This window comes from Dipodomys spectabilis, unplaced genomic scaffold (assembly GCF_019054845.1).
Source record: "Dipodomys spectabilis isolate Male_0828 unplaced genomic scaffold, ASM1905484v1 ptg000516l, whole genome shotgun sequence".
Taxonomy (NCBI): Eukaryota; Metazoa; Chordata; class Mammalia; order Rodentia; family Heteromyidae; genus Dipodomys; species Dipodomys spectabilis.
Window position 1 is genome coordinate 5,178,270 of NW_024871193.1, and position 72,089 is coordinate 5,250,358.

At 40.4% G+C, this 72,089-nt stretch overlaps 1 non-coding gene and 1 pseudogene across 1 annotated transcript; one reads left to right on the plus strand and one right to left on the minus strand.

Annotated features, from left to right (window-relative positions):
• Positions 1–12,815: 12,815 nt before the first annotated feature.
• Positions 12,816–19,387, minus strand: LOC122099484 (annotated as a pseudogene).
• A 14,611-nt stretch (positions 19,388–33,998) lies between these two features.
• On the plus strand, positions 33,999–34,161 carry LOC122099494. The gene has a single exon (XR_006145941.1). It is a non-coding gene; the product is annotated as a U1 spliceosomal RNA (small nuclear RNA).
• Positions 34,162–72,089: the final 37,928 nt, after the last annotated feature.

A 72,089-nucleotide genomic window follows, 5' to 3' on the forward strand; every position in this document is an offset into this window, starting at 1 on the left:
CTGATAAGCAGTCATTTATGTCAGACCCATAGAAAGAGCAGATGAGTTAATTGAGTCAATTGAGTTAAATCACTGACATTGAAGCCTATGCAGGGCTGTGATCTTCAGTGCTAGTACTTGGAAAACTAACCCCAACCCTGATGCAAACACATTGGCTCTGCAAACCTGATTGCATCTGCCATCTTGGTCTATGAAGTAAGTTAAGTCCAGGCCACAATAGAAGACGCTGCCCAGTGCACTGAGATACACCTGCTGTCATCGGCAGTGACTGTTTTCAGGGCACTCTGGACTTTTTTTATCACCTGGAACTCACCATAAGTTCCAATGATAAGGACCACTTTGGGTATAGAGTACTATAAGCATTTTGCTAGTAGACAACCAAACTACAGAAAACTCATGCTCAGCCTGATGTGCTTTGCTTTGCATAGAACAAAAATAAACAGTCTGTACATTTCTTATTTTCTGGAAGGTGAGACATATGTGCTGGGGACAAAGTACACTGTAACTATGAAACAAGAGGAATAGCATAGGAAAAGAAAGACCCCTCACAAAAATAATAATAATAAGAAGAAAGCCTTTGTTTCTCTGGAGGTTACAAGCAATGGGTATTTCTGCAGTTTTAACAGCAGGGGGCACTTTTAACTACTTTACAGGTGAGTCCAGTCAGTCTGTTCGTTGTTGTTTTTGTTATTGTTGTTGCTGATTTAACTTAGGATAGAAACCTAAGTGAGATGGTGAGATGGCACAAAATCATTTTAAATGATCTTGGAAACATTAAAAAAACCTCACAAGTGAACAGATTAGTCTAAAAATGTACCAAAAATCAAGCCCTGAACTGCTTGGTCTGGGTGAGTGTAGCTAACACACAGACCTTCCGTAGGTAGCTTTCCTTGTCTGGAGCAACCTACTAAAGCTGTGTACAAAGGAAAAGAACCAACACTAGAACTTAAAATTTGGAAATGCCCGGTGCAAGTTGAGATGTATGCAATTCTAGAGGCTTTCTAGCTTGGGGGCTTTTGAACAACAATCTCTTCCACAACAATCTCCCTGACCTTTGCAAGCTGCCTTTTCAGGTACTAGTCAATATGCATGCATAGAAAGCCCCCTTGCTGTGTTCTCTGCAACAACGCTAAGACCACCAATGTTGTAGGATGATGGGGAAACTCCTCATAGGACAGAATGTGGCCATTGTTATGTTTAGCAAATAATTAACTTGTCAAGCTGGGCACCAGTGCCCATGACTGTAAACCTAGCTACTCAGGAGGCAGAGATCTGAGTATGCCAGTTAAAAATTCGCCTGGGCAAGAAAGATCTTGAGACACTTATCTCCAAGAAACCACCAGAAAACTGGAAGTGGCACTGTGGCTCAAGTTATAGAGAGCTAGACTTGAGCTGAAGAATGGAGAGACAGCTCCTAGGCCTAGAGTTCAAGTCCCAAGACTGACAAAATAAAGAAAGAAAATAGGAAAAGAAAGAAGGAAGGAAGGAAAGAAGAAAGTAAGAAAGAAAGAAAAAAAGAAAGAGAAAGAGAGAGAAAAAAGAAAGAAAGAAAGAAAGAAAGAAAGGGAGGAAGGAAGGAAGGAAGGAAGGAAGAAAGGAAGGAAGGAAATTGAAAGGAAAATACCTGTCACGATGAGAGCTATGGCATAGCTCGAGCCACTGCTGATAAAGACATCCTGACCTGGGAGATGGCTCAAAGACAGAGGCACTGTTAGCTTCTCCTGGTAAGAGTCAAAGCTCCCACTGGAGCCCATACCACTAGAATGGAGCAGATGCCCAGCACATGCCTGCAGCCCTAAGTCAGTGTGGCCAGAGTGATTAGCAGCCAAGCTACCAAGTCCCCTTTAATTCCTGCCTCCTGGGCACATTGTGGGCCAGCTCAGTAGGAGGTTTCAGAAGAGCATAAAGAGCCATGAAGCAAAGCAGTCATATAGAAATGCAAAGCACATGACTCCCACCTCTGGGTTTACAGAGTTCTTCTCAGATTATTTTGTGGATAACAAGATGTGGGTGAATCATCTTGCTTCCTGAAAAATATCTCTGTATAGGTAGGCACTCTTTGCCTCACACTGAAAGGCAACCACTTGTCCAAAGGCTGGTCTCATCTGTGGCCAATAAATTTCATTTTCCCAGCCATCTCTCCTTTAACAGACATCTGTAGGTTGGCTGATAGCACATCCATGAATGGGGATGTACCTGAGAAGGGGTTGAAATCATAGTGGTCCATGATGTCCTATCACCATTTCTCTCCCACTGTCATTTCAGAATTAGACCAGAAGCTGGTTGCAATCACAGCACATATCAACACAAGACTGTCAATACCAGAACCTTGTCAAAGTCTACTTCAAAGATACCTTTCAGTTTCAATCTATGTCTGACAGAATGCCCACCCCCTACTTTTTTGGTCAAGGATATGTACAGCTATAAACTGGGAGACTTTTAGAGAATGAGATTAGAGAGAATGGGTCTCCTGGACAGGATATTCTATAGGAATGACAAGTTGGAAGGAAAAAGGAACAGCATAAGGAAATACCATTAACAAGGCCAAAGTGGTCAAAAGACACGTCTCCAATGCAAGAAAGTCCTTCTGACAAACCTGTTCTTGTTGGGCCATGGCCTGGTATGGTGGTGCCACTTTACACTCTGGTCCCATTAGAGTAACATACATGTCATGGCTTCTTCCTCCCATGGCCTAGGCTGACTACCAGAGGTCCATCCCCTGTTTCTACCTCTGCTTTCTAAAAGGGTACACACATCAAGGGGCTCTCTTCTTTCCCCCTACAAACATTCTACTTGTGTTCCCTCAGGACGTAACTTCTCAATGCCAATTTGGGTGCTGTTTTTCTATGAGTCCTAATGTATCCTCTCCTGAGCGTAACATTACTTGACTTTCCTCTCTTTGGTGCTGGGGACTGAACTGAGAGTCTTGTGCATGCCAGGCATGTACTCTACCACTGAGCTGTATCTTCACCTCTGAACTTTGCTTATCATGCTTGTCAAGAACTCTATTAAGTATTTGATACAATTACTAAGGTACGTGAAAATAAGGGAGATGCTGCACTTTGCAACTGGACAAAAAAATCACCTATCTATAGGAATTAATTCAACGTTAGCTTGTGTGGCAATGAATGCAAAGCTCTGGCTAGGAGAAAACAAAAGCCATTCCTGAGAATTTCATGGTGATCTACTGGTAAAATTATCAACAGGAGTTTTCTAAGATGTGAGGCATGAGTCATTAATTATGAACCATAACTACTTCTTCAAAATTGTAAAGAAATAAGCCAAAGCCACCAGAAAAGACTCATAAATGGGTACTTAAGAGAAAACAAAAATGTTCTTAGTCAAACACTGGTAGATAGGCTGGATGGTGCCTCCATCACAGCTTGCCCTCAATCCTTAACCCACTGAGGGATGAAAGTGCCTTGGCCATGCTTGCCTTCAGTTCTGACCCAGCAGCCTTAGAAGATTTGGGGTCATCCGACCTGGTCAGTTCTAGGACTAGAGACCCTAAGGTGTCAACACTAACTCCTTAGGACTCCCACAATGGAAGTATTTGCACTTTGATCTGCCCTGGGGCAAGGACAGAAAACAACCTGTTTCTAGTCACAGATCACCCTCTGGGACAGTTTACTTTCTAATGAGTGAGGACAGCTTGGCTTAAAGATCTCTATCCCATCCCTTCCCACCCTACCCCAACCTCATGCCTGGTAAAGGAAAGTTTATGGAACTTACCATCTCCCAACTTTACTAGCAGCGAGGGACTTCCACCTCATCCAGTAGTACCTTTTCCTTAGAGTTTTCTATAAGTTGCAGTATTCCCATAGGTCCTGTTTCTGAAGAAAAAAGGATTCTTACAGGAAGAATGCTTGGCACAGACAACCTGCCGGGAGCCTCATTGAGGGAAGAGTGAAAGATTCTGGCAAAAAGAATCAGTGACTGATTTGGCTTCCAGTGAAAACAAAAGTCTTCAATCTATTCCTGGCCATTGTAGGTTCTAAGCAATTGAGATTTCTGTCTCACTCATGTAAAGTAAACATACCCAACAGGCTAGATCCATCCATCCCTTATGTCCTTACAACACCCTGTGGGCCTCAGACAGCTTTCACTGCTGGAAAAATGAACATGAGTATGGGTCATTGGGAGAGGCCATGTCTCCCCTCCTCTGTTTGACTTGGAAGTACTGTGTCAAGCAGTTCTTGATACACTATGGGACTGGTCAGCTTCTCAGCCTCTCATTCCCTCAAACAGCTAGAGTCACTTCTGTACTTAAAGTTGCCAGATGCCTTGAGAAACTGTCCTGGCAACCAAGAACTTGCACTCATCCTGTGAGTGCTGCTTCATTGCCAACTGAACTCTAAACACAGGGATCAGTGTTCCTGATATTGTTTCTGGAGAATGTGATTGAAATCCCTCTGATGGATAATGAGACAAAAACCTGTGGCTGTCTGAAGGAGAAGTAGCATCTGGATCTAGTTTTCTTTCTCTTCAAACTGCTTTTTGCTACTGGCATGCTTTTGGGAGATTGAAAACTATAAAACTGGGCCAAGGAGTAAAAACAACAACATTGGCTCTTGTCATCCTCCTCTTCAAAATAGCAGAAACACCATGAATTTAATACTCCTCTTGAGCACCAGTCCTATATTGCTAAGATTAAATCCTCCTGGCCAAATTTATATTTCAAATACACTGAAAGAATAAAAAGGATTCTAAAGAAGAATAAGAGCTCAGGGTATAAAATGTATACTTCTTGGGGTTCCGGGAAGATGGCGGAGGAGAAGTTGGAATCTGAACAAGCTCTCCCATAGAAAGTAGTTTTAGAGTTCCAGTGAACAGTCCTAAGCCAGAGAATCACACCAAGTGTGCCATCACAGGACAGAGAGTTAGACAAGAAATGGAAAGCCAAGGCAAGAAGACACATCTGAGCGCTTGCCAGCAGACACCACGGCGATGGCGGCGGCAGGGTCGCGGCGGAGACCGCAGCTGGGGCCATACCTGAGCACTCACACAGAGAGTCCGGGAGGAAGGAGCCAGACGCAGCGGGCGAGCGGATTCTATCCAACATCAACAAGAACTGAGAAGGAGCGGACATCTTCATCCTGCAGTTTGCAGACCACAGACGACCCAGGATCCAAGACTCGGCGTGAGTAGAAGCCCGACGTCCTCACTCCTTCTCAGGGAGCAGAGGAGGGAAGGTCACCCCTCCCCCCCCAGCACTGGTGATCTCCATCTTGGATACCGACAAAGCTCAGAGGAGCTGCCAGCTCAAACTCAGGCCTTGGAATAAAATGAGTCATTTAGCAGGTCACAAGAACTTAACGGCGAAGTGACCTGCCAGACTCAGCTCCATCCAGGGAAAAGTCACCCAGCTCAGACGCCAGCCATTGGAGTGGCTCTCCTCACTGGGTAACCAGAACCAGAGGCTGCCCCTCCCTCTAGCAGCCTCAACAATCAATTGAAAAACAGAAACCCTGAGAATGGCTCCAGGCTGGGCTCTGTGAGTTTTTTTTCACAAAATAGCCCCAGGGAAAAGCTACTGTTTGTTGAAAGGCCTCAACTCTACCCAGAACCTAGCCTCACCACTGCATCCCCCTCTTTTGTGATTCTCAAAGCAGATCAACCTCCCATTAAACTAATCTGGGAGGGGGATCTCAAAATCTTGGGTAAAGCAGAGCATTTTTCTTCCTGTTCGAACAAACTGACTTAAGAAACCAATCAAGCCACAGGACCTCAAGCTGATCAGAGATTCCAACAAGAGGCTGGTTACAGACAAAAGGGAGATACAGGATTCCTCCCACCCCTCCCAAAAAAATCAAAAAAAAATCAAAGAATTTTTTTTTCTTCTTCTTCTTTTCTTTTCTTTCTTTCTTTATTTTTTTTTTTTGGTACCTTATATACATAAAAAATTGTTTTTCCTTTTCTAAAAATTTTATTAATCTTTAATTTTTGCCTTTTATGAAAAACTATTGTTTTCCAGTTACTATTTTTCCTCTTATAATTTTTATTTTAGGAATACGTGAATGTGCGTTTTCCTTTCTTTTCTTGTCTTCTTTCTATTTTTCTTTCTTTCTTAACTATCTTTTTGTTTGTTGTCTAGCTCTACTGAACTTCTGATCTTTTTTCTCCCTTTCTTATCCTTTCCACCTTTTCTTCTCTTTTGATCTTTATGTGACTTAACTCTTGTCCTGCACATCCTCAGATAAACCCGGAGTTAAATAGTAGACCCTATCCCCAATTGTGTACACACTTAATCCACAAATTTATTATTCAACTCAAAACCTCTGAGACTTAAATTCCTTAATACCAGTATTACCTCTTTATACCTATATAATATTTGAAGCATTTTTTTAAGTTTTTCACTTCTCCTCTATGTCCCTTCCCTTCTCTTAATATACTCACATTCCTCTCTAAATAGATAGTCTTTTATACTCCATAATAACATTAACTTTTACGTTTCTATTTTTTTCTGGTTTCTTTTCATTTCCCTTTCCCTTTCTTCTTTCTCTCTCTCTCTCTACTTGCATCCTACCCAACCTATTTCCTGCATTGGGATTAGGACATAGTTAACTCTCCCTCTGCCTCCCCACACCAATCTATTCCTATTTTTTACCCACATCTCTGCCTAACCCTAATAATTTCTGGTTTTCCAAATTCTTCTCTGTGGTTCGAAGCCCATTAACATATAGTTGTTTGATGTTGAATAGATGTATCTGTTGAACTAGATTGTATCTGTAGACTATTGACTGTACAAATGCAAACTTTGATTGATGGTTGCCTTAAGATAGTGTTCTAGCACAAAACTGGTGCTATTTTCATCTCAAATGGGCAGAGTAAGCTGGAAAAACACAAGAAAAATGGCAAATCCGGATATCTCAATTCCCAATCTTGATAATCAAGGGTCAGAACAGATAATGAATAATCCAGAGGAGAGTTCCCAAATAGCTCTACAAACACTGCTGACAAACATGATAAATGAGAAGTTTGACAACTTACAAAGGACTCTGTATGAGCATGAAAGGGAGAGAGAGGAGGCATCCCAAAAGCTTATACAGGAATAACATAAGCGTGAGGAAGCTCCTCAAAAACTGATACAGGATTTGCGTGAACAACTTGAGAATACTCAAAGAGAAAGGGAGGAATGGCGTGAGCAGGCTGAGAACACTCAAAGAGAACTGCAGGAATCCCACGAATGGGAGGAGAGAGAACTACAGGAATCCCACGAACGGGAGGAAGCTAATCAAAGAATAATACAGGAATTGAGAGACCAGGTAGAGAATACACAAAGATCACTAAAGGCATTCATGGAATCCATTAACAAAGAGCTGAAGGAAGTCAGGGAGACCACAAAGGGAATGCTGAATGGAACCCAACAAAAGGAATGGGAGTCCAAAGAAACCATAGCCAATCAACTAAGTGATTTGAGAACAAACACAGAACACCAAATTAAGCAAGTAAAGCAATTCATACAAGACCTAAAACAGAGCTTCAACAAAGAACTTGAAGCCATCAAAGCTGACCAATTAGAAGGAAATTAGATAAAAAAAAAAGTTAGAGTCTTGACAGCAGGTTAGACCATGCAGAAGATCGAATCTCAGGGACTGAAGACAACCTAGATATTATAGAGAAAGAACATACAACCATCCAAGACAAGTCCAAGGAATATGATAGATCTATCCAACACCAGGAAGACACCATCAGAAGGCCTAATCTAAGGATAATGGGTGTAGAGGAACACCTAGAAACAGAAGTTAATGGTCTAGGAAATTTGTTTAACAGGATCCTAGCAGAGAACTTCCCAAACATACAAAAAGATAGGCCTATCCAGATACAAGAAGCTTTTAGAACCCCAAATAGTCCAGACCAGAATAGGACATCCGACCATCACATTATAATCCACACAGGATCATCTCAGACCAAGGAAAAGATCCTTAAAGCTGTCAAGGAGAAAAGGGTAATCACCTATAAAGGGAAACCAATTAGAATCACCTCAGATTTCTCAGCAGAGACAATCAAAGCAAAAAGAGCCTGGAATGATGTATGCCATGCCCTAAAAACAAACAACTATCAACCAAGAATACTGTACCCAGCTAAACTCTCCTTCATAACTGAAGGCCAAATAAAAACCTTCCATAGCAAAGAAAAATTGAAACAATACATCTCCACCAAACCAGCCCTACAAACGATTATTAAAGATGTCCTACACATAGAAAACCAACAAGACCGCAATAAAGGCCAAGAAACTGCACCCAAATTGAGAATCCAAGAACCATAGGAAGAACCCAGTTTTCGCAGCCCCCAAGAAGGTGGATAACATGGCAGGAACTCCCAAATACCTCTCAGTCCTCTCTCTTAACGTTAACGGACTGAACTCTCCAATTAAGCCACATAGACTGTCTAGTTGGATTAAAAAACAAGACCCTTCTATCTGCTGCCTGCAGGAGTCACATCTTGCCCGTAAAAACAAACACATTTTCAATGTTAAAGGCTGGAACAAAATCTACCAAGCAAACGGCCCCCATAAACAGGCGGGAGTTGCAATCCTAATATCAGATAAAATAGACTTCAAATTAAAATTCATAAGAAGAGATAAAGAAGGTCGCTACATACTAATTAAAGGATCTCTACTTCAGGAGGATATTACAATTCTAAATAACTACTTGCCAAACAATGGAGCACCCAAATTTATCAAAGAAACACTACTTTCCCTCAAATCCCATATAGATCCAAAGACATTAATTGTTGGGGATTTTAACACACCACTCTCCCCACTCGATAGATCAACTCGGCAAAAACTCAACAGAGAAACCGCAGATCTAAACAGCTGCATAGTTCAACTGGACTTAACAGACATCTACCGTACATTTCACCCAGCAGCATCAGAATACACGTTTTTCTCAACAGCACATGGAATGTTTCCTAAAATAGACCACATTTTAGGCCACAAAGCAAACTTGTCTAAATTCAGAAACATTGAAGTTATACCTTGCATCCTCTCTGACCACAAGGGAATAAAATTAGATCTCAACACCAAAAGCCACCAAAGAAAGTCCGGCATCACATGGAGGCTGAACAACACACTGCTGAATCATGAGTGGGTCATGGAAGAGATTAGAAAGGAAATTCAAATGTTCATGCTATTCAACAAAAATGAACACACAAATTACCAGCTCCTCTGGGACACAGCAAAGGCAGTACTCAGAGGCAAGTTTATAGCTCTGAGCTCCTACATTAACAAATTGGAGAGATCTGAAACTAACAATTTAATGACACATCTAAACCTCCTTGAAAAAGAGCAGCAAGATAAACCCTAATCCAGTAGGCGGAAAGAAATAATCAAAATTAAATCAGAATTAAATGAATTAGAATCCAAAAAAACTATAGAAAGAATCAACAAAACAAAGAGTTATTTCTTCGAAAAACTTAACAAAATTGACAGACCCTTAGCAAATCTTATCAGAAAAAGAAGAGAACACACCCAAATTAATAAACTCAGAGATGAGAATGGAAACATCACCATGGAAACAACCAAGATTCAGAACAGTATAAGGGAATAAAACTCAAAACTTTATGCTAATAAGTTTGAGAACTTGACAGAAATGGACCTTTTCCTAGCAAATATTGACATGCAAAAACTAAACCAAGATGAGTTAAACGATCTTAACAGGCCCATATCAAGCACTGCAATAGAAACAGCAATAAGAGACTTCCCAGCTAAGAAAAGTCAGGGACCAGATGGTTTTACAGAGGAATTTTACAATGCCTTCAAAGCAGAGCTCACACCAATACTCCTCCAACTCTTCAATGAAATTGAAATAGAAAGCTCACTACCGAACACATTCTATGAATCCATCATAACCCTCATCCCAAAACCAGGCAGGGACTCATCAAAGAAAGAGAACTATAGACCCATTTCTTTGATGAATATTGATGCAAAACTTCTCAACCAAATCTTGGCCAATCGACTTCAACAATTCATCCAAAAAATCATACACCACGATCAAACAGGATTCACTTCAGGGACGCAAAACTGGTTCAATATACGCAAATCAATTAATATTATTCATCACATCAACAGGAGCAAGGATAAGAACCACATGGTTATCTCAATAGATGCAGAAAAAGCATTCGACAAGATCCAACACCCCTTTATGATGAAGGTTTTGGAAAAATTAGGAATCCATGGAACATTCCTCAATACAATAAAGGCTGTACATTACAAACCTACAGCCAGCATTATACTCAATGGTGAAAAAATAAAGCCATTTCCTCTTAACTCAGGAACAAGACAAGGATGCCCACTCTCTCCACTTCTTTTCAATCTAGTATTAGAATGCCTAGCTACAGCAATAAGACAAGATGCAGACATAAATGGGATCCAAATAGGGAAAGAAGAAATAAAACTCTCCCTCTTTGCAGATGCCATGATCTTGTATTTAAAGAACCCCATAGACTCCACTCCTAAATTACTCAAGCTGATTCAAAACTTTGGCAAAGTAGCAGGTTATAAAATTAACCCCCCAAAATCAATGGCTTTTCTGTATGCCAACAATGAGAAAAGTGTGGCTGAAATTAGGAAAGCAACTCCATTTGTAATAGCCCCACAAAAAATAAAATACCTAGGAATTAACTTAACCAAAGAAGTGAAGGACCTCTATGATGTAAACTTTAAAATCTTGAAAAAGGAAATCATCACAGAACTAAAAAAATGGCAAAGCCTCCCATGCTCCTGGATTGGAAAGATTAACATCGTGAAAATGGCAATACTTCCCAAAGCTATCTACAAATTCAACGCAATACCTATCAAAATTCCAACCTCATTCTTCAAGGAAATAGAAGAGGCAATCCAAAAATTCATATGGAACAATAAAAGACCCCGAATAGCAAAAACGCTCCTCAACGGAAAGAACACTGCTGGAGGAATATCAATACCAAATTTCAAACTCTACTATAAAGCCATAGTAATCAAAACAGCTTGGTATTGGCATAAGAACAGACCTCAGGACCAATGGAATAGAATTGAAAACCCAGAAATGAACCTACAGACCTATAGCCATCTAATCTTCGATAAGGGAGCTAAAACAATAGAATGGAAGAAAGACAGCCTCTTCCGTAAATGGTGCTGGTAAAATTGGGTAACTACATGTAGAAAACTAAAGCTAGATCCTTATATATCACCCTGCACCAGAATCAACTCCAAATGGATCAAAGACCTTGAACTCAAAGCAGACACTCTGAAAACATTACAGGATGGAATAGGAGAAATCCTAGGTCTCCTTGGCTCAGGCCGAAAAATTCTGAATAGAGACCCGGAAACACAACAAATCAAAGAAAGGTTGGACAAATGGGATTGCATAAAGTTGCAGAGCTTCTGCAGGGCAAATGACATAGCTAGCAAGATCAATAGAAAGCCCACGGATTGGGAGAAGATCTTTACTAGCCATACAACGGACAAGGGTCTCATATCTAAAATACACTTGGAACTCAAAAAATTAAACCCCCCAACAACAAATCCTCAAAGAAACAACTGCCCAATAAATAAGTGGGTGAAAGACTTAAAGAGAAACTTCTCTGAAGAAGAAAGAAGGATGGCCAATAGACACATGAAGAAATGTTCAACATTCCTAGCCATAAAAGAAATGCAAATCAAAATAACATTGAGATATCACCTCACCCCAGTTAGAACGGCAAAAATCAAGAACTCTAACAACAACAAATGCTGGAGGGGATGTGGACAGAAAGGAACCTTACTTCATTGTTGGTGGGAATGTAAACTTTTTCAACCACTTTGGAAAGCAGTATGGAAGTTCCTCAAAAGACTTCACATAGAACTCCCCTATGACCTAGCAATCCCACTTTTGGGCATTTACCCAAATGTTTACAAACAAGACCACACTAAAACTACCAGCACAACAATGTTTATTGCAGAATTATTTACCATAGCTAAGATATGGAACCAACCCAGATGCCCCTCAGTAGATGAATGGATCAAGAAAATGTGGTATATATACACAATGGAATTCTATGCCTCCATCAGAAAGAATGACATTGCCCCCTTTGTTAGGAAATGGAAAGGCTTGGAAAAAATTATATTAAGTGAAGTAAGCCAGGCCCAAAGAAACATAGGTCCCATGGTTTCCCTTATTTGCAATATCTAGTATATGTATGAGTCAAGCGGAAAAGTTCAGATAATGTGATGTCAGGAAAATGAACCCTTAGATATGTATTTTAATGTTTTTTTTCTTTCATGCATGTGTTTCTAACGCTTTTATAAGATTATCTCTTTGTTGCTTTGTATGTCCCTCCCCCACAGTATAACCCCTGCTTTCACTATATTTGATGTCAGTATAACTTGTGGAGATGGGGAAAAACCAGTTGTTTAAGCATACAGGTGGACCAGTTACAACAATGAGAAGTACAAGGTGTCATGTCCAAAAAACGAGCTTTGCAACGCTGGTGTGGGGGGGGGGGGGAAGGGGGGGAAGGAGAAGTATTGGGATTGGTGGGGAGGGGGGAGGCTGGGAAGGGATGTGAAGGGTAAACCAAAGGAGGAGGCTGCAATGCTTGGTAAGAAATGTATGCATTATCCTGCCCATGTAATTGTAACCCCTCTGTACAGTTTGTTCACAAATAAAATAAAATTAAATTAAAAGAAAATGTATACTTCTTTATTTACATAAATAGGGTTTTTAAACAATAATATTTAAAAGAAATCTGCATTTTTACATTCACCGTCCGTGAATTCCTGACAGGGAAGGCTGAGCATGATGATACATAGCAAGGTCCCACTGCAGGACAACAGTAGCTCAGTTAAGCACCATTCATTTGAGAAGCAGTAGGCAGGCTGTGGCATTCCTGTTGCACTGCTGGCAATGGGAAGTCTTAGACCTTTTCCTCCACAAGACTTCTTCAAATTCCCCCTGTTCATCAGCAGTGGCATCTTGGCACTGCTGATACTTGGACACCAGGTCGTTGATGTTGCTCTCAGCCTCAGTGAACTCTGTCTCGTCCATGCCCTTGCCCGTGTACCAGTGCAAGAATGCCTCGTGCCGCAACGTGGCACTGAACTGCTCTGAGGTGTGCTTAAAGGGGTCCTGGATGATCGTGTTGTTGCCAATGAATGTGGCCAACATCGTGAGGCCATGCGGGGGGATGTCACACACAGGTGTGAAAGCAGATGTCATACAGGGCCTAGTTGTCGATGCAGAAAGTTTCATCTGCATTTTCCACCGACTGGTGGACAGACAAGATGATATTGTAAGGTTAGGTGAGGATGATAGGGTTAGGTGGATAAAGGCTCAGCCCAGAACTGGGAACTAGAGTGTTTGGATGTTAGGGAGGAGGGGTGCCTGTTAGCCATCTCCTATGGACTATGATGACATACCAAATATGAAGTTGTCTGGTCTGAAACTCTGGCCAAATGGTTCCGATCTCACTGAGTCTAAGGTGCCAGTGTCCAACATCTTGGGCAAGGAATGACCCTGAAGGTGCTCATGATTCTATCTGGGAACTCCTCTCAGATCTTGTTGAGAATCAGGGTGCGCATGCCTGACCTGGTGCCACCTCCCAGGGAGTTGGCCTGCTACAAACCCTGGAGACAGCCACAACTTTCCACCTCACCATTTCCAGCACTGATTCCAGCAGCTCGGCTCCCTCTGTGTAGTGGCTGTTGGCCCTGTTCTGGCCTATCAGACACAAAGACATGATGAGACACAATACTCCAGGAATAATGACTGTGCTATTTGCATTGTGAAGGCTATAGGCTCTTCTGAGCAACTTTTGCTATTATTTTAGATACACTTTGGTGGAATAAAGAAAATGTTTTCTTTTTTGGGGTCCAGTCGTGGGCCTGAATTCTGGACCTGGGCGCTGACCCTCAGTTCTTCAGCTCAAGGCTAGCGCTCTACCACTTAAGTCCTGAAGTCGTTCCCTGTTATTGCCAGGCATTTGAAATCGCCATCAGCGCTGAAACCTTGTTGGAAGCTTTCCTTGCTCGCTGTTCATTCCCTTCAGAGGCTGCTTGCAGACTGGCATTTATCTGTGCTGATTGAGTGGCCAGGGACATGATATGACTGAAATAAGTGGTTTAGGTGAGGATGATATCTAGATGGATAAAGGCTCAGCTCACCACTGGGAACTGGAGTGCCTGGATGTTAGGGAAGAGGGGTGCCTGTTAGCCATCTTCCGTGGACCATGATGACATACTAAATATGAAGTTTCTGGTCTGAAACTCTATGGTTCCGATCTTACTGAGTCTAAGGTGCCAGGCTCTAGGTCCACCATGATGGCCCGAGGAACATATTTGTTGGCTGTGGGAACAAGAGTTGACTTAGGCCTATACTTGACAAGGAACTTAGGGGCAGAGCTTATGATTCTAAGTGGCTCTCAGCATTCATTACAGAAATTACAGCATTTCAGACATGGAAACAGAAAAGATATCTTGAGCATGAACCCCCATGCAAGAGGCTTCAGCAACTTTAAGGACGTTGGCAGTTGTCTATTTTCATGAATATTCATTCCTTTGCTTTGGGCATGGTGGCTGAAATCTCAGCTACTCAGGAGGCAAAGATGAGCATCAGGCTTTGAGTCTAATGGGGCAAAAGAAAGATGACAATATTTTTTTTGGTTCATCATGGGGCTTGAACTCTGGGCCTGGGCACTGTCCCTCAGCTTTTCAGCTCAAGGCTAGCACTCTATCACTTGAGGCACAGTCCCACTTTCAGTTTTCTGAGTTGTTTATTGGAGATAAAGGTCTCAGGGACTTTCCTGCCCAGGCTGGATTTGAACCATGATTCTCATTTCTCAGCCTCCTGAGTAGCTAGGATTACTGGTGTGAGTCAACATTGCCTATCAGCAAGAACCTTTCTCTTTTTTTGTTAATTTTGTTTTTATTGGAAAGGTGCTGTATAGAGGAGTTACAGTTACCAGAGTAAGGAAATGAGAACATTTATTGTCGAGCATTGTTACACACTCCTTTGTTGTTCTCCACTATCCCTTCCCTTCCCCAATTACCTTTCTCAAGTAAGTAGCTAAGTGCTGAGCACCAGTGCTTCATGCCTATAATCCTAGCTACTCTGAAGTTAGAGATCAGAGGATCACTGTTCAAAGCCAGTCTGGGCAGGGTAAGTCTGTGAGACTCTTATCTTCAATAAACTAACAGAAAACCAGAAATGGAACTGTGGCTTAAGTGGTAGAGCTGCTTGCCTTGAGCTGAAGAGTTGGGGCACAGTGTATAGGCCCAGAGTTTAAGCCCCACTGCCAACAAAACAAACAAACAAACAAACAAACAAAGAGCCAGGTGTAGCTCTTCAGCAAGTAGATGTAGGGGGAATTCAAGTATAATGCTTTCCTGGGAAAAATACATATTTCTTGTGTTATAATGTTTCAATAATTGTTATCAAATAGCACATTTCCCTGTATTCAAATACTCAGAGCAACCTTGGACAATTACTTGCAATTTGCCATTTAACCTGATTTGTCAAAAGGGACATCAGTTAAAATGATACAAACATCAGTTTGAGACTGTCCCCTTTCCTAAACAATCACATGAGGAAAACTGGCCATCCTATCCTGCCTGATACACAGGATCTAATAAAGACACAACATAAAATACTGTTCATACGAGTGACACAATCCCACACAACGACTCTTAACCAAGGAACCACAAGATTAAAGTCATATATCTTACTTAAACTATATTAACACAAAATACCAAGGTGAGGACATCCCAAAATGTAGATCCATAAAACTCCAATATATTAAATAGCTTTGTCCTTTTATTTGCACTTTTTCATTGGTTTATTACACAGGAGAACCAATTATCTACGATTCTGTTTGTATACAATAATGTAGAATGGAAACTCTTTATATAAAATTAAATGAATTTCACATTGACTGTTACAAAAACTGAAAATCTACTCTGTAGACTTCAGTTAGGTTGTTTGTATTAGGAAAGACAATATGAATCATTTAAAACAATGTTTACACATTATTATTGGGTTTTTCTACATCACAGCAATGTTTTTTACTTTAAAAACTTTAAAAAGAATTGGTTGTTGGCTAAGTATTCATATTCAAAATGCTCAAGACCAGAACTGTTATAGATTTCAGGATGAGACACTTTATGCTTTGTGATTTGGACTATTCACATATATATTAGTGACTGAACATAACCTCTTTAAAATTTTAAAATTTTCAATTTCAAAATGATTTTTAGAAATTTAATCTGTATTTTAAAGAGGGCAATGCAACTGGGCTCTGGTTGCTGAAGGGTGAAATTCTAGCTACTCAAAAGTCTGAGATCTTAGGATCGCAGATTGAAGCCAGCTGGGGCAGGAAATTCTGGGAGACTCTCCTCTCCAAGAAACTACCTGAAATATTTGGTGCCATGCCACCTCCTGCGGAATCTGCATGAGATATCACCTTAGACAAAGACCTTCAAGGAAGCATGCCTGCAGGAAGAGTGTGTTGGTTCAAGGCTTCCCATACACTCGGCTGCACCTTTATATCCTCTACCTTTATTCTTACTTTATTCTTACCTATATTCTTCTTGGCTGTACATTCATTGCCTTTATTCTCGTTTTGGCTATTTTTCTATTGATCCACGAACAAAGCATGTTGTTTCTTTCCAGTCCAATAGAGATAGCTTCTCTAAATAGTAAAGACTAGGACCAAAGATTAAATGTGGGCGATGCCCCAATCAATCTATCGTCTGATGTGATGCTACCTCCAAAACTCCTACAACTTCACAAGTGGTTTTGTGGCTCACGCATAGTAAATATAAAAACAAAATTTCCAGATATGTTACAACAAGCAGAATTAATGAATTAAACTAAGCTAGAAGGAGTTATCCCAGAAGCTCACAGAGTTCTAAAAAAAGGAACCCCTGATAATAAAAGGAAAAGAAAGATTCCCCCAACAGTTATGATTAAGTTTAGTCCAGCTTACATTATAGGGGATAGATGGTGGTTTCCCACAAAATATAAAGTTAGTGACATCACATTTCCTGAACCGACTGATGAACCATTGCCTTATACAGGAGCTGATAAAGATGTAAATAGATAGATTAATGTAAAAGACAAAAAGGTATTTTGGAACTCATTAGATTTTGTGCAAAGATTAGGTAGATCTAGACCATTATTGTGTTTATTATTAAAACGACAATAAGATAGTTTAAATTAATAATTAGAAATTTATGTGAACAAATATTGGGATTAAAATTATAGAAAATGGAGAATGTTTGACTCAACCTGGAAGTGGTTTTTAGGATAGTTTCAAAGGGACTTAAAAATATATGAAAAAAATAAAAAGAGTACAATATAAGTACAACCCTGTCTTAGGTTTGTTAATTAGTAAACATAAAAAGGCTGAATAGATGACGCATTCTATTTACCTATATGCTAGACTTATTTGCATCACTTAGCTTAAACAGTTGGTGGGATAGCCATCAATTTTCATGTAATCCATCAATGCTTTGCTTTTCTTAAAAATTGATTACGTGCTTAAATAAACAAAAAAATCTATGTCACAATCTCACACTGTATAAAAATGCTAATTCTCCTCAATAAAGATACACTCAGATTCAACTCTTTTGAGTCTGTGTCTGTTTGTCACTTCGTAGACTCCTTGCCCACCTATACCGAGATCTTTGTCCCATCGGTCCCAGTGCTCCGGCCAAGCTGGTCTTTCGCAAGTTGGCACTGGAGATGTGGCTTAAGTGGTAGAATATTAGCCTTTAGCAAAAGAAGCTCATGGCCACTGCCCAGGCCTTGAGCTTAGAAGGATGAGTAGCACACAACAAAATGGAATTGAATGGTATTTAAATTATATTTTATCAATTGTTTTAGAATACATATTTAGGCAGTCTCATTTTTAATGATGTAAAACAGGCTCATGCCTATAATCCTCACTACTCAGGAGGCTGAAGTCGGAGGATCACAGTTCAAAGCCAGCCAGGGCAGGAAAAGACGGAGAGACACTATCTCCAATAAACCACCAGAAAACCAGAAGTGACGCTGTGGCTTAAGTGGTAGAGCTGCTTGTCTTGAGTTGAAAAGATGAGGGAAAATGCCTATGCCCAGAGTTGAAGCCCCATGACCAAAAAAAAAAAAAAAAAAAATCCAGGTGTGGCTAGTCAGCAAGTATAGGTAGGGGGAGTTCAGTAAAAGGCTTTCCTGAGGAAATTCACAAGAGTATACTCAAAAATTAAAACAAGATATATGGTGGAGTGGCTCAGGTGGATCCAGCACTTGGCTTACAAGATCGAGGCCCCAAATTAGAACTACAATACCACCGTAAGAAAGGCAGGAACTCCTTCCTTGTCATTAGTATTCCCCGGGGACCTATTCTGCCATGGTATTGGAAGCCAGAGGGAGACACTCACCAGCTGCCTCATTGTAATACACCTCGAGTCTCTGCAGCTGTACGCTACTTTCTCCATAGTAGTTGCCAGAGCCGTCAATGTTGTGCTCATCGCTTAGATTTCCCAAAACTGAAATGGAAATAGAAGTGTATTATGGCATAGAATGTTAGCTGTCCAAACAATGGATTTTAAAATAACAATAAGAAACCCAAGTCCTGTTGACACAAATATTTTTGTAAAAAAAATTAGATTTTCTAAATTTAAAAAAGCACAAAAATTGATGGCATTTTAGTTTTGTTAATCTCTTTGCTATCTGGCTGAATAGACACCATCTAGGTTCTCCTATGAGTATTCCATCTTATGGGATATCATATTCTGTTTGGATTCTATGATGAGAACCTGGCCTTACATGGATATGAAATTGCCAAAGCAGTAACTTGAAGACTCAGCTAGAAGGGTCTCCAGAACCACAAGGGTCCTCAGAGCATACACCGACAACCACTGATTTAGAAAACACCCAACTTAAGGGAGCATGAAAACTCAGAGAAATTTGCATTAAGGTGGAAGAACTGTTCTCAATGATCAGTTACTCATCAGTTGACAAAAAGGGAATCCTCTGTATCTGTCAGCTCAAAGACACTGCACTCCTTTCATTCAAACCTGACCAAAAATGCATTAGTCTATTCCCAGGAAAGTAAGTACAATGACTTGAGTCTAAGGTAAGACTAAGACATGCAAGGGATTTGAAACCACCCCAGCCTTGCTTAAAAAAACACACCCATCTGGGCCACACAAATTAGGGAAATTGGGGAAGCTATCTGGTGGACTTGATTATCAGGAAGTTAGGGACTACTATGAAGCCCCACCTACCTCAGCCTAGACATGACCACCACCACCTCCACCCTACAACACCATCCTCTTCCTCCTCATCCCCCTAAATTTGAGAATAGCATCCTAGGCCAGTGCCATGCTCCCCTTGGCGCCAATCTGGCTGCCACAGTGGCCTGCCTGTATGTACACGATCTCCCTCATGGTGTAGGGCTGCAGAGCAGTTGGATGTGTGTCTTCAGCATTGGTGCACACAGAGGCAAACAGGTAGGGCTGGGGAGCAGGAATCTAACACAGCCAACTCAGATCCCCATTTAAAACTCTGGTTGTTACAGGGGCAGAGGCGGTGGGGTGGACTTGGTAGGCAGAGCCAGCAGGTGCTCCAACTCAGTCTCACTACTGCTGGGTAATCAGAGAAAGCTACCCGTTACCACTTAGCTTTGGCATCCAGCTGTCAGCCTCAAATCAATTAGCATAGTTGCCACTCTATTTGGAACCTCTTGTCACACTGCCACCCACCTCCCCACCCTGACTCACAAAAGAAGCTGAACCCTGGGATCCAGGAAGCAAGAGAAGGGGCTTCCTCTACACAAGGTACTTGTTCCAGAAGCCAAGAACAAGCCTACATTCAATTTTTGATTGGAGGCCCTAGAACTGAAGGGGCACTTTCAGCTGTGATCCCAAGAGCAAGCACAAACTGTTGGATTCCGTGACTGATCCACTTTCCATTCTGGGAAGAGTCAGGGGTTTAGGGCCTTGCCTTCATACTCAGGTTTTCTTTTCTTTTCTCTTAAAAGTAGCTTGCTTTATTACTTAAGCCATAGGTCTACTACAGTCTACTTTTTGTTTCATTTGGCTTCTGCTCCGAGCGTGAGAACTCAGCTCCTGTTCTGTGTGTGTGTGTGTGTGTGTGTGTGTTTGGCCGGAGTTAGGCAGGTTGGTGTTAGGGCTTGAAATTAAGGCCTGGTGACTCTTTCTGAGATGTTTACTATTATTGAGATTAGGTGATTACCTAAATTTCTCTTATTTCAGAATATTGTAGAATAGTGATATTTAGTTGAAGTCACAAACATATTTTAACCTTCACAATGCAAATTGTCATTATCATGGTCGATAAATTTGTGAATTCTATAAGCTTTGGCAATTCAATTCTATAAGCTTTGATAATACAATAATTTCTTCCAGGTGATATTTACATTTCTTTCCTTTTGCTTACTGTAAGATGTTCTGTCTTTCACACTCATTCTTCTCCTCTCTTTCTGAGGTTTTATTAATTTACTTATTTAACTGAAGGGTAGATGGCTCTACTACTTGAGCCACAGCTAATCTCCTGCCTTTTTTTAAGTGGTTAATATGAGGCAAGAAATCCATGGGTAGTCCAGGGCAGTACAGAGAGGCTTGAAATCTGAGGAACAGAGTTCAAAGTCAGCTTGGGAAGGAAAGTCAATGAGACTTTTATCTCCAGTCAACCTAATAGGCGGAAGATAGTAGAGCTGTAGCCATGAGCAAAACACTTCAAATTTATGTCCCTCTATTGAACACACTGAAGAAAGTTTCATGGACTTTTCTGACCAGGATGGCTTTGAACCATGATCTACAGATTTCAGTGTCTTTAGAATTCATAATAATAAGTGTGAGTCAACATTTACAAATCTTTAATTACCTCTTCTTTCACCTTTTCAGTTATTTATTATTTCTCTCTTTCTTTTTGGTATTTGTTCTTAGGTGCTAGTTCTTATGCTGTTTTTTTTTTCTTTCTCTTGAAACTACCATGCTCTACAACTTTGACCACAGGTGAACTACAGGCTGTTTTTCTTTTTTGTAGCTCTCTTTCTAGGGCTTAAACTCAGGTCACAGTGACTGAGTTTTATTTTTTTTAATTGAGTGGTGGTTGTTATGTCTTGAAATTAAGTCACGATGACTTTCCTTGAGGTTTATTTATTTTTACATTAATAGAAGCTGGTTTCACTACTTGAGCCACAGCTCAACTTTCGCATTTTTTGTGGTTAATAGGAGATTAGAATATCAAGAGCAAGTCAAGAGCATTACAGAGAGGACTGAAATCTGAGAATCATGGCTCAATGCCAGTCTTGGGCAAGAAAGTCAATGAGACAATTATCTCTAATAACCATCAAGAGGTAGGAAGAAGTAGACCTCTAGCCATGAGCAAAACATAGCAAGTTCAAGACCCCATACTGAACACAGTAAAATATGTCTCCTGTACTTTCCTACCTGCGCTGGCTTTGAACCACAATCCTCAGATTTCAGTAATCTGAGCAGGTAGAATTACAGTTTTGATTTAGAAAGCCTTAATATGCTCCTTTTTTCACCTTTTCATTTATTTGGTTGTCCCTTCCCACTTTTTCAAAGTTCATGTCCTTTATTATTAGGTCCTACCTATTTATGCTTAGCATTTATTAAATTAATCATTTTACTGATTTTGTCAGTTGTGGGGCTTGAACTCAGTGCCTAGGCACTGTCCGTCAGGGACACAGCAGGCATACTGCTACTTTCAGACACAGTGCCACTTCTACTTAGTTGGAAAAAACAGTCACCAGGGGACTTTTTAGACTAGGCTGGCTTCCAAATGTGACTCACAGATCTAAGCTTCCTGAGTAGCAAGTATTATAGGCATGAGCCAGAGGCACCTGGCTTGTTTGTTTTTTTTTTTTTTTTTACATCAATACTACCAGGCTCTACATTTAGGCCACACTACTTCACTGTCGATGAGAGTTTTGGCCTTTTGTTTTTTGCTCAAAGCTAGCAGGAACAAAAACTCAACTCCTAAAGGGTTTTATTTTTGGCAGTGGGGAGGCTTGGATTCAAGGCCTAGTGACTCTCGCTGAGGGTTGTTTTGTTTTGGGTATTTTGTTTTTCATTTCAAAGCTAGCAGGCTCTACTGGCTGAGCCTCAGCTCAACTTCCGCCTCCACTTTTCTTTTAGTGGTTAATAGCAGATAAGAGTCCCATGGGAACCAAAGCACTACACAGTATCCTAAAATCTAAGGATTACAGTTTGAAGCCAGCCTGGGTTGGAAATTCCATCAGTCTCATCTCCAATGAACCACATGAGACAGGAAGTAGTATTTTTAAACTTGAGTAAAAACCCTTAACTTCAAGCCCATGTCTAGCACACTCAAAAAGAAGTTAGTTGGACTTCCCTGCATAGGCTGGATTTGAACTCTGATCTTTACATTTCAGCTTGTATTAAAGGTATGAGTCTATATTTAAAAAAAAAACTAATTGGCCCTTTTTTCTTCACATACATTTATTCATTTGTTTGTTCCCTGTCTTGTTTTCAGGGCCTCACCAATCTTGCTGAAGGATAGCATGCTCTAAAACTTTAGTAACAGTTGCAATTTGGTTCATTTTTTGGCTTTGGTGGTTAGTAGGAGGTAAGTATAGACTCTCCCACAGGGTCCTGAATTATACTGATTATGATTCAATGTCAGGGGACAAGGAAAATTCATGAGACTTTTATCTCAAATTAACCTCCAAAAGATTGGAAATGGTCAAACAAAAACTTGTGCTTCATATCACAGAAAGGAACACACACACACTCATACACGGACACGCACATTCACACACACACACACACACACACACACACACACACATACACACACACACACAATGGGATTTCCTCTCCTGGCTGGCTTGGAATAGGAATGCTCAATTTCAGTGTTTTGAGTAGCTAGAATTACAAGTGTGAGCCACCAGTTTCTTGTTAATTTTATCATTTTTAAGTCTCTTTGTGCTCTCTTCCACTTTTTAAAAAAATTATTGTGGTTGTCTTAGTGCTAGATCTGTTTTTCACTTAGCTTTATTTTTTACTTTTTTTCTTAGCTTTTTCTTAGCTTTTTTATGTTCAATTTTGCTGCTCTACCACTTCAGCAACAGTTCCAATTCTTTTTGCTGATTAGTTGGAGATAAGAGGCTCATTGACTTCCTGCCCAAGCTGGCTGTGAACCACAGTCCTCAGATTTGAGGATACTGTGTAGTGCCCTTGGCTTGCTGTGGGACACTTCTGTCCTATTTACCACCAAAAAATAAAGAGAACCTGCTAGCCTTGAATTAAAAAAATACTTGGACGTCTAATTCTGGTACTAATAAATTGTACACACTGCTTGATCTATTCAAACAAAACAAAACAAAAAACCAAAAACAACTTATGCGCAGTGACCAGGTAATAAGGATTCCTGACTGATAACCTGAACTCGTTTCCCAAAGCCTTTTTTAGATATATATGGTCATTTGTGTCAGCTGAGGAGAGATTAAAGAACAAGGCTTTACAGGCCAGTTGCTCAGGACTTGGAAATCAGGATCCATTGGCAAAGCTTTTCAGAGAATGACTAAAAACTCACTCTTCACAATTCCAAATGGTTTTTTCCTCTGTGCAAAGGAAAGAGAGATGAGAAGGAAGAAATATGGGAAACTAAGAACCCTCAAACAAGGTAAGTTTTGTGAACTTTATTAGATAAAGTAAAACATAGTTGTACAGTGTGCAATCCAGAAAAGGACATGTCACTTCTGTGTGGATCCAAGTGAATTTAGTTAATTAATCGATGGTAAGGAGTAAAACCCACTATTGTATTTACAGAAAGGAGGTACATGGCAGGCAAGACAGCTCACTAACCTCAAGGATTTTGAACACAAAGGAGTGAAAGTGTTTGACTCTAGCCGGGCGCTGGTGGCTCACGCCTGTAATCCTAGCTACTCAGGAGGCTGAGATCTGAGAATCGCGGTTCAAAGCCAGCCTGGGCAGGAGAAACCGTGAGACTCCTATCTCCAATAAACCACCAGAAAACCGAAAGTGGCGCTGTAGCTCAAGTGGTAGAGCGCTCGCCTTGAGCTGAAGAGCTGAGGGACAGCGCCCAGGCCCAGAGTTCAAGCCCCACGACCGACAAAAAAAAAAAAGAAAGTGTTTGACTCTGTTTGGGCAACAGGAAGGAACAGAGCTGAGGAGGACTGAGATGTGCAGACGTTCCCCAAGAAAGATCTCACTGACATCAAGTCTTCAGATGCATGCTGGTTGTCAGTGGCTCATGCTTGTAATCCTACTCAGAAGGCTTAGATCTGAGGATTGTGGTTTGAAGCCATCTGGGATAAGAAAGTTTGTAAGTCTTTTATGTTTTACAACTCAAGAATATTCGTATTTGTTGCTAATTGCAACCCAAGGCAGTGCAATGGGATACCAAGCTGAAGAAAATTAGAAAATACACAAACAGGTATAGAGAAAAAGAAAAAAAAATCAATCAGGACCCGGAGTCCCAAGGCTCACTGGCACCTGGGCCCCAGGTCACACAAGCAATCATATTTGTTTGAATTCACACTGGGAAGGTTACCATGGATATAAGCAAAAATGAAGCTTCTATATTGCAATCAGAGCCACCACAATGAGTGAGAAACACTGGTTCCCTTTTTGTTTTGAGAAAGGAGAATGCAATCCAGAGAAAATCCAGACATTTGGTCTATTTTATCTAGCTTCCTAGGTTAAGTTGTCAATTCTTTTACCTCCCAGGGTTCAAGGCCTTTGAAGCACTATGGAAGGAGCCAATAGCTTAACCCTCTACAGAGCTGTTTTTTTTTTAATTGTGAAAATACCATACAGAGGAGTTACAATTACATTGGCAAGATAGTGAGTACATTTCTTATCAAGCATTGTTGCCTCCTCCTTTGTTTCCCCTTACCATCCCTTCCCCCCTCTTAACCCCCCTTCCCCTTCTCCCTACCTAAGTTGTAAAGTTCGTTTTTCGAAATAACATCTTATACATTTCATTGTTGTAATGGGTTCACCTGTAACCCTATTTATATATTGATTGATTGATTGATTTTTTTTATTGTGAAAATACCATACAAAGGAGTTACAATTGCATGGGCAAGATAATGAGTACATTTCTTATCAAGCATTGTTGCCTCCTCCTTTGTTTTCCCTTCCCATCTCTTCCCATCTCCCACCCCTCCCCCCGCCCCTTCTACACCCGCCCCAAAGTTGTAAAGTTCGTTTTTCGACATACCATGTTGTACATCTCATTGATGCAATGGGTCCACCTGTATCCCTATTTAAACAATTTGTTTTTTCCCTTCCCTTCCACAAATTATACCAATATCAAAGACAGTGAAAACAGGGCTAATACCATGGGGGAGGTACATACAATGCAACAAAGAAATCATTTTATAAATATGTTGGAAACAATCACAAGAAAGAAAAAAAAAACATTTGAATCCTTAACTTGGGGTTCATTTCACCTAACATCAACTTGTCTGACAGTTTCTGTTTGTCTCAGACATATACTAGTTATTTCAAATAAGGGAAACCATGGGACCTATATTTCTTTAGGCCTGGCTTATTTCACAGAGCTGTTTTTTAACCTTTCCATGGTCAGCTCTCAGCTTTCTGAGTACTATTGAGGTGGTGTTCCAACCTCTCAAACCTTTTCCAGGTTCAACAGCTCAGCTTGAGTCTCCTACATCTATTTACATTAATAGTATGGTTTACAAACAGTAAAAAGAGAAAAATAATATTAGACATTTAAACAGAAATAACTGACTGCATTCTTTTATCCAGGACAAAAAATTTAGCACTGCTGCTTTAAGTCACTAATAACACTTTTTTTAGATATAATTTCATCACTTTCATAAAACCTCCTATATAGTCCTTAGAGTGTCTTTTTGCATCCCATTTTTATTTATTGCATTTGCATAGTAGTATATCATCCTTAAAATCATATCATCTCATAATTAAAGTTTATCTTGTAAGTAAATACTTGTGAGACTCCAATAAAATATCAAAAAAGTTGAAAGTGGAGCTGTGGCTTAAGAGCTATAGTACAAGCCTTGAGCAAAAGAGGCTCAGGGGCACTGTACAGGCCCAAAGTCGAATTCCTAGTGTCCACACATACACACACCCCCACCCCAGATCCCACACACAATCAGATGATAATGTCTATCAAGTTCTTCCTTAGGATGATCTTGGTGATGTCAGCAACTGTATCAAGTTTCTATCTCTCTTCCATGCATTTGTGGTAGTAGACAGCAGAGTCGCTGTAGTATAACACGTGTCTAAGACCTGGCATTAGCAAAGGCTGTCATGTAACATATCCAACACAATGTCCAGCTCTCTTGATGGTAGATCTGCACATCTTGGGACTTGATGGGACCCATGTACTCCAACTCGGTTTCCCATCCTCTGTGCCACCTGCTGCAATGATTCATTATCCATACCAAATAGGTTTCATAACCTTTCCCAAATTATCTGAATACTGGATGCCAGAGACCTCACGGAGACACTCTGTGGCTATTCCCCTCCCTGACAGGCCATTTTACCTTCTATGCGCTCCTCACAAATGTGGGCAATGGTCTCTGAGAGACTTCGCGCCTGATCTTGGAGAGATTTAGTTTCATTGTGTCCATAAGCTTTGGGAAATCATGCAGTGAAGGGTCCAGGTTAGGAACATAGCTCCTCCTTCTGGAGGTTTTCCTGTATGTTCTCTTGGCCATTGAACAGAAGTGGGGTCTCTGAAAGGAACTTGTATGGTGTTCTCTGTCTGGCTTTGTCCATATAATATAGAACCACTTTCCCATCCCTTCAATTATTTAGACATGCTCTATGTGATTTGTGCTGCACTGCTCGCAATGCAGTAACAATGTAGAGATCACAACTGGATGTTGTGTGGCTAGCTGTCCATACTTGGACATGAGTCCCCTGACCGGCAGGGCCCATAACTCCATGCTGGGAAAGTGAGAGGAAGATTAACTGGCTTATATCCGTGTAGTCTGAAAGACCCCAGGAGGCATTGAGGCCTCCTCTTCATGTCCACGGCCCCTCAGCATATTGATAAAAATGACACACCATGCCCAGTCATCACCAAAATGCTCACCTGGTCCTGGGCAATATCACCACCATCTCACCCACTTCTCGCAAATTCAGTTAAAATGCTGCTGTCCATGAGTAAAGAGCAGAGGACAAGGAAGCAGGTACCCTAGGGAAAGTAAATTCTGGACCTCTTCCACGGTGAGAAGACAATGCAACCTGCAACTATAGAATAGCGAAGGAGTTAAGATGGTTGTGCACACAGCCTGTGCAGAAAAAATGCCAGACCTAGTATGCCCTGTTCAGAGTTTCAGTCTATAATCGTCTATAACAAAGACATCTCAGGTACAGATAAACCAAGTTCATAGTGTCTTTCCTTCTTTTAGTCTGTGCCATTCTGGGGTTTGCACTCAGGAAATGGACACTATCCCTGAAGTTTATGTTTTTTTTCCCTCAAGGCTACTGCTTTACCAGTGGAGCCACAACTCTACTTCTAGATTTTTTTTGTACATAATTGGAGATAAAAGTCATACAGGCTTTCCTACCCAAGTTGGCTTCAATCACTGATCCTCAGCCTCATGAATAGCTAGGATTACAGGCTTGGCCACTGAGTCTGGTAGCAACACTCTTCCTTTTTTATTTCCTTTTCTTTATTTTTTTGTCAGTTATGGACCTGAATTCTGGGCTTGGGCACTGTCCCTCATCTCTTCAGATCAAGGCTAGTGCTGTACCACTTGAGCCACAGCATGTCTTCCAGCTTTCTTTCATCTTATATGGTACTGAGGAATTGAATCCAGGACCTTATGCATGCAAGGCAAGCACTCTACCACTGAGCCACCTTCCCAGCCTCATCTTTCATTTTCTTAAAAAAATATTAATAGGAATATGATGTTCAGAGGGGTAACAGTTAAGCCAGTGAAATTAAACAGTTGTCAGGTAATGAATACATTTTTGGGAGACAATTACACCCCTTCCCTTGCTCTAAGTTTATCTCTCCCACTGTGGGTTTTTTGTGGTTAATTGGAGATAAGAGTCTTCCAGACTTTGCTGCCCAGGGTGACTTTGAACTACAATCCTCAGACATCAGTCTGCTGATGAGTTAGGATTAGAAGCTTAAGATTTAAAGACAGGACGACTCTTCTGAAGGTTGTTCTATATTGCTTATAGGGCTGTGGGCCTGAATGGACTTAGGCAGTGAATGCCAGGCAGGTCTCTCATCTGGAAGCATGTGTCCTACTTAAGCCTGACTGGCTCTCAGAACAGATAGGTGATGCTTTCAGAGCAAGAAACAGTGTGTACTAGCTCAACAGAAGTCTTCACTGTATTTGTCTTATTCAACAACTACTGGGTTGCTTATATTATCAACACTTTTTCTTTCTTAAGAACATATGTATTGTAAGATTGCAGTACCTACAGATTTGTAATGGCCTAGGAATATATGTGTGTTATCAGATTTAACATTCAAACTACATAAGTGTTCCAAATCATGTTTTATTTATCTTAAAGTAGTTCTTGAATATTACTCTTTATTAGTAATGATATTATTAATATAAGTATTAAAGTTCTTCAAACATGTTTCTCTTATTAGATGAATCCTTACAGTGACATTGAAAGCATCTTCTGGATTAGCAATGGAGAAGATACTTGGTGAATACAAAGAATGAGGATGAGAAGTGTGAAAAACAGAACTAAGAGACTTACAAGTGTGACTGGGAAACATCTTCCACAGAGAAGAATCCCAGACTTTTGAAGGTATGTCAGTGTGAGAATAGGTCTTTAACCAGTTCACGTGACCACATGGGTGAGTCTCAATGTTGCCACTTAGATATTATTTTGATTCCTATATGAAAGACTCATGTCCAATGGGCTTTCACAACCCCAGATTTGTGAATGTTTTCTGTCTTCTTTCCTTCAATATTACTTCATACTTTAGTATTGCGTGCATTTTTTCTTTTAAAACATGAAAACAACACCATCTTTTGGACTGAGGTGTTTCCTGTCTCCCTAAGAATAGCTCTGGTATTTAAGAGGATTCCTGACAGGTTCCAGTGCCTCACTTCTTTAATACTAGCTACTCATGAGGCTGGGATTTGAATATCACAGTCGAAGCCTGCCTTGGTAGGAGAGTCCATCAGAATCTCATCTCCAATCAACTACCAAAAAAGCCAGAAGTGGAGCTGTGGATGAAGTGGTAGAGAAGCAAAAAAGGCATAAGGGCAGGCTGCACTCAGCCTGAGCCTGAGCCCCTGCCCAGCCTTCAGGCACACACACAAACACACACACACACACACACACACACACAGACACACACACACACACGTGTCTTCCTACCAGGCATGTCCATGGAGTCCCATAAAATTGTTGGAGACCTCTCTTCAAATGGACTCACCCTTGTATTCACTCCATTAATGTGGAAATTGACTCTCAGTAACCTATATCTATTGATTCAGGTTGTGTATTTTGCATCCCACTTCCTCTGCTTGTTTTCTGAGGTGAGTCTTGTTGCTCAATACAGCTGTCCATACACTTCAAGATGCTGCTTATGGTCTCGGGGCCTGCATTCACACTCCAAATGGAAAAATAAAATATAACCTGAGACACTCTGCTTACTTTGAGGACCATCTATCCAGGCAAGGGCAGCTCCCTATGAATGGCATATTGGAAGCCAGGCTCAGGGTGTTGAAAACAAACAGAAGTGAAGTGTGGAGGGCTTGAGTTGTTCTGAAGAAAAGCAGAGAATGGAGGAAGACAGAGAAACTGGGAAAAGACAATCTACCTTCCCATGTTTCCTTGCAGTTACTGATCCACAGTATAACCTTTGCTAATTGCTCTGCTATGTGTGTGTGTGTGTGTGTGTTTGTGTGTGTCTTTGTGAATGTTTGCATGTGCACAGTGGCTCTGGGCCTTGAATTCAAGGGCTGGGCACTGGGAAGTCAGGATGGGCACTGGGAAGTCAGGATGAATGTGAGCAGGTATATCAAAGGAGTGTGTGGAAGTAACTCCATCAAACCTCTCAGTGTGTGCAACTAGTATATACAAATGAAAGTGAAAAAAATGATTAAACAATGATCAAACAACTCCTTCCTAAGCTATTTAGAGATAACTTTTAAAACGTATCAGAAAGCATTGTTGGTAGGGGATATGAAAACAGCTGTAGTTAAAACTATGGGATTATTCAAGCCAGGTGCTAGTGGCTCATACTTGTACGCCTACTCAGGAAGCTGAGAACTAAGGATCATTATTTGAAACCTTCCTAGGCTGGAAAGTTATGACACTGTATATAAAATATACTACTCAGAAAAAGCTCAAAGTGGTGCTCTGGTGCTCAAGTGGTAGAATGCCCTAAGTTCAAACCACAGGACTGGCAGAAAAAAGAAATAGTCCAAACTTAAGATGTCTAGGGAGTTTTAGACTAAATATCCTATAAAAACAAATTACTATATCTTGGGGCTCATTTGTTGTTGTTGTTGTTTTAGATATGTTATGTAAGTGTTTGGTTTTCTTTGTATATTATTCCCCCTATGGTATATTCCCTTTTGTCACTGTACTTGACTTTCATACCCTGCATCTTGTATATACATTTTTCTAATTTTGGGAGGGGAAGGGAAATAAAAAACGCTAAAACAAGGACACAGGATGACCTGTTTCAACAATGATAGCCATAAGACAGTATGTTGGAAATGAACTTTACAACTTCGGGTCGGGAGGGGAAGATTGCGGGAGGTGGAGGAGGTAAGGGATAATGGAAGAAAAACAAGGGAAGGGGTAACAATGCTTGACCAGAAATGTACACATTGCCTTATTTATGTAACTCTAGCCCCTCTATAGACTCTTTACAATAAAATAAAATTTAAAAAATGAAAAATAACTAGTTATAACTAAAGTATGAAAGAAAAAAAAAAACCTTTCACCCACTGGCCTGTGGCATCAGTAATTAGAAATACAGTCAATACAAATAAATTGCAATACCCCTACAGATTCATGCCCATGGCTACTTCACCTTCCTTGTCCCCATGGGAAAGTCAGGAGAAATCATTACAAGCTTCCTATCCTATGACAATCTACTCAATACCTGTACCAAGATTGTCATCTGTAGGACATCAGATAGAAAAAGTCAATATTCCTTCCAAAAGGTTTTCAAATGAGCCTCATAAACCATAGCCTCCTACTGTCCTGATTTAAATCTTATTTCCCTTCCCAAGCTACAAATACATATAAACTTGTGGAGGGCTCTAGAGAGATGGACAAAGACTTATAAAACATGTACTATGTTTCACACCTGTAGAAAACTAAAACTAGATCCTTATATAGCACCCTGCAACAGAATCAACTCCAAATGGATCAAAGACCTTGGAGTCAAAGCAGATAGCCTGAAAACAATACAGGAAGGAAGAGGAGAACTTCTAGGTTCCTTGGCACATGTTGAAAGTTTCTTAATAAAGACCCAGAAGCACATCAAATCATAGAAAGGTTGGACAAATGGGATTGCATGAAACTGCAGAGCTTCTGCATGGCAAAGGACATAGCTAGCAAGATCAATAGAAAGCCCAAGTACTGGGAGAAGATCTTCACTAGCCATACAATGGACAAGGGTCTCATATCTAAAATATATTTAGAACTCAAAAACTTAAATTCCCCAAGAACAAATCTTCAAAGAAACAACTGCCCCATAAATAAGTGGGCTAAAGACTTTAAGAGAAAGGTCTCTGAAGAGGAACTAAGAATGGCCAATAGACACATGAAGGAATCCTCAACTTCTCTAGCCATAAAAGAAATGCAAATCAAGACAATGTTGAGATTCCACATCATCCCAGTTAAAATGGCTATAATCAAGAACTCTAATAATAACAGATGCTGGAGGGGATGTGGTCAAAAAGGAACCTTACTGCATTGTTGGTGGGAGTGTAAACTTGTTCATCCACTTTGGAAAGCAGTATGGATATTCTTCAAAAGACTCCACATAGAGCTTCCCTATGACCCAACAATCCCACTTTTGGGCATTTACCCAAATGATCACAAACAAGGCTACATTAAAGCTACCAGCACAACTGTTTATTGCAGCATTATTTACCATAGCTAAGATATGGAACCAACCCAGATGTCCCTCAGTAGATGAATGGATCAAGAAATTGTGATATATATATATATATATATATATATATGTATACATACATACATATACACACACACACATATATATACATATATATGTGTGTGTGTATATATATATATATATATATATATATATGTATATATATATATAATAGAATTCTATGCCTCCATCAGAATTACCTCACCCCACTTGTTAGGAAATAGAAAGACTTGGAAAATATTATATTAAGTGAAGTAGGCCAGACCCCAAAAAACGTAGGTCCTATAGTTTCCCTTTTTTGCAATAACTAGTATATGTCTAGACAAGAAGGAAAGATCAAAAGCTACGTACATATGACCATATAGGATGATGTTAAGTGAAATAAACCCCAATACCGGAGTTCCAGTGCTTTTTTCTTCCTTGCTATTGTTTTTAACATATTTATAATGTACTATGTGATTTTTTTTTGTTTCTCTGGTATGTTCTTCCTCCAGGGTATTACCCCTGTTTTCACTGTATTTGTTTCTGGTGACCTGCATCTTGTATGTACATAACAAGATACTTAAATAAGGATACAGTTTAACCCATTGTAACAATGAGATGTACAAAATACTGTGTTGTAAACAAACTTTACAACATTGGTGGGGGGTGGGAGGTGTTGGGAAGGTGGGGAGGGAAGGGATGTTTGGGGAAAAGAAAGGAGGTGGTGACAATGCTCGCTAGGAAATGCACTCACTACTTTACTCAAGTAACTGTAAAACTTCTGTACAATATTTTTACACTAAAACATTTTAAAAACAGCTTAAAGAACATACAATATGTTTTAATAAATTGGATGAGGATTCATAAAAGGCATGTTTTGAATTTTCTTTATTTTTAAAATAGAATGAGGGCTGGGAAGGTTGCTTAGGGGTAGAGTGATTGTCTTGTATGTGTGAGGCCCTGAGTTTGATTACTCATCACCACATAAGTAGGAAAAAGCCAGAACTGATGCTGTGGGTCAAATGGTAAAGCACTATTCTTCATCTAAAGAGCTGAAGGACAGTGACCAGGCCCAGATTTCAGTGTTCAGGCCCCATGACTGACAAAATGAAAGAAAGAGGAGTTGAGATAGTGTCCAGGGCTGAAGTTCAAGCCCTGAAAAAGTACCCCCTCACCAAACACAAAATCATACACAGGGCTGGGATTCAGCTTAGCAGCTTACCATGCATGAGTTTTGATCCCTAAAACAAGGAAAGGGAGAGATTGGGTGAGGAAAGAGAGAGGGAGGGAGAAAAGGAGAGGGAGAAATAACTGCATATAGAAAAGAGGGTAGCTCTGCATAATAAATGATATTCATTAGCGTACATGGTCAGGCAAACATTTTCTGTAAAGGAACAAAGTACGTCCAGGCCTTGGGAGCCACATGATATGCCGTAAGTATTACATTCTTCTGTGGCAGTGTGACAGAGGACACAGATAGAATGAATGCATTAAAACTTTACTAACATTCATTGAAATTTGAATTCTATTTTTATTTGAAATATGGCTAGTGTAACTGTGTGTCTGAACTTTTAATTTTATGTAATTTTGCTTACTGTAAGAATTGTCACTTACAGCTTTGTGGCTGGCTACTCAACTGAGTAGAACAAGTCTGGTCTCTAATGAAGTCTTAGAGTACCTCCAAAGTAATCCAGGAATACAAGCAACGGAAGTCACTCATCTTTTTGGTAGTCACAGTAAGAAACAGTAAAACAAGAAAGTAAATAAACCTACAATTAAAAACACCAAAGGAGCTTTAAGCAAAATTCAGCAAAATTTATCTAGTATTTAAAGCTTAATCCTCAGATTTCAGCATTCTGAGTAGCTAGGATTACAAATGTGAACTACTCTCATGTATTTGTTAGTTTTTTAAATACCAAGTCAGCATTGTCACTTACCTGGCAGGGGAGATACCATGATCACGAAGGTGGTTTTCCCAGGGCAAGGCTTATCTATTGCACACCAGATGTGCTGACCCCGCGATTTCCCCAAATGTGGGAAATTCGACTGCATAATTTGTGGTAGTGGGGGACTGTGTTAGTGCTCTTTTCTGCATAGATAGATAGATAGATGGATGGATAGATAGATAAATAGCATTGTATTTTATACTGCCCTCATCTCCTTTCCTGCACTCAGCAGTCATTTGGTCCTAAGGATACTGTAAAGGATGAGGTACCTCTAGGCTTACTTTGTAGTTTCTAGGGAATACAAGGAGTAGAGAAATCAGCTACAAATCACTATGAGAAAATAAATGAGGAAGTTGGGTGCAGGTGGCTTACACATGTAATCCTAACTACTCAAGAGGCTGAGATCTGAGGATTGCAGTTCAAAGCCAGCCCAGGTAGGAAAGCTCATGAGATTCTTATCTTCAATTAACCACCAGAAAACTAGAAGTGGGCTCTGGCTCAAGTGGTAGAGCACTTCACTTGAGCTGAAGAGCTCAGGGACAGCACCCAGAGTTCAAGTCCCATGACTTACAAATAAAAAGAAAGAAAACAAATGAGTAACCAGAGGCAATGGCTCATAGCTGTAATTCTACCGAGTCAGAAGGCTGAAATCTGAGGATCAAGGTTCAACACGAGCCTAGGAAGGAAAATCTATGAGATTCTTATTTCCAATTAACCACTGAAAACCATAAGTTACAATGTAACTCAAAGCGGTAGAGCACTAGCCTTGAGCAAAAAGATCAAGGACAGGATCTAGGAACTGAGTTCAAGCCCCACAACCGACCAAAAAAAAAAAAAAAGAAAAGAAAAAGGAATGAGAAGCCACCTTAATGAAATAGCTAAGTAAGTACAATATACAGAATAACTCCTCCCTTCCTTCTTTTCTTCCTTCTATTCCTTCACATCCTTTCCCCCTTTCTATCCTAGAACTTAAACTCAGGACCTCATGCATTTTAGGTAGGTACTCTACCAGATGATCCATACATCTACTTTTTTTGGCTTTAGTCATTTTTCTTTCTTTCTTTCTTTTTGGAGGGCGGTCCAGTCATGGGGCCTGAACTTTGGGCCTGGGCACTGTCCTTCAGCTCTTCAGCTCAAGGCTAGCATTCTACCACTTGAACCACAGCGCCACTTCCGGCTTTTTTCTTTTTGCTTATGTGGTGCTGAGGAATTGAACCCAGGCCCTCAGGCATGCAAGACAGGCGCTCTACCACTGAGCTACCTTCCCAGCCCTCATTTTTCTATGTTTTTTTTTTAATTTTATTTTATTTTATTTGAGAACATACTGTACAGAGGGGTTACAATTACATGGGCAGGATAATGCGTACATTTCTTACCAAGCATTGCAGCCTCCTCCTTTGTTTACCCTTCACCTCCCTTCCCAGCCTCCCCCTCCCCCCCCACCCAATCATATCCCCCCTCCCCCCCGACATTGTAAAGCTGGTTTAGACATGACATTTTGTACTTCTCATTGTTGCAACAGGTCCACCTGAATCCTTAAACGACTTGTTGGTCACCATCTCCTCCACATGTTATACTGACATAAAATATAGTGAAAGCGAGGGTTACACTGTGGGGGAGGGACATACAAAGCAACCAAGAAATAATCTTATAAATGCGTTAGAAACACATGCATGAAAGAAACAAAAACATTAAAATACATATTGAGGGTTCGTTTTCCTAACATCACATTCTCTGACTTTTTCCGCTTGACTCATACCTATACTAGATATTGCAAATAAGGGAAACCATGGGACCTATGTTTCTTTGGGCCTGGCTTACTTCACTAAATATAATTTTTTCCAAGTTTTTCCATTTCCTAACAAATGGGGAAATGTCATTCTTTTTGATGGAGGCATAGAATTCCATTGTGTATATATACCACATTTTCTTGATCCATTCATCTACTGAGGGGCATCTGGGTTGGTTCCATATCTTAGCTATGGTAAATAATGCTGCAATAAACATAGTTGTGCTGGTGGCTTTAGTGTGGCCTTGTTTGTGATCATTTGGGTAAATGCCCAAAAGTGGGATTGCTGGGTCATTGGGGAGCTCTATGTGGAGTCTTTTGAGGAACCTCCATACTGCTTTCCAAAGTGGTTGAACAAGTTTACATTCCCACCAACAATGAAGTAAGGTTCCTTCCTGTCCACATCCCCTCCAGCATCTGTTGTTGTTAGAGTTCTTGATTTTTGCTGTTCTAACTGGAGTGAGGTGATATCTCAATGTTGTTTTGATTTGCATTTCTTTTATGGCTAGGGATGTTGAACATTTCTTCATGTGTCTATTGGCCATCCTTTTTTCTTCTTCAGAGAAGCTTCTCTTTAAGTCTTTCGCCCACTTACTTATTGGGCAGTTGTTTCTTTGAGGATTTGTTGTTGGGTGGTTTAATTTTTTGAGTTCCAAGTATATTTTAGATATGAGACCCTTGTCTGTTGTATGGCTAATAAAGATCTTCTCCCAATCCGTGGGCTTTCTATTGATCTTGCTAGCTATGTCATTTGCCCTGCAGAAGCTCTGCAACCTTATACAATCCCATTTGTCCAACCTTTCTTTGATTTGTTGTGTTTCCGGGTCTCTATTCAGAAAATTTCGGCCTGAGCCAAGGAGACCCAGGGTTTCTCCTATTCCATCCTGTAATGTTTTCAGAGTGTCTGCTTTGAGTTCAAGGTCTTTGATCCATTTGGAGTTGATTCTGGTGCAGGGTGATATATAAGGATGTAGCTTTAGTTTTCTACATGTAGTTAACCAATTTTGCCAGCACCATTTACTGAAGAGGCTGTCTGTCTTCCATTCTATTGTTTTAGCTCCCTTATCGAAGATTAGATGGCTATAGGTCTGTAGGTTCATTTCTGGGTTTTCAATTCTTTTCCATTGGTCCTGAGGTCTGTTCTTATGCCAATACCAAGCTATTTGATTACTATGGCTTTATAGTAGAGTTTGAAATTTGGTATTGATATTCCTCCAGCAGTGTTCTTTCCGTTGAGGAGCGTTTTTGCTATTCGGGGTCTTTTATTGTTCCATAAGAATTTTTGGATTGCCTCTTCTATTTCCTTGAAGAATGAGGGTGGAATTTGGATAGGTATTGCGTTGAATTTGTAGATAGCCTTGGGAAGTATTGCCATTTTCACGATGTTAATCTTTCCAATCCAGGAGCATGGGAGGCTTTGCCATTTTTTTAGTTCTGTGATGATTTCCTTTTTCAAGATTTTAAAGTTTTCATCACAGAGGTCCTTCACTTCTTTAGTTAAGTTAATTCCTAGGTATTTTATTTTTTGTGGGGCTATTACGAATGGAGTTGCTTTCCTAATTTCAGCCACACTTTTCTCATTGTTGGAATACAGAAAAGCCATTGATTTTGGGGGGTTAATTTTATAACCTGCTACTTTGCCAAAGTTTTGAATCAGCTTCAGTAATTTGGGAGTGGAGTCTATGGGGTTCTTTAAATACAAGATCATGGCATCTGCAAAGAGGGAGAGTTTTATTTCTTCTTTCCCTATTTGGATCCCCTTTATGTCTGCATCTTGTCTTATTGCTGTAGCTAGGCATTCTAACACTAGATTGAAGAGAAGTGGAGAGAGTGGGCATCCTTGTCTTGTTCCTGAGTTAAGAGGAAATGGCTTTAGTTTTTCAACATTGAGTATAATGCTGGCTGTAGGTTTGTCATATACAGCCTTTATTGTATTGAGGAATGTTCCATGGATTCCTAATTTTTCCAAAACCTTCATCATAAAGGGGTGTTGGATCTTGTCGAATGCTTTTTCTGCGTCTATTGAGATAACCATGTGGTTCTTATTCTTGCTTCTGTTGATGTGATTAATAGTATTAATTGATTTGCGTATATTGAACCAGATTTGCATCCCTGAAATGAATCCTGTTTGATCGTGGTGTATGATTTTTTGCATGAATTGTTGAAGTCGGTTGGCCAAAATTTTGTTGAGAAGTTTTGCATCAATGTTCATCAAAGAAATGGGTCTATAGTTCTCTTTCTTTGATGAGTCCCTGCCTGGTTTTGGGATGAGGGTTATGATGGCTTCATACAATGTGTTCGGTAGTGAGCTTTCTCTTTCAATTTCATTGAAGAGTTGGAGGAGAATTGGTGTGAGCTCTGCTTTGAAGGCCTTGTAAAATTCCTCTGTAAAACCATCTGGTCCTGGACTTTTCTTAGCTGGGAGTTCTCTTATTGCTGTTTCTATTTCAATGCTTGATATGGGCCTGTTAAGATAGTTTAACTCATCTTGGTTTAGTTTTGGCTTGTCAATATTTGCTAGGAAGCGGTCCATTTCTGTCAAGTTCTCAAACTTATTAGCATAAAGTTTTGAGATGTATTCCCTTATAATGTTCTGAATCTTGGTTGTTTCCGTGGTGATGTTTCCATTCTCATCTCTGAGTTTATTAATTTGGGTGTGTTCTCTTCTTTTTCTGATAAGATTTGCTAAGGGTCTGTCAATTTTGTTAAGTTTTTCGAAGAACCAACTCTTTGTTTTGTTGATTCTTTCTATAGTTTTTTGGATTCTAATTCATTTAATTCTGATTTAATTTTGATTATTTCTTTCCGTCTACTGGATTGGGGTTTATCTTGCTGCTCTTTTTCAAGGAGGTTTAGATGTGTCATTAAATTGTTAGTTTCAGATCTCTCCAATTTGTTGATGTAGGAGCTCAGAGCTATAAACTTGCCTCTGAGTACTGCCTTTGCTGTGTCCCAGAGGAGCTGGTAATTTGTGTGTTCATTTTTGTTGAATAGCATGAACATTTGAATTTCCTTTCTAATCTCTTCCATGACCCACTCATGATTCAGCAGTGTGTTGTTCAGCCTCCATGTGATACCGGACTTTCTTTGGTGGCTTTTGGTGTTGAGTTCTAATTTTATTCCCTTGTGGTCAGAGAGCCTCATTGTTCTTTTTTTGGTTATGTGACTTGAACTCTGTGCCTGGGTGTTGTCCCAGAGCTCTTCAGCATAAGGCAAGGGCTCTACTGTTTGAACCTGTGTAGCTAAAATTACAGGCATGTGCCACCTGCGCCGGGCTTGGCTTAGCCATTTTATGGTAGGGTTTTATGTCTGTGATCAGGCCGGTATGGACGACTATCCTTCTTTTTACCTAAGAAGCACAATGCATTGGGTTCAGATGTTGATTGAGATCCAATATTTTTAATGTTTTTCCTGGGCTAACATCAAATCATAATCCTCTCTGTATCAGTCAAGACCCAGCAGCAAGCATTACATCCCTGGCTCAAATTTCTGATGAGTAAAACATCTGAACAAAGTTTTAATAATTTTAAATGTTGAATTTGGGGACAATGGGTGGTCTTACTTGCCTAATTGCAAATTGCACCAAAAATGCCAAATATTTACTTTTGATTTCCTAGAGTACATTAAATAAGCATATAAACTTTAAAAAGCAATTAACTACACCGTTATATGTTACAGACTGTGATAGACAATTTGCTCCAGGAAAGTTAGAATGAACTTGTGACTTTAAATGAGCATCATTATTCCACAATACTGGGACATTCCGGAAATTATGTAATCACTTAATCACAATCAAAAAAAAAAAAAAAAAGAACCTCGGGGAAGGGAGGGAGGGAGGGGATGGTAGGGGGAAAACAATGGAGGGGGTAACAATGTTCAAGAGGAAGTGTACTCATTACCTCACTCATGTAACTGTAACCCTCTGTATAGTATCTTTACAACAACAAAAAAGCAATTAACTAAAGAAAAAAGGTAAACAGAATACATCCTTATCATTGTAACTTTGGACTTAACACCTTGTCAATCATTGCTTACATCATAGTTGTTTGTCTGGGCAGTATATTCCATGCACGAATCATGCCACCCCCAAGGTTGAGGGCTAAACAGCCTATATACACAGGAGTGAAAGCCAGGATCTAGGCAAACACACCAAAAGAAGGCAGGGTCCAGCAGCATTGTAGGTGGCAATGTCCCAACATATTACCTGAAGTTTTAGGGCAGCTTAAATAGAGATTTTTCTTTAGGAATAATACTCTATTAAGCCATACCTCTTCTTCTGGGTTTATCACTGCTTAATTGGAGACAAGTCTCATGGACTTTCCTGCTTGGGCTGGCCTGAAATCATGTTCCTCAGATCTCAGCCTTCTAAGCAGCAAGGATTATAGGCATGAGCTACCAATGTTTAAATTCATTATTCCTTTAATAAAAATCAAAATGGCTACAGTATGGTTTAACAGAGAGCTTGAATCCTTCTCTGAACCTTATAAATTTTCTGACTGGAAGCATATTAAACCATTTTTCAGAAGAGTATCTGGCTCATCAGTTTGGCTCTTGTCCTAATGGGGACTTTTCTGCCAAAACACAAGCCTTACATCTAAGCCTCCTAAGTAAGATTATAGGCATGAGCCACCTGTCCCTGGCACCATTCACATTTCTGTACAAGTGAGTAAAGCTCAGTGATATAGTGTCTACCTCTTTAACCAAAAGCAGGTAAGAAACCAAAATTGAATTTGAAATTCAGTTTAATATGAGTCTATATTCTTAACAACTGGGTTGTATATTATTTGATCTTTGCACAAGTCTCTTAGTAGATGTAGCACACATGTAATGATTTTTCTATTTCAAATGGTCCATGAGAGATAGCTGGGCATGGTATGGTAAGCCTGTAGTTCCATTCCTTGGGAGGCTGAAGCAGAAGCAGTATAAGTTCAAGGCCATTTTGGCTATGTAGAGAGATGCCATTTCAGAAGGGCAGAAAGTAAATGGCTCCTGAATATATAAGCCTTGGCAATTACTTTCCCATCTTCTGTGTCTACAAAGAGAAGCCTAAGATTCTCCAAGGCCAAACAGAAAACATGACCCAAAGACTAACACCAAAACAACTGGATACCAGATGTGTTTACTCATTCTTGGGCCAATAGTGTCACCCAAAGACACTCTTCAACAGTTGGGTCTATGTTCCCTCCTCTTCTCTTCAGAAAGGGTCATTTCAAAATCATCATTCCTAGAAATTAAAAGACATCAGTGATATTAGGATTTCCATTCCAGCATATTTACAAGTCAGTGAACACTTAAGACATTGGCAACTATAAAATTAAGTGACTAGCAAGTGGAACATGGCACCTGAAGACACTAATAGTTCATAGTATATGGTCTGTGAATTAGAACTTATTAAATTTGCTACCATAGCTGCAACAGGTGCAGTAACAGTTGAGGGAGGGCAGCAGCAACCTTGGCTCCAGCTCCTTGACCTCCGCAGTGCATCATGGAACCTAGCAGCCCTTCACAAAGGCCAGGAGAGAAGGGGGCTGCCCGGAATGCTAGGATCATGCCTCTGGTGTAGCATGAGACTCACTTCTGCTTCCTGGCTATATAAGTATGGGCCGCATGCTGTGTCACCTCACTCCTGTTTCCAGTTTGGGGGAAGATAAGGGGGTCCCTGTGCCCCTGTCACCTCACTCCTGCTTCTGGTCTGGGTGGGTAGGAGCCGTGTGCCTGCACCACCTCACTCCCAATTCTGGTCTGGGTGAGTGTGGGCTGCATGCCCATTTCACTCTCTCCTGCTTCCACTCTAGATGAGTGGGGGGAGCATGCATGTGTCATCTCACTCCTGCTTCTGGTCTGTGTGAGTTGGGGAGTAGAAGCCGTGGTGCCTGTGTCACCTCACTACTGACTCTGGTCTGGGTGGGTAGGGGCCATGTCCCTGCATCACCTCACTACTGCTTCCTGGCTGGATAAGTCTGGGCTTGGTGCCCTTGGCACCTCACTCTGGCATCAGCTCTGGGTGAGTGGGGACTGCTTGCCTGTGTCACCTCACTCTGATTCCAGTTTAGGTGAATAGAGGAGTAGGGGCCATGTGCCTGCACCACGTCACTCCTGCTTCCCGTCTGGGTTGGTCTGACTGGCTGTGAGCCAATTACTATTTTCAGATGCTGTTTACCAACATGGACTGCAGCCCATGCCAGAGGTTAGACTTTTCCAGTTATCATAACAAAGCATGACATTAAGGGATTAGGATGGCACCTTGCTAGGTTTGAGAACGTTGTTATTAAGTTGTGTGTGTGTGCATGTGCACTGGTCTTGGGCCTTGAACTCAAGGCCTGAGGTCTATCCCTGAGGTATTTGGTCAAGGTAGAGCTCTACTTCTTGAGCCACAACTTAACATATGGCATTTTTTGTGGTTAATTGGGAGTAAAAGTCTCCCAGATTTTCCTGACTGGGCTGGCCTTGAACCACTACCCTTATATCTCAGACTTTTCAGTAGCTAGGATTCACAGGTGTAGGGTGCCTCAGTATTTGCTTGGCAAGAGAACTGTGCTTTGCAAGTGTTCTGGAGGAAAAAGAATTGAAATCTTCCAATGAGCAGTGGTGAAAATACTCAGGTGCTAGCCCGGCATTGGTGGACCAGGCCTCTAATCCTACCAATTCAGGAATGTGAAATCTCAGGATTGCAGTTAGAAATCAGTGTGTGGAGGACAGAGTCCTTGAGACTCTTTATCTCCAACAAACTACCACAAACCTGGAAGTGGCACTGTAGCTAAGTGGTAGAGCACCAACCTTGAGCGAAAATGCACAGGGACAACACTCAGGCCATGAGTTCAAGTCCAATGACCACAAAAACAAAACAAAACAAGAAAATAAATTTGGCTAAAAGTGGACCCCAGCCTATCACCATGCACCAACATCAACTCAAAATGGATTAAAGACCTTAACATTAAACCTGAATCTCTGAAACTACTTCAGGACAGAGTAGGAGAGACACTTGAACTAATAGGCACAGGAAGGAACTTCCTGAACAAAGTCCCAGGGTCACAACAAGTTGGAGAGAGACTCGACAAATGGGACTACCTTAAAATAAAAAGCTTCTGCACAGCTAAATCTATCGCAACTAAGCTAGAAAGACAACCAATGAATTGGGAAAAATATTTACCAGCAATATATCAGACAAGGGGTTAACATCCTGTATATACAAGGAGCTCAAGAAACTAATCCCTCCCAAACCTAACAAACCAATTACTAAATGGGCAAGGGAACTAAAGAGGGACTTCTCAAATGAAGAAAAAAAATGGCAAAGAAACACATGAGGAAATGTTCATCATCCCTGGTGGTGAAGGAAATACAAATAAAGACAACCCTGAGATATCACCTTACCCCAGTCAGAATGTCCCACATCCACAAATCAGCCAACGACAAATGCTGGAGGGGATGTGGAGAAAGAGGAACCCTATTACACTGCTGGTGGGAATGTACACTTATACAACCACTTTGGAAAGCAGTCTGGAGGGTCCTTAGAAAGCTAAATATTGACCTCCCTTACGACCCAGTCATACCACTTCTAGGCATTTACCCTGAACAAGAGGAACCAATATACAAGGACACGTGCACCTCCATGTTTATTGCAGCACTGTTCACAATAGCTAGGATATGGAAACAACCCAGATGCCCCACCACAGATGAATGGATCCAAAAATTGTGGTATCTATACACAATGGAATATTATGCAGCCATTAGAAATGACAAAATAATGGCATTTGCAGGGAAATGGATGGAACTAGAAGGAATCATGTTGAGCGAGGTAAGCCAAGAACGAAGAGACAAACTGTACATGGTCTCCCTGATAAGCCGATGCTAAATCCAAAATGTTATGTGATACGACAAAACTAACAGGACTTAAGAAACAAAGAACTCCCACTCATCTGGTTGAACCACTACTAAATATCCCCATGCTGCTGATCACATATATGGTATATAACATATGAACACCGTTATATGTTACAGACTGTGATAGACAATTTGCTCCAGGAAAGTTAGAATGAACTTGTGACTTTAAAGGAACATCATTATTCCACAATACTGTGAAATTCCGGAAATTATGTAATCACTTAATCACAATAAAAAAAAATAATCTTGGGGAAGGTAGGGAGGGAGGGGATGGTAGGGGGAAAACAATGGAGGAGGTAACAATGTTCAAGAGGAAGTGTACTCATTACCTCACTCATGTAACTGTAACCCTCTGTATAGTATCTTTACAATAAAAAAAAAAGAAAATAAATTTGGGTTCTTCAGTAGAAGTTTATCATTATAAATATCACTTTCCCATTATATTTAGCTCTGTCATAGATGTATGAATCTTAGGGGAATAAGAAACTTGGCTAAAAAATATAGAAAGCATTGGTTTTGTGTGTGTGTGTGTGTGTGTGTTTGTGTGTGTGTGTGTGTGTGTGTGTGTGTGTGTGTGTGTGTGTGTGTGTGTGTGTGTGTTTGCCAGTCCTGAGGTTTTAACCACTAGGACATTAATCTCTTGATTGGCTTCCTTCCATCAAGGCTGGTATTCTGCCACTTGGTCCACAGCTCTACTCCTAGATTTTTTAATTGTTAACTGGAGATAACAGTTTTACACACTTTTCTGCCTGTGGTGGCTGATCCTGGAATGTGATTATTTTGAATCATGCTGTAAAAAATGTGTGTGCAAATAGCTCTACTGTAAGGCTGACTTACATTTCTTCAGGTGTATATGTAGGATTTCTTGTGTGGAACTTCCACACTGATTTCTGTTGGGGCTATACGGATTCACTTAATTGCCATCATTGTGTAGGGTATCTTTCCCCACCTCCTTGCAAGTATTTCTGTTTTCTTTTTTAATAGGCATTCTGATTAGGCAAACATGAACTTCAACATAGATTTGATTTGCATTTCCTTGATTACTAAAGGTGTTGAATATTTTCATGTATAACTTAGACACCTATATCAGTTTTGGGGAACTATCTAGTCAATTCACTTGCCTATTTATTGATAAGATTATTTGTTCTTAGGGTGTTTCATTTTTTGTCTGTACATTCTAGATATTAGGATTTCTTCTGTTACTCAAAAGGCAGGAGTTTAGGCTTATTTTACTTAATCTTAACAAAAGAAGCCTTGTGAGTTTCAAATTATTTAAATGATGATTGATTTAAAAATGAGAAGTACGTGGCTCACAGAGTAGAGTGCCTGTCAACAAGTACAAGTTTGAACTCAGACTACAATGTCTACAAAAAAAAGAGATAGATTCTATTATTTTAGAACAATAAAGCTAATAAGCTACATTTTCTCAAAATATGTAATTCTAAATATTTCACTATTCTTTGTGGTAAAACTATTGCAAATTTTAGCACAAACTAACAATTTTAGGTTCTATTTTTTCCTTGGTAATCATCCAATCCAGCAAAACTGAAGAAAATACAAGTTTGGCTAGGTGCTGGTGGCTCATGTCTGTATTCCTATCTACTCAGGAGGCTGAGCCCTGAAGATTGCAGTTCAAAGCCAGCCTGGGCAGGAAACTCCATGAAGCTTATCTAAAAATAACCACCAGAAAACTAGAAGTAGTGCTGTGGCTCAAGTTGTAGAGTGCTTTCCGTGAGCTGAATAGCTAAGGGACTGCCTCTAGGGAGTTCAAGGCCCACGACCGACAAAAGACAACAACAAAAAAAACAACTTTGTATAAAGAGTAAGAATCTCCAAGTTTTTATTCAAGTTTTTTAATTCTTGTGGCAAATGTTTTCATTGAGCAGAAAATGGACAGATGATATCTGTTATTGTGATAAACTTGCTACTATGTGGTTGCTTTTCTCCCATTTATAATTTCATCCATCTAACATTGTTGAAGATGAAAAATCCATCAAGGACAAGACATACTATTTGGAAAAACTGGTAAGTTGAAATGACTATTACTTTCTAGTTTGGCAAAGAAGCTGTGATTTTCCTTCCCTCCCCAGGATTTGAACAATGAAAAAAAAATTGTGTTGATTTTTCCAAAAAGTAAGGAATACAGCTCATATTCAAATAATTAGAAGATAATGAAATGAATGTTTAGGATACATAATATGCTTAATTTGGAACCTTTCTCTCAAGAAACTTCCAAGAAACATAGCACACATTGGTTATAGATATTGATATCAAAGAGCCCACTGCAGGTGCTTCATACCTATAATTGGCTACTCAGAAAGATGAGATCTGGGATTGTGATTGGTACCAGCCTGGAAAAGCAATAATTGCATGCATGATGACCCCTGCTTTTTGATCATATGTCTCTTCCTCCCATCCTCAATGTGAAGCTGTCTCCCCAGATCACCATCCTTCTGATTCATTGATATTATCATTGGGATTTCTGGTTTTCTCCTTCAGCATGAAATTTGCATGGAGAAGGCCATTCGGAGCTGTATTGACATGTTTCTCCAGTTGCCTACAACAGTGCCTGGTCCTTAGTGCTTAGTAGCCTTGTGTAGAGATGAGCCTGCTCTCTTCATGTAATCTCAGAATTCACTCAGGAAAGCTCATCAAGCTGAGGTCTTGTAGTTAATAGTCATTTCTTCTAATTATTTTTCCTTCTTGTGTATCTAAGTCCACATAAGAGTGAGATCAGTGGCTGACACCTATCCGTTGTGATGGAAAAAGGCTGTGACATCATAGAAGTTTATTGTGAAGCTTCAGGGACTCCCCACCACCGAAGCACCCAAAATGGCCGGTTCCCACATCCACAAATACATTTAAAAGGGTGGTTCCGGGAAGATGGCGGAGGAGAAGCTGGAATCTGAACAAGCTCTCGAATACAAAGCAGTTTTAGAGTTCCAGTGAACAGTCCTAAGCCAGAGAATCACACCAAGTGTGCCATCACAGGACAGAGAGTTAGACAAGAGAGGGAAAGCCAAGGCAAGTAGACACATCTGAGCGCTTGACAGCAGCCGCCGCTTCAGCGGCGGCAGGGTCACGGCGGAGACCGCAGCTGGGGCCATACCTGAGCGATCACACAGAGAGTCCGGGAGGAAGGAGCCAGACGCAGCGGGCGAGCAGATTCTATCCAACACCAGCAAGAACCGACTAGGAGCGGACATTTTCATCCTGCAGTTTGCAGACCAGAGACGACCCAGGATCCAAGACTCGGCGTGAGTAGAAGCCCGACGTCCTCACTCCTTCTCAGGGAGCAGAGGAGGGAAGGTCACCCCTCCCCCCCCAGCACTGGTGATCTCCATCTTGGATACCGACAAAGCTCAGAGGAGCTGCCAGCTCAAACTCAGGCCTTGGAATAAAATGAGTCATTTAGCAGGTCACAAGAACTTAACGGCGAAGTGACCTGCCAGACTCAGCTCCATCCAGGGAAAAGTCACCCAGCTCAGACGCCAGCCATTGGAGTGGCTCTCCTCACTGGGTAACCAGAGCCAGAGGCTGCCCCTCCCTCTAGCAACCTCAACAATCAATTGAAAAACAGAAACCCTGAGAATGGCTTCAGGCTGGGCTCTGTGAGTTTTTTAACAAAATAGCCCCAGGGAAAAGCTACTGATTGTTGAAAGGCCTCAACTCTACCCAGAACCTAGCCTCACCACTGCATCTCCCTCTTTTGTGATTCTCAAAGCAGATCACCCTCCCATTAAACTAATCTGGGAGGGGGATCTCAAAATCTTGGGTAAAGCAGAGCATTTTTCTTCCTGTTCGAACAAACTGACTTAAGAAACCAATCAAGCCACAGGACCTCAAGCTGACCAGAGATTCCAACAAGAGGCTGGTTACAGACAAAAGGGAGATACAGAATTCTTCCCACCCCTCCCAAAAAAATCAAAAAAAAAATCAAAGAACTTTTTTTTTTCTTCTTCTTCTTCTTTTCTTTTTTTTTTCTTTTCTTTTCTTTTTGGTACCTTATATATATATAAAAAAATTTTTTTTTCTTTTCTAAAAATTTTATTAATCTTTAATTTTTGCCTCTTTTGAAAAAATAATTGTTTTCCAGTAACTTTTTTTTCCTCTTATAATTTTTATTTTAGGAATACATGAATGTGCGTTTTCCTTTATTTTCTTGTCTTCTTTCTATTTTTCTTTCTTTCTTAACTATCTTTTTGTTTTTTGTCTAGCTCTACTGAACTTCTGATCTTTTTTTCTCCCTTTCTTATCCTTTCCACCTTTTCCTCTCTTTTGACCTTCTTTATGTGACTTAACTCTTGTCCTGCACATCCTCAGATAAACCCGTAGTTAACTAGTAGACCCTATCCCCCATAGTGTATAGACTTAATCCACAAATTTATTACTCAATTCAAAACCTTTGAGACTTAAATTCCTTATTAGCAGTACTACCTCTTTATACCTATATAATATTTAAACATTTTTTTTAAGTTTTTCACTTCTCTTCTATGTCCCTTCCCTTCTCTTAATATACTCACATTCCTCTCTAAATAGATGGTCTTTTATACTCCATAATAACATTAACTTTTATGTTTCTATTTTTTCTGGTCTCTTCACATTTCCGTTTCCCTTTCTTCTTTTTCTCTCTCTCTCTACTTGCATCCTACCCAACCTATTTCCTGCATTGGGATTAGGACATAGTTAACTCTCCCTCTGCCTCCCCACACCAATCTATTCCTATTTTTACCCACATCTCTGCCTAACCCTAATAATTTCTGGTTTTCCAAATTCTTCTCTGTGGTTCGAAGTCCTTTAACATATAGTTGTTTGAGGTTGAATAGATGTATCTGTTGAACTAGATTGTATCTGTAGACTATTGACTGTACAAATGCAAACTTTGATTGATGGTTGCCTTAAGATAGTGTTCTAGCACAAAACTGGTGCTATTTTCATCTCAAATGGGCAGAGTAAGCTGGAAAAACACAAGAAAAATGGCAAATCCGGATATCTCAATTTACAATCTTGATAATCAAGGGTCAGAACAGATAATGAATAATCCAGAGGAGAGTTCCCAAACAGCTCTCCAAACACTGCTGGCAAACATGAAAAATGGGAAGTTTGACAACTTACAAAGGACTCTGTATGAGCGTGAAAGGGAGAGAGAGGAGACATCCCAAAAGCTTATACAGGAATATCATAAGCATGAGGAAGCTCCTCAAAAACTGATACAGGATTTGCGTGAACAACTTGAGAATACTCAGAGAGAAAGGGAGGAATGGCATGAGCAGGCTGAGAACACTCAAAGAAAACTGCAGGAATCCCACGAATGGGAGGAGAGAGAACTACAGGAATCCCACGAACGGGAGGAAGCTAATCAAAGAGTAATACAGGAATTGAGAGACCAGGTAGAGAATGCACAAAGATCACTAAAGGCATTCATGGAATCCATTAACAAAGAGCTGAAGGAAGTCAGGGAGACCACAAAGGGAATGCTGAATGGAACCCAACAGAAGGAATGGGAGTCCAAGCAAACCATAACCAATCAACTAAGTGATTTGAGAACAAACACTGAACACCAAATTAAGCAAGTAAAGAAATTCATACAGGACCTAAAACAGAGCTTCAACAAAGAACTTGAAGCCATCAAAGCTGACCAATTAGAAGGAAAAGAGACAAAAAACAAAGTAGAAAGTCTTGACAGCAGGTTAGACCATGCAGAAGATCGAATCTGAGTGATTGAAGACAGCCTAGATATTATAGAAAAGAACATACAACCATCCAAGACAAGTCCAAGAAATATGATAGATCTATCCAACACCTGGAAGACACCATCAGAAGGCCTAATCTAAGAATAATGGGTGTAGAAGAACACCTAGAAACAGAAGTTAATGGTCTAGAAAATTTGTTTAACAGGATCCTAGCAGAGAACTTCCCAAACATGCAAAAAAATAAGCCTATTCAGATACAAGAAGCTTTTAGAACTCCAAATAGACCAGACCAGAATAGGACATCCCACCGTCACATTATAATCCACACAGGATCAACTCAGACCAAGGAAAAGATCCTTAAAGCTGTCAAGGAGAAAAGGGTAATCACCTATAAAGGGAAACCAATTAGAATCAAATCAGATTTCTCAGCAGAGACAATCAAAGGAAGAAGAGCCTGGAATGATGTATGCCATGCCCTAAAAACAAACAACTATCAATCAAGAATACTGTACCCAGCTAAACTCTCCTTCATAACCGAAGGCCAAATAAAAACCTTCCATAGCAAAGAAAAATTGAAACAATACATCTCCACCAAACCAGCCCTACAAAAGATTCTTAAAGATGTCCTACACATAGAAAACCAACAAGACCGCAATAAAGGCCAAGAAACTGCACCCAAACTGAGAATCCAAGAACCATAGGAAGAACCCAGTTTTCGCAGCCCCCAAGAAGGTAGATAACATGGCAGGAACTCCCAAATACCTCTCAGTCCTATCTCTTAATGTTAACGGACTGAACTCTCCAATTAAGCGACATAGACTGTCTAGTTGGATTAAAAAACAAGACCCTTCTATCTGCTGCGGCAGGAGTCACATCTTGCCCATAAAAACAAACACATTTTCAATGTTAAAGGCTGGAACAAAATCTACCAAGCAAACGGACCGCATAAACAGGAGGGAGTTGCAATCCTAATATCAGATAAAATAGACTTCAAATTAAAATTCGTGAAAAGAGATAAAGAAGGTCACTACATACTAATTAAAGGATCTCTCCTTCAGGAGGATATTACAATTCTAAATATCTATTCACCAAACAATGGAGCACCCAAATTTATCAAAGAAACACTACTTTCTCTCAAATCCCATATAGATCCAAAGACATTAATAGTTGGGGATTTTAACACACCACTCTCCCCACTAGATAGATCAACTCGGCAAAAACTCAACAGAGAAACCACAGATCTAAACAGCTGCATAGATCAACTAGACTTAACAGACATTTACCGAACATTTCACCCAGCAGCATCAGAATACACGTTTTTCTGAGCAGCACATGGAACGTTTTCTAAAATAGACCACATTTTAGGCCACAAAGCAAACTTGTCTAAATTCAGAAACATTGAAGTTATACCTTGCATTCTCTCTGACCACAAGGGAAAAAAATTAGAACTCAACACCAAAAGCCACCAAAGAAAGTCCGGTATCACATGGAGGCTGAACAACACACTGCTGAATCATGAGTGGGTCATGGAAGAGATTAGAAAGGAAATTCAAATGTTCATGCTATTCAACAAAAATGAACACACAAATTACCAGCTCCTCTGGGACACAGCAAAGGCAGTACTCAGAGGCAAGTTTATAGCTCTGAGTTCCTACATCAACAAATTGGAGAAATCTGAAACTAGCAATTTAATGACGCATCTAAACCTCCTTGAAAAAGAGCAGCAAGATAAACCCTAATCCAGTAGGCGGAAAGAAATAATCAAAATTAAATCAGAATTAAATGAATTAGAATCCAAAAAAACTATAGAAAGAATCAACAAAACAAAGAGTTGGTTCTTCGAAAAACTTAACAAAATTGACAGACCCTTAGCAAATCTTATCAGAAAAAGAAGAGAACACACCCAAATTAATAAACTCAGAGATGAGAATGGAAACATCACCACGGAAAAAACCAAGATTCAGAACATTATAAGGGAATACTTCTCAAAACTTTATGCTAATAAGTTTGAGAACTTGACAGAAATGGAACTCTTCCTAGCAAATATTGACATGCCAAAACTAAACCAAGATGAGTTAAACTATCTTAACAGGCCCATATCAAGCATTGAAATAGAAACAGCAATAAGAGACCTCCCAGCTAAGAAAAGTCCAGGACCAGATGGTTTTACAGCGGAATTTTACAAGGCCTTCAAAGCAGAGCTCACACCAATTCTCCTCCAACTCTTCAATGAAATTGAAAGAGAAAGTTCACTACCGAACACATTCTATGAAGCCATCATAACCCTCATCCCAAAACCAGGCAGGGACTCATCAAAGAAAGAGAACTATAGACCCATTTCTTTGATGAACATTGATGCAAAACTTCTCAACAAAATTTTGGCCAACCGACTTCAACAATTCATCCAAAAAATCATACACCACGATCAAACAGGATTCATTTCAGGGATGCAAAGCTGGTTCAATATACGCAAATCAATTAATATTATTCATCACATCAACAGGAGCAAAAATAAGAACCACATGGTTATCTCAATAGACGCAGAAAAAGCATTCGACAAGATCCAACACCCCTTTATGATGAAGGTTTTGGAAAAATTAGGAATCCATGGAACATTCCTCAGTACAATAAAGGCTGTATATGACAAACCTACAGCCAGCATTATACTCAATGTTGAAAAACTAAAGCCATTTCCTCTTAACTCAGGAACAAGACAAGGATGCCCACTCTCTCCACTTCTCTTCAATCTAGTGTTAGAATGCCTAGCTACAGCAATAAGACAAGATGCAGACATAAAGGGGATCCAAATAGGGAAAGAAGAAATAAAACTCTCCCTCTTTGCAGATGACATGATCTTGTATTTAAAGAATCCCATAGACTCCACTCCCAAATTACTTAAGCTGATTCAAAACTTTGGCAAAGTAGCAGGTTATAAAATTAACCCCCCAAAATCAATGGCTTTTCTGTATGCCAACAATGAGAAAAGTGTGGCTGAAATTAGGAAAGCAACTCCATTTGTAATAGCCCCACAAAAAATAAAATACCTAGGAATTAACTTAACTAAAGAAGTGAAGGACCTCTATGATGAAAACTTTAAAATCTTTAAAAAGGAAATCAACACAGAACTTCAAAAATGGCAAAACCTCCCATGCTCCTGGATTGGAAAGATTAACATTGTGAAAATGGCAATACTTCCCAAGGCTATCTACAAATTCAACGCAATACCTATCAAAATTCCACCCTCATTCTTCAAGGAAATAGAAGAGGCAATCCAAAAATTCATATGGAACAATAAAAGACCCCGAATAGCAAAAACGCTCCTCAACGGAAAGAACACTGCTGGAGGAATATCAGTACCAAATTTCAAACTCTACTATAAAGCCATAGTAATCAAAACAGCTTGGTATTGGCATAAGAACAGACCTCAGGACCAATGGAATAGAATTGAAGACCCAGAAATGAACCTACAGACCTATAGCCATCTAATCTTCGATAAGGGAGCTAAAACAATACAATGGAAGAAAGACAGCCTCTTCAGTAAATGGTGCTGGCAAAATTGGTTAACTACATGTAGAAAACTAAAGCTAGATCCTTATATATCACCCTGCACCAGAATCAACTCCAAATGGATCAAAGACCTTGAAGTCAAAGCAGACACTCTGACAACATTGCAGGATGGAATAGGAGAAACTCTAGGTCTCCTTGGCTCAGGCCGAAATTTTCTGAATAGAGACCCAGAAACACAACAAATCAAAGAAAGGTTGGACAATTGGGATATTGGGATTGCATGAAGTTGCAGAGCTTCTGCATGGCAAAGGACATAGCTAGCAAGATCAATAGAAAGCCTAAGGATTGGGAGAAGTTCTTTACTAGCCATACAACGGACAAGGGTCTCATATCTAAAATATACTTGGAACTCAAAAAATTAAACAACAAATCCTCAAAGAAACAACTGCCCAATAAATAAGTGGGCGAAAGAATTAAAGAGAAACTTCTCTGAAGAAGAAAGAAGGATGGCCAATAGACACATGAAGAAATGTTCAACATCCCTAGCCATAAAAGAAATGCAAATCAAAACAACATTGAGATATCACCTCACCCCAGTTAGAACGGCAAAAATCAAGAACTCTAACAACAACAGATGCTGGAGGGGATGTGGACAGAAAGGAACCTTACTTCGTTGTTGGTGGGAATGTAAACTTGTTCAACCACTTTGGAAAGCAGTATGGAGGTTCCTCAAAAGACTTCACATAGAACTCCCCTATGACCCAGCAATCGAACTTTTGGGCATTTACCCAAATGTTTACAAACAAGACCACACTAAAGCTACTAGCACGACTATGTTTATTGCAGCATTATTTACCATAGCTAAGATATGGAACCAACCCAGATGCCCCTCAGTAGATGAATGGATCAAGAAAATGTGGTATATATACACAATGGAATTCTATGCCTCCATCAGAAAGAATTACATTGCCCCATTTGTTAGGAAATGGAAAACTTGGAAAAAATTATATTAAATGAAGTAAGCCAGGCCCAAAGAAACATAAGTCCCATGGTTTCCCTTATTTGCAATATCTAGTATATGTATGAGTCAAGCGGAAAAGGTCCGATAATGTGATGTCAGGAAAATGAACCCTTAGATATGTATTTTAATTTTTTTTTCTTTCATGCATGTGTTTCTAACGCTTTTATAAGATTAACTCTTTGTTGCTTTGTATGTCCCTCCCCCACAGTATAACCCCTGCTTTCACTATATTTGATGTCAGTATAACTTGTGGAGGAGATGGGGAAAAACCAGTTGTTTAAGGATACAGGTGGACCTGTTGCAACAATGAGAAGTACAAGTTGTCATGTCCAAAACGAGCTTTACAACGTCGGTGCGGGGCGGGGGGAAGGGGGGTAAGAGAAGGATTGGGATTGGTGGGGAGGGGGGAGGCTGGGAAGGGATGTGAATGGTAAACCAAAGGAGGAGGCTGCAATGCTTGGTAAGAAATGTACGCATTATCCTGCCCATGTAATTGTAACCCCTCTGTACAGTATGTTCACAAATAAAATAAAATTAAATTAAAAAAAAAACAAATACATTTAACAAACCATCATTCACTCTCTGCTGGGTTCAGACTCATTATTTTCCGTTCCTATTTAAATTAAAGAAAAATTCAAAACATGCCTTTTTTGATTTGTCACTGAATTATTGAAATGTCTCTCCAAACAACAAAAAAATAAGAATACCATTTAGTGGAATGTAAATATAAGGCATGAAAAAACAAGCATAAAAGTTCCTAGGGAAACATCAAAAGGGGCAGCTGCTACAAAAGTTGGTTTTTAAAACTAGGACTGGTGTCTCACACCAATAATCCTAGTATAATATAAGCTAATGAAAGTTTTTTTTTTGTGTGCCAGTCCAAGATCTTGAACTTGAGACCGGGGCTCTGAGTTTTTTGCTCAAGTCTAGCAAGTTACTACTTCAGTCATATCTTCATTTCTAGTATATTTGGTAGTTTAGTGGAGATAAGAATTTCCCAGATTTTTCTGCCTGTACTCGCTTCAAACTGTGATCCTTGATGTCAGCCTCCTGAGTGGGATAACAGGCATGAGCCACCAGGACCCAGGTAAAAGTTACTTTTGTGAGATACAAAAATTTAGTTATGTAAGATATAAAAAGCAACATAAACAAATGAAACATTAGAACAAAACTGAAACAGATTATATAGAAGACATAAAAAGACAAACACCAAAGCCCTGAGTTAAAGCCTAAGGACCACCACAAAAGAAATAAAGAATTGTAGAACAAGAGAAGGAATAGCCAGTGACAGAGTTTTAATCAATCATTGGTGGCTTACATATGTTGTATTAACTACATAGGGGACTAAAGTCAGAAAATACCATTTAAAGTCAATCCCAAGCAGGAAAACCCATTGGCCATTTTTCTGTGTGTGCCAGTCATGGGAGTTGAATTTGTTCTACTTTACTCAAGGCTGGAGTTCTATCAATCTCATGTTATTGGTGGGATCACTACCAACTAACTGGAGATAAAGAGAATCATGGAATTTCCTTTGCAGGCTGGCTTCAAAACTGTGATCCTCACATTTCAGCTTCCTGAGGTATTCTGTGCTTTGCACGAGACTCTTACCTCCAATGAACCAAAAAAAATAAAGAAAAGAAAAAAAAAAACAGCTGGAGGTTGAGCTGTGGCTTCAATGGCAGAAATGAGACTGATTTCTGGGACAGCACCCACATCTTGAGATCAAGCTCCAGGACCAGTACAAACAAGAATAAAATAAATAAATGTAAAGAAAGGTGGAAGAAGAAAAGGGAGATCCAATTTCAGAGGATAAAATCAAAACTGAGGTAGCTTACACTTGTTATTATAGTTACTCAAGGGTCATACATCTGAAACTCACAGTGTTCAAGGCCAGCCAAGACAGGTGAGTCCATGGACTCATCTTTAATTAGACAACTACAGTTTTTAAAAAATCCACAAATTGTGCTGTGGCTCACGTATTAGAGTGCTAGTATTTTTTTGTTGTTTGTTTTGGGGAGATAAGTTGACTTTTTTTTATTGTGAAAATACTGTACAGAGGGGTTATAAATACATGGGCAAGATAATGAGTCCATTTCTCATCAAGCATTGTAGCCTCCTCCTTTGTTTCCCCAAAAATGTACTGGGACGGGGCTTGGAAGTTGGCAGAGTGGTAGAGTGCTGCCTTGCATGCATGAGGCCCTGGGTTCAATTCCTCAGCAACAAATAAGCAGAAAAAACCAGAAGTGGCACTGTGGAACGACTGCTAGGGCTCTAGCCTCAAGCTGAAGAGCTGAGGGACAGTGCCCAAGCCCAGAGTTCAGGCCCCACGACTGGCAAAAAAAAGTACTGGGACAATACCCATATGGAAATAAAAAATAGAAATTAAAAAATGTATTGGAAAATCCAATTAAAATTTCAAAATGAGCCATGAGTTTTTGTTTCATGTGCGTAATCCTAGATACTAAGATAGATGAAATCTGAGGGTTATGGTGTCTCATCATCAAATCACTAGCAAAACAAACAAGAAAACAGAAGTGAAGCTGTGATTGGAGTTGTAAAGCACCAGCCTTGAGTGAGAAAGCTATAAAACAGTACCCTGAGTGCCTCAGAGATCCAGCCTCTGGATCACAAAAAAATGATAAGAAACATAGAACCTGGGGCTGGTCATTCATGCCTGTAATTCTAGAATCCAGGAGGCAGAAATATGGGGATCCAGTGTAAAGGCCAAACTTAGCAGGAAAGCCCAGAAGACAGTTCTTTGTGGAGATTCCTGGGGCTGAAACTGTACTACTCCCAGATTTTTGGCAGTTAATTGGAGGTAAGGATCTTAGACTTTCCTGCTCAGGGTGGCTTTTAACCATGATGGTCAGACTTCAGCCTCCTGAAACAGGCCAGGCCTTGAATGAGTTCTAGCTCCAGGACCATCACACACAAAACACTGAAATGAATAAATGTAAAGAAGGGTAGAAGAAGAGAAGAACCAATAACCGAAGCTTCGATGTGCCAATCAGCCAATCATTGGTGACTCATAACTGTAATTCTAGTTACTCAAGAGGCTAAAATCTGAGGATAATATTTAAAGATGTTTTTCTCAAGACTCTACTATTCTCAGCTTTTTAGTGGTTATAATTGGAGATATTATGGTCTTTCCTGCCTAGGCTGGTACAAACTTTGATCCTCAGCCTCATGAATCTGGACTAGCTCTACTCATTTCAAATTAACCACCAAAACAGAAAATAAAAGATAAACCCTGGATTCAGCTGTGGTCAAGTGACAGAACTGGGAAATAGTATCTGGTACAGAACCCAGACCCTAAGTTCAAGCCACAGGACAGACACAGAAGAAATAAAAGAAAAGGAGGATAGAAGTACAAAACCTCTATCAGTGATAGAGGTTGAAATGAATCAAACATTGGTTGCTCACACATGTTATACGAGGTACTCAGGAGGATGAAATCTAAGGATCACAATTCATGACCAGCCAAGGCAGGAGAGTCCATGAGACTCATGAGACTCATCTATCTAATTTGCCACCAAAAATAAGCTACAAAGCTGTACTTTGGCTCATGCAGTTGAATGGTAGTCTTAAACCGAAAAGCTTGGAGCAGCACCTAAGCCCTAAGTTGAAATCCTAGACACACACTTCAAAAAAACCAAAAAACCCCAAACTAAAAATGATGGGAAAACTGAAAGCCAGTTTCAAAATGAGCATGGGTTTTGGTTCATATGTGTATTCCTAGCTATTCAAGGTTCAAAGCTAGACTGGGCAAGAAAGTACATGAAACATTTACACGCAGCTACCCAGTATAGATATCATTGTAGTTGTAAAACACTCTATTTGTTGAAGAAGCTAAAAAAAAAAAAAAAAAAAAAAAACTTGTTTGCTGACCCAGAGATCAATTCCTGCTGCTAAAAAATGTGTAGGAGAAGAGAAGAAAGTCCAATTGTAAATTGAAACATAAGCTTGGTGCTTGTTGATCATGGCTGTAGTCCACTCAGGAGGCAGAAATTTGAGGATCAACTTTCAAGGCCAGGTCAAGAAGCAAAGTCCAGGAGACTTTGTGTGTATGTGTGTATATGTGTGTATGTTCGTGTGTGTGTATGTGTTTGTATCTGTGATGTGTGTGTTTGTGTACCATACTTTGCTAGTGCCCTAGCATTCCCAGATTTTGAGTGGTGAATTGGAGATAAGAGTGTCATCAATTTCCTGCCCAGGCTGGTTTCAAAGGAAACATGGTCCTCAGATTTCAGCCACCTGATTCAGCTGGAATTTGAGCTATGGCTTAAGTGGCAGAACCAGGCAAATATATTCTGGTACTCCACCTAAACCCTGAGTTCAAGCCCCAGGACATTCACAGAAGAAATAAAGAAGAGTAGAAGTAACCAAGGAAGAGTGAGTGACAAAGGCTTAAATGAATCAAGCATTAGTGGCTCATACATGTTCTACTAGCTATTCAAGTGGTTTATGTCCAGCCCTGGCAGGAGAGTCCATGAAAATCTTGTCTGTAATTAATCACCCCCACAAAAACAGGGCCAAAAAGTTATAGTGTGTCTCATGTAATAGAGGATAGCCTTGATAAAAACTTCTGGGACAAGGGCTGGGAAGGTGGCTCAGTGGTAGAGCGCTTACCTTGCATGCTCAAGGCCCTGGGTTCGATTCCTCAGCACCACATAAGCATAAGGAAAAAAGCCGGAAGTGGCACTGTGGCTCAAGTGGTAGAGCACTACCCTTGAGCTGAAGAGCTGAGGGACAGTGCGCAGGCCCAGAGTTCAGGCCCCACGACCGGACCCAAAAAAAAAAAAAAAACTTCTGGGACAGAATATGAGCCCCAATTTGTAGACCCAGTAACAGCACACACATGCAAAAAAAAAAAAAGAAAGTAAACAACAGTAGATAGTGACAGCACATATTAAAGTTTTAAAATGACACAAGGGTTGTTGGTCCTGTGTATAATCCTAACTACACAAAAGGCTGACATCTGAGAATTGTGGTATCAAGTCATCCTGGGCATAATCATGCTTGAGGTGCTTATCCAAACTACCTAGCACAAAGCCCTGAGCTGAAGCTGAGGTTGTAAAGTAGCAGCCTTTATTTAAAAAGCTAAGAAACAGTCCTCAGAACCAGATATCAAGCTGCAGGACCACTAAAAATTACAAATAAAAAACAATAAATAAAAAGGACAGTGGAAGAAGAGAGACTGAAATCTGAGGATCAGAGTTCAAAGCTAACACAAGCAAGAAAATCCATGAGACTGTGTTTGTGCATCTCTGTGCCATCCTGCGGCTTGTGTGTGCCATCCTTGAACTTCTGCTGGTTTGTTCAAGGATAGTACCCTACCACTCCCAGCTATTCAGTGGTTAATTGGAGGTCATAGTCTCATGGACTTTCTTTCCCAGGCTAGCTTGATTTATGCTAGGCTTTGTCTCAGACTGTTATCTCCAATTAATTTTCAAAAAGAAAACAAAAAAAAAAAACCCTGGGAATTGAGTTATGGCTCAAGTGGCAGAATTGGGCAATCACTTTCTGGGACAGCAACCAGGCGCTGAGTTCAAGCCCCAGGACTATCACAGAATTATTAAAGAAAAGGAGGGTAGAAGTGCAGAAGGAAGATCCAATGACAGAGGTCTAAATAAATCAAGCATTGGTAGCTCACTGATTTTCTATCAGCTACTCAGGAAGATGAAAGCTTAGGATCACAGTTGAAGGCTAGCCCAGGTAGGAGAATCCCTGAGATTCTTATGACTCATTTGTCATAAAAAATATGCCACTAGCTGTGCTCTGGCACATGTGGTAGAGTGCTAGTCTTAAACAGAAAGCTCTGGGACAGCACACAGACCTTGATGCTGATGCCCTAGCACAGACACTTACAAAGAAAGAAAAAAAGCACAAATTATAAAAGATGGGAGAACGAGAAAATTATAGTTTCAAAATGAGCCATGAGTTATTGGTGTATGTGTGTATTCCTTGCTACTCAGAAAGATGAAATATGAGGATCACAGCTAAAAGCCAGCCTGGGCAGGAAAGTGATTGAAATTCTTTTCTCCAACTACCCAGTAAAAGCTGGAAATGAAGGTGTGATAGTAGTTGTAAAGTACTGAAATTTAGTGAAAAAAACTGGGAAAGAGTTCCCCGGTCCATAATTCAGCCTAAAGTCGACCAAAAACAAAACTGAAAGAAGAGAAGAAATGACCATTTGGGACTTAAAAATAAGCCTGGGGCTGGTTGTTCTTGCTTATTATTATAGCTATTCGGGGAGCTGAAGTCTGAAGATACGTTTTAAGACCAGCCCAAACAGGAAAGTCTATGGGGCTTTTTTACTGTGTTGTGCCAACCTGGGGCTTGAATTTGAGTAGTTAGTTGATGGAAATAGTCTCATGGACTTTCCTATGCAGGATAGCTTCAACTTCAATCCCCAGATTTCAGCCTCCTGTGTCTTGCTGGGCTTTACATGAGACTCTTCAATTAACCACCAAAAGGAAGAAAAATAAAACATGGTGATTGAGCTGTGGCTTCAATGGCAGAAATGAGAAAATAATTTCTGGGACAGCACCCAGATCTTGATATTAACTTCAGGACCAACATACACACAAGCATTAAAATAAATAAGTGTAGAGAAGTTGGGAGAAGAAAGGGCCAATTTCAGAGTTTAAAATGAGCCAAGCATAGGTGGCACACATCTGTGATGGTAGCCACTTGGGAGGCTCAAATCTGAAGATCACAGTTGAAAGCCAGCCCAGGTAGGAGAATTCATTGACTCAACTGTAAGTAGCTATATAAAACAAAACAAAAACTAATAGCCACAAGTTATGCTGTGGTTCATGTCTTAGTGTGCTAGTCTTGAATAAAAACTTCTGGGACTGCAACTGGGCTGATTTTTAGACCCAGGACCAACATACACAAGAAAATAAAAATACAAATAAAAAGGTGTAAGAATGGCTGGGAATGTGGCTTAGTGACAGAGTGCTTGCCTACCATGTTTGAATCCCTGGGTTTGTATCCTCAGCACCTCAAATAAAAAAGGCTGGCAGGGGCACAGTGGCTCAAGTAGTAGAGTTCTTACCTTGAGTAACAGAAGTTCAGGGACAGTGCCCAAGGCCTAAATTCAAGCCCAGAATTAGGAAAAAGAAGAAAAAAGGTGTGAGAAAATCCAATTAATGTTTCAAAATGATCCATGCATGAATGTTTGGTCGATATGTGCAATCCTACTGACTCACAAGAATGAAATCTAAAGTTTGTTGTTCATAACCAGCCTGGACAGGGAAGTTCATAAGTCTCCAACTAACCAGCAGAAAACGCCAGAAATGAAGCTGTGATTGTAGTTGTAAAGCACCAGCCTTGAACTAATAACTTATTGAAACAGTGCCCTGGATCACAGATCCAGCCTCAGGATCTCAACAAGAAAATTAAATGCTTGGAAGTAGAGAACCTAGGACTGTTGACTCATGTCTGTAATTCTAGAAATGCAGGAGACTGAAATATAAGATCCTGTGTAAAGGCAAACCCAATCAAAAAATTCCAGGAGACTGTTTTGTGTGTGGTGGCCACACTGGGGATAGGTTCTTGTTGATTAAAGGGAGATAAGAGTTTCATTGACTTTCCTGCTCAGGCTGCTTTCAAACTATGATGGACAGATTTCAGCCTCCTGAATCAGGCCAGGCCTTGCATGAGCTCGAGCTCCAGCACCAACACACACAAAAGGAAAGAAATAAATGAAAAGAAGGGTAGAAGAAGAGAAGAAAGACTAAATAACAAAGGTTTTGATGAGACAATCATTGGTGGCTCATATCTATAATTCTATATACTCAGGCTGAAATTTGAGGATACTCTTTAAAGCTTAGCTCATGTACAGGTGTTCATAAGACGTGTGTGTGTGTGTGTGTGTGTGTGTGTGTGTGTGTGTGTGTGTGTGTGTGTGTGTGTTTGCCAATCCTGGTGCTTGAACTTGCACTATTTTGCTCAATGATTTACAACTCTGATTTTAGTGGTTAGTTGGAGAAAAGAGAGTCATGAACTCTCCTCAATTTTCAGCCTCCTGAATCTGGCCTAGCTCTCCATGATTCTTTTCTCTCCAATTAACCTCCCCTGCAAAGCCAAATGTTATGGTTGGTCCCATGTGTGCTCTGAGACAACATCTGAGCTTCATTTTCTACTTCCAGGACAAGCAAAAATGGAAAAAGAAAAAGAAGGTGGAAACAAGCACATATTAAAGTTTTAAAATGACCCAAATGTAGTTGGCCCTGTGTGTAATCCTTACTACACAAGAGGCTGACAAGTGAGCATTGCAGGGTCAAGTCAGCCTAGGAAGGAACGTGCCTGAGATTCTCATCTGTAGCTACACGGTACAAAGTCTTGAGCTGTGGCTGAGGTGGTAAAGCACCAGCCTTGAGTTTAAAAGCTAACATATAGGCTTTAGAGTCAGAGGTCAAACCACAGAACCAATAAAATTTTCAAAGAAGAGAGGATGAAGAGAGGCTGAAATCTGAGAAGCATGGGTCAAAGCTAGCCCATGCCAGAAAGCCCATGAAGCCTTCTCTGTATGTGCATCTGTGTGCTATCTTGTGGCTTGAATTTATGTTGTTTCTTTCAAGGATAGAGCTCTACCATTCCCAGCTTTTCAGTGATTAATTGGAGCTAAGAGTCTCATGGGCTTTCTGCCCTGGTTGGCTTTGAACCATGATCCTTAGAATTCAGCCAACTGATTCATGCTAGGCTTTGCATAAAACTCATCTCCTATTAACTACCAAGCATTTAAAAAAAACCTGGAGTTGAGCTATGACCCAAGATGCAAACTGGGCAATCACTTTCTAGTACAGCACCCAGGCCTTTACTTCTAGCACGAAGACAAACAAGCATAGCCAAAAGTTATGCTTTGGCTCATGTGATAAGCCACTAGTCTTGAAGAAAATCTCTGGCATTGTATTAGGTCCTGATTTGTAGTCCCAGGACTAGAACATATACAAAAATAAAAAACAAGGAAAATTTAAAAATAAAAAGTGAAAAAACATATTAATATTTTTTAAATGATCAATGGGTTTGTGCTTCATGTGTATAATTGGAGCACCTCAGGAAGCTGAAATCTGAGGATCATGGTTTGAAGCTAGACTACCCAGAAAAGTACATTTGAAACTTATGTCCAATAAACCAAAAAAAGCTAGAAGTGGAGCTGTGGTTGAAATTGTAAAACATCATCCTTGAGTCAAAATGCTAAGAAACAGAAGGGCACTGCTGGCTCTAGCCTGTAATCCTACTACTCAGGAGGCTGAGATATGAAGATCACGGTTCAAAGTCAGCCTGGCCAGGAAAGTTCATGAGACTCTTATTTCCAATTAACCACCAGAAAACCTGAAGTGGCTTTGTGGGTGAACTGGCAGAGCATTTGCCTTAAGCTGAAGAGCACAAAGACAGCACCTAGGCTGAGAGTTCCACCCCTACCGCCCTTCAAAATAACTAAGAAACAGCAATGTGGCCCAAAGATCATGTCTACTGGACAAAATAAACAACGTTTTGAAGTTGAAGGCAAGAAAGAGATCGTTAAAAATATTAAAATAAGCCGTGTACCACGGCTCACGCCTGTAACCCTTGCTACTCAGGAGGCTGATATTTGAGGATCACAGTTCCAAGCCACCCCGTGCAGGAAAGTCCAGGAGACTCTTATCTCCAATAAACCACCAGAAAACTGGAAGTGGTTCTATGACTCAAGCAGTAGAGTGCTTGTCTAAGCCCAGAGTTTAATCCCCATGAAACTACCACAAAAAAAATTAAAATAAGTCAGCAGTTGGTTGCTCATGCCTGTATATCCTAACTACCCAGTAGGCTGAAATCTAAGGGCAGCAGTTCAAAGCCATCCCAAGCAAGAAAGTCCATGATACTTGTTTGTGTGATTACCAGTACTAAGGCTTGAACTTGCCCTGTTTTACTCAAGGCTAGAGTTCTACTACCCACTGCTTTTTGGTGATTAATTGGAGATAAGAATCTCAGATTTTGCTGCTCAGACTGGCTTCAAACAAAGATCCTCAGATTTTAGCCTCCTTAGTTGTGCTGGGCTTTGCATGAGACTTTTCAAAAGAATGAATGTGGAAGATGAGCTGTGGTTCAATTAGCAGAACTGAGAAAAATCTCTGAGACAGTGGCCACTCCCTACATGCAGGAAAAAAAGACGATAAAAGCTTTCTAAAGTAAATAAAAGTAGTTGTAATATAGAAAAAAATTAAAAACCATGTTTAATATGCTATAAAGGAAAACTATGTTTATTTTAATGTGGCAAATGAGAACATAGTACAAAGTTTCAAAATGACATACTGAGAGTAAGGGAAAAAGGAAAAATTTTAAAAATCATGTAAATATTAAATACAAACCGACATGACCAAAATATAATGTGATCAAAAACTTATCTCTCTTTTATCTCTCACTTGTAATTGCTTACAAATAGTTGTCCCTCCAGTTTCAGCAGATACCACGGTGATTTAGACATGACCTCTCTATGCAGCCTTGACTGTGTAAGGATCTTCCTGTTTTAGCCCCGGGTTAGAACTGCAAGCATTGCTCTCATTTTAATATACGAGGTTTCCTTTAAAATGAATATTCAAATAATGGATTTTCTCTAATGCATGACTAAACATCAGAGATCCACCAGAGATCCTCTGAGGAATACAATCAAAACAGCAGAAAAGGAAGGAAGATTTAGCAGTTTTTAGGATGTGCTGGGGGTTGAATGCATGGCCTCATGCTTGCTAGGGACATTAATTATATCCACACTACTTTGTAACCATTACCTCTATTTGTGAACTATCTTTTCGATACTGATGGAATCCACACAATCATAGAGTAATAATCACCCCAATGACCTGCTCCAGAAATTTTAATCTTCCAGTTTCTCTTATGAAATGGTTTAGTCAATATGTTTCACATAAATAGTAGCTTATTTTTGGTGTCCATCCGTGACAGACATATATTAAATTGCAGCCTTTTTGTGGATGTCATAATCCATTTATGCATATCTCATATTTTATAAACCTGTTCATCTGATAGACACTCCAGGTTTTTTCTTTTCAGTTCTTTTTGTAATGCAATGAGCAATAGAATTGCTGGGTAATGTGGTCATGCTATGTTTTGTTAGAATAATGTGACAAATTCTAAGATAATTGTTATATCACTTTTCATCACCACAGAAATGTACAAATGGTCAATAAAATGTACAAGAGTATTTCAAATCTTCCACAGTTGTGCCCTAAAGGATCATTTTTCTTACTTTTTTACTTGTTTTTATTTAGGTCATGCAGGCCTGGAACTATGAAGCATTGTCTAGAGCTGAAATGAGAACTATACCAAATGCCACTGACCCAGCCTCCAAAAACATTTAATCTGGTAGTCATTTTTTTCTAGAGATGATTTTTTGTGATTATTTGCATTTTTACTCTTAAAATAATGTTTTGAATTTTAAAATGACATATAAATGTACACCTCTGTGCACCTTCTTTTTAATAAGAAGAAAAATTATATTTACAAAAAATATAAAAGGACAAAAAAGCTTCCCAGCAGGAAAATACATTACAATCACAGTCTGATTCTGACCCAAGCAAAATAATACAATAAGAGCTCATCTAAAGTAAAATGAATAACAAGGGCTGGGGGCAGGGGTCAAGGGGTAGAGCACTTGCTTGCCCAGCATGAGCCTCAGAATCAAAACTACAGTACTGCCAAGGGATAAAATAAAGTATTAAAACTTAAGGAAACGGAAGGGGGGACCAAGATGGTGACAGGGCAGCAAGGAAATGCCACAGCTCTCCCCAGCCAAAAAGACAGTTCGAGTTCCAACGCTTAACCTCCCCAAGAGATGGACAACAACAAAAAGACGAACACTCAGAGAAAAACAGGAGGTGGAAAATAACAAAAAAGAAAGAGAGGAAAAGAAGAATTACAGAACAGAGAAGAGTGAAGACCCCTCCTCCAACCCTTACTGGCTGTGCGGCAGCACGCCAAGCCATGGACACCCAGCCCCGCGGGGGCTACCGGAGTCCGAGAGACACAGGGGGCTGCCTGCAGATCACCCATGCAGAAGCTACCTGAGGTACTGGTTTGCAGACCCGCTGATCGTCACAAACAAAGAAACCTACCAGCCCGGAGTCTCCATGAAGATCCCACCTTCACCCCTCAGTCTCCACCCTAGCAGAGAGGCTCCATCCCGCCGAAGCCTCCCGGCACCAGCAGCACATGAAGCCACCGCCAGTGGGCCCTGCATGGGCTGCCGGAGTCCCAGAGACACAGGAAGCTGTCTGCAGGTAACCCATGCAGAAGCCGTCTGAGGTACTGGTGTCAGACCCACTGATTGTGATGACCCAGCAGGGGCTGCCGGGGTCCCAGAGACACAGGGGTGGTCTGCAAATTACCCGAGCAGTATCCGCCTGAGGTACAGGTGTCAGACACACCAATTGTGACGAGGACACGGCAGGGCTGCTGGAGTCCCAGAGACACAGGGAGCTGTCTACAGATAACTTACTCAGAAGCCACCTGAGGTACCGGAGTAAGACCTGCCAATAAACAGAAAAAAAAACCCAAGCCCAGAACTCGGCCCCACGACGGGATCCCCAGAGCTACACGGGACTCCCACAGAACAGCAAAGCAAAAGACCTACAAGGAACTAGTGCTGATCCGAAGAGTGCAAACCTCAGCGCTCAGAACCTGTAAGGAGGACCAGCCCCCACCCCTCGCCTGCAGTGTGGGCACTGTGGAACCGACAACGTCAACAGAGGCAGAGACAGAAGAGAATCACACAGAGCCACCACCGTACAGCCCAGCCCACAACCACCCCAACTGAACTCGAATTGCAACAGCAACTGACGACCTACACCACACAGAAACAACTAGCTCCAGGGTGAGTACCCCACAGGGGAGAGTGTATCCCTCAAGGGAGACCAGAGCTGGAGAGAATCCCCAGACCCAGACCCAGACTCCCTACACCCGGACAACAGGACCCACTAAAACTGAGAACTGTTCGAGAGCTCCACCAGCCCATGGAGCACACTCCACTGGCCAGGCTAGAGCAAGAGTGCCTCTGGAAGGGAACTTAAATGCCCAAGCCAGGAATAGTGCCCCTGGGTCAAGACAACCAACAGTAGAAGAAATTTGAACTGTGTACCCCAGGCTGCATAACCTAAGTGGTATACGCAGCAGCACAGGCCCAACTGGCGTGCCCCAGGTGGGGGCTGGGACCAGGCCTGGGGATCCGGCATCTGAACAACACAACCAACTCCTCCCAACTGAAGTCAAAAGCTGAGCATATGCCTCAGCAGAAGGGAGAAAAAAAGGGAACTGCACCCCCTGGGAAGCACGCCTGTGACAACAAAAGACCTGGAGGCTCAGGACAAGAGAACCCAAACCCCACCAAAACCCAACCTATATAATCTAGGCTGGGAATTGGGCAACACAGGCAGCCAGCACCTGATAGTAGGCAGGAGCTCAGGCTGGTAAGGTGGCTCAGCAGTAGAGTGATAGTCTTGGGTGCATGAGGTCCTGAATCTGATTCCTCAGCATCACATAAGCAGAAAGGGTCAGAAGTGGTGCTGTGGCTCAAATGGTAGGGTGCCAACCTTGAGCTGAAGAGCTGAGGCACAGCACCTAAACCCAGAGTTCAAGCCCACAACTGGCCAAAAAAAAAAAAAAAAAAAAAAAGAGCCGATAGCAGACTCCAGCATTTGGGAGAGTGCATTCAGAGCATACAATCTTGCCAAGAGCACCCGTAGGAGCAAGCAGGAGCAGTCTAGGCTGCTCAATCCTTCCAAAGGTGGGAATTGCCAGCAATATACAGCAGGGAGCCGAGAATCCTCTGTAGGTCAGACCAGCAGCTGGAGGTAGGCCCCCAATAGAACCCAGATCAGGCACAGACTCTCTCTACCAATACAGAATCAGCAACCAAGCAAAGACAGACACACCAAAACAAGATTGCAGTTTAGTCTCCAATAATCCCTGAAGCCCCATGCAAAAATCACAGAGAAAAATTACAAGGTTTATCAACACTGAGGATAGCAAGCTATCCTCAATAGCCAGCAGCCACGCAGGGGAGATCCCCAGTGGTAGCAAAGCAGGAATGGAAGACAAAAGCTACATCTAAGGGATGCTGTAGGCAATGACTCAAGCAATAAAGCAAGAAATAGACCAGAAATTGAAAGAGCACAAGGATGAACTATCAAAAGAGATAATGGATATCAAACAGGAGATGCAGCAAAAATAGAGGCTGCAAATAAATGCCAAATTAGAGGCAGTACATACCTCATTAAGAGGTGAGATCAGTACTTTGAAAACAAACATCAAATCCATAAAGGAGTCCATTTCCTCCATGCAAACCACAATAAAAACCACAGTTAACAGAGTGAACGAAATGTAGAGTGTCAGATACAGAAGACAGAATACACCAACTGGACCAAAAAGTGACAGATATGGAAAAATCACTCAAATTTATCCAAAGGGAAATTTAAGAACAAGCAGATAATGCCAAGAAATTTAATCTTCGTATAATTGGAGTGGACGAAGGTGAGGAATTTCAGAGCAAGGGAATGCAACACTAATTTGAGAAGATAATCGGTGAAATTTTTCCCCACCTCAAAAAAGAACATCTTACCTACATAACAGAAGCACATAGAACACCCAACAAGCAAGATCCCAGGAGAAACACTTCTAGACACATTATAGTAAAAATGATAAATCTGAATAATAAGGAAACAATCTTGCATGCAGCAAAAATGAAGAAGGAGCTATACTACAATGGGAAAAAAATTAGAATCACTGCAGATCTCTCCACACAAACACTGAAAGCAGGAAAGGCCTGGGAAAGCACCATACGAGCCCTGAGAGCCAATAACTGTCAACCCAGACTGATATACCTGGCAAAGCTAGCATTCACATTCGATGGAGAACTGAAAATTTTTAATAGCAAAGAAAAACTAAATGAATATATAAACATTAAGCCAGCATTACAAAGAATACTAAGAGGGGGGACACCACCTGAAGAAAGCAACCAGGAACGGGGACCTGCACCCAGACAGGCATTAATCAAAGTCTAACTGAGCAAGCACAGGAGGAAATGAAAGAAGAAAAAATTAGGAAAATGGAAAGACAAGGACAACAACGCATCTCTCTATACTTTTTCATAATATTAAATGGGCTTAATTCGCCAATCAAAAAAGAACTGCACACTGGATCAGAAAACATGACCTATACATCTGTTGCCTTCAGGAGACCCACCTCTCAGCCAAACATACAAACAAATTCAAGTAAAGGGTTGGAAAAGGATCTACCAATCAAATGCCCCCAGTAAGAAATCGGGTATAGCTATACTGATATCTGACAAAATAAACTTTTCCTTAAAATCAGTACAGAAAGACAAGGACGGACACTACATATTAACACAGGGAACAATCCAAGAGGAGGATATTACCATCATCAACTTATATGCCCCAAATATTGGTGTACCCAGATATGTTAAACAAATACTCTCAAACTTACAGAATAAAATAGATCCCAATACGATAATACTAGGAGATTTTAACACACCACTCTCACCAAAGGACAGGTCTACCAACCAGAGGATTGGCAAAGAAGCTACCGAATTGTGAGGCCATACTTCAAGCGGAATTAACTGACATCTACCAAGTATTTCACCCTAAAACAACACAATACACATTCTTCTCAGCAGCTCATGGAACTTTTCCCAAAATAGACCATATCATAGTTCATGCAAGGAACTTAAGCAAATACAAAGGGATCGACATAATCCCCTGTATCCTATCTGACCACAGTGGAATCAAGCTAGTTCTCAATAACAAAGCATACCGCAGAAATTTCTCTAATACATGGAAATGCCTGGGTAATGGAAGAGATCAGAGAAGAAATAAAACATTTCCTACAACTCAATGAAAATGAAAACACATCGCAAAGAAACTTGTGGGACACAGCAAAACCAATCCTGAGGGGCAAATTTATTGCCCGCAGTGCCCACATCAAGAAAATGCAGACAGATCAAGTAAATAATCTCATGTTGCAGTTAAAACAGCTAGAAAAACAAGAAAAAATGGAACCTAAAGTTGCTAGACGGAGCCAGATAACCAAATTAAGAGCAGAGATTAACCAATTAGAAAAGCAGAAAATTATAGCCAAAATTAACCAAATAAAAAGCTGGTTCTTTGAAAAAATAAATTAAATTGATGGAACTTTGGCAAGATTAATTAAAAAAAGAAGAGAGAAAACCCATATTAACAGGATTAGGGATGCCCCGGGAAAAAATCACAACTCGTACCCAAGATATCCAAACAATCCAAACACACTACTTTCAAAGGTTATACTCTCTAAAGGAAGAAAACCCGGCAGAAATGGATGCATTTTTAGAGAAATACAAGTTGCCCAAACTGAGCAAAGAAGAAGTTAACCAATTAAATAAGCCAATATCCTACAACTAGATACAGGAAGCTATCAAAAGTCTTTCAACAAAAAAATGCCCAGGACCAGATGGATTCACAGCAGAATTCTATAAGACCTTTAAAGAAGAACTAATACCCATATTCCTCAAGCTCTTCAGAGAAACAGAGAAGGAGGGAGCTATCCCAAACTCATTCTACAATGCCAATATCACAATCATCCCCAAACCAGGCAAAGACCCAACCAAAAAGGAGAATTACAGGCCAATTTCCTTGATGAACACAGATGTAAAGATCCTTAACAAGATTCTAGCTAACGGAATCCAGAAACACATAAAAATAATCATACACTATGACCAGGTAGGCTTCATCCCAGAGACACAGGGATGGTTTAACATATGTTAGTCAATAAATGTAATCCAACATATCAACAGAGCCAAGGTCAAGAATCACATGATTATCACCACAGATGCAGAAAAAGCCTTTGATAAAATTCAACATTCATTCATGCTAAAAGCTCTGGAGAAAATAGAAATAGAAGGAACATTTCTAAAAACAATAAAAGCCATTTATGACAGACCAATAGCCAATTATACGTAATGGGGAAAAGCTACAACCAATCCTCCTAAAATCAGGAACAAGGCAAGGATGCCCACTGTCTCCACTCCTCTTCAATATAGTCCTGGAAACCTTAGCTAGGGCAATAAGGCAAGAAAAAGACATTAAAGGGATCCACATAGGGAAAGAAGAAGTTAAACTATCCCTTTTTGCAGACGACATGATACTATACCTCCACGATCCCAAAAACTCCATCCCCAAACTTTTAGAAATCATAAGTCACTTCGGCAAAATAGCAGGATACAAAATAAACCCACAAAAATCAGTTGCCTTCCTGTACACTGACAATGTACAAGAAGAGAGGGAAATAAAGGGAGCAACCCCATTCACAATAAACAATTCTAGGGAATAAAGACAACATGGGAGGGATATCCATGCTGAACTTCAAACTCTACTACAGAGCTATAATAACAAAGAGAGAATGGTACCGGCACAAAAACAGATCCGAAGACCAAAGGAATAGAATAGAAGATCCAGAAATAAATCCACAGGCCTACAGCCAGCTGATATTCGACAAAGGATCCAAAGACATACAATGGAAGAAACACAACCTCTTCAATCACTGGTGCTGGGAAAACTGGGCGGCCATATGGAGAAAACTAAAAGTGGACCCCCGCCTATAACCATGGACCAACATCAACTCAAAATGGATTAAAGACCTTAACATTAAACCTGAATCTCTGAAACTACTGCAGGACAGAGTAGAAGAGACACTTGAACTAATAGTCACAGGAAGGAACTTCCTGAACAGAGTCCCAGGGTCTCAACAAATTGGAGAGATACTCGACAAATTGGACAACCTTAAAATAAAAAGCTTCTGCACAGCTCAATCTATCTCAACCAAGCCAGAAAGACAACCAACTAATTGGGAAAAAATATTTACCAGCAATACATCAGACAAGGGGTTATCATCCAGTATATACAGGGAACTCCCAAACCTAACAAACCAAATATTAAATGGGCAAGGGAACTAAAGAGGGACTTCTCAGATGAAGAAATAAAAATGGCAAAGAAACACATGAGGAAATGTTCATCATCCCTGGTGGTGAAGGAAATGCAAATAAAGACAACCCTGAAATACCAGCTTAGCCCAGTCAGAATATCCCACATGCACAAATCAGCTAACAACAAATGCTGGAGGGGATGTGGAGAAAGAGGA